This window comes from Hemicordylus capensis, chromosome 4, assembly GCF_027244095.1.
Source record: "Hemicordylus capensis ecotype Gifberg chromosome 4, rHemCap1.1.pri, whole genome shotgun sequence".
Classification (NCBI taxonomy): domain Eukaryota; kingdom Metazoa; phylum Chordata; class Lepidosauria; order Squamata; family Cordylidae; genus Hemicordylus; species Hemicordylus capensis.
Window position 1 is genome coordinate 321,299,719 of NC_069660.1, and position 67,253 is coordinate 321,366,971.

At 59.1% G+C, this 67,253-nt stretch overlaps 3 protein-coding genes across 9 annotated transcripts; 1 reads left to right on the forward strand and 2 right to left on the reverse strand.

Annotated features, from left to right (window-relative positions):
• Positions 1-1,636: 1,636 nt before the first annotated feature.
• Positions 1,637-6,045, reverse strand: EXOSC4 (exosome component 4). The gene is made up of 3 exons (XM_053248128.1): positions 5,738-6,045; positions 5,165-5,371; positions 1,637-2,386 (listed from the first exon to the last, which is right to left on the reverse strand). The coding sequence occupies exons 1-3, from the start codon at positions 5,906-5,908 to the stop codon at positions 2,027-2,029; spliced, it is 738 nt and encodes a 245-aa protein (XP_053104103.1). The 5' UTR covers positions 5,909-6,045; the 3' UTR covers positions 1,637-2,026.
• Positions 6,046-6,593: 548 nt separating this feature from the next.
• Positions 6,594-40,049, forward strand: OPLAH (5-oxoprolinase, ATP-hydrolysing). Of its 3 annotated transcripts, none has more exons than XM_053248125.1 (26): positions 6,594-6,860; positions 8,434-8,625; positions 10,267-10,375; positions 10,551-10,674; positions 12,709-12,904; positions 14,545-14,710; positions 14,859-14,997; positions 15,806-15,873; positions 16,280-16,533; positions 17,105-17,217; positions 19,949-20,119; positions 20,453-20,590; positions 20,700-20,838; positions 24,762-24,874; positions 25,068-25,219; positions 25,329-25,489; positions 26,216-26,317; positions 26,696-26,870; positions 27,091-27,275; positions 35,375-35,521; positions 35,722-35,856; positions 36,155-36,304; positions 37,861-38,018; positions 38,364-38,524; positions 38,996-39,093; positions 39,262-40,049. In XM_053248125.1, the coding sequence occupies exons 1-26, from the start codon at positions 6,678-6,680 to the stop codon at positions 39,418-39,420; spliced, it is 3,888 nt and encodes a 1,295-aa protein (XP_053104100.1). In that variant the 5' UTR covers positions 6,594-6,677; the 3' UTR covers positions 39,421-40,049. The 3 variants fall into 3 exon arrangements, with proteins under 3 accessions (XP_053104100.1, XP_053104101.1, XP_053104102.1); XM_053248126.1 differs by having other exon boundaries at positions 27,094-27,275; XM_053248127.1 differs by lacking the exons at positions 6,594-6,860; positions 8,434-8,625 and adding an exon at positions 9,184-9,471.
• Positions 40,050-40,645: 596 nt separating this feature from the next.
• Positions 40,646-49,017, reverse strand: LOC128352928 (sphingomyelin phosphodiesterase 5-like). Of its 5 annotated transcripts, none has more exons than XM_053313510.1 (9): positions 48,911-49,017; positions 46,642-47,622; positions 45,715-45,787; positions 44,889-45,029; positions 43,954-44,043; positions 43,695-43,758; positions 43,153-43,303; positions 42,535-42,635; positions 40,646-41,250 (listed from the first exon to the last, which is right to left on the reverse strand). In XM_053313510.1, the coding sequence occupies exons 2-9, from the start codon at positions 47,533-47,535 to the stop codon at positions 40,977-40,979; spliced, it is 1,788 nt and encodes a 595-aa protein (XP_053169485.1). In that variant the 5' UTR covers positions 47,536-47,622; positions 48,911-49,017; the 3' UTR covers positions 40,646-40,976. The 5 variants fall into 5 exon arrangements, with proteins under 5 accessions (XP_053169485.1, XP_053169481.1, XP_053169484.1 ...); XM_053313506.1 differs by lacking the exon at positions 48,911-49,017 and adding an exon at positions 48,649-48,810; XM_053313509.1 differs by lacking the exon at positions 48,911-49,017 and adding an exon at positions 48,201-48,341.
• Between the last annotated feature and the right edge of the window lie 18,236 nt (positions 49,018-67,253).

Here is a 67,253-nt window from a genome sequence, read left to right on the forward strand (position 1 = left end):
TTGTTTGTATCAGGGCATCATAATGTGAGCCGTTTTATTTTCAGTCCCCTTCCTAATGATCCCTAGCATGGAATTGGCCTTTTTCACAGCTGCCGCACACTGAGTCGACACTTTCAACGCGACCCCAAGATCTTTAAACCTGCCAACATTGAACTGCATTTGCCATTTTGTTGCCCACTCCCCTAGTTTGGAGAGAGCCTTTTGGAGCTCCTCACAATCTGCTTTGGATTTCACTACCCTGAATAGTTTTAGTGTCATCTGCAAATTTGGTCACCTTGCTGCTTACCCCTCTTTCCCGGTCATTTATGAATAATCTATCATCAGCTACTAGTCGGAGGGCTGTGGGCCACCTCCAGCCTCCAAGGCAGGATGCCTCTGAGTCCCACTTGCAGGGGAGCCACAGCAGGAGGAGGGAGGGAGGGCAGGCCCCTTGCAACTCCTGCCTGTGGCTTCCGACGGCATCTGGTGGGCCACTGTGCGAAAGAGGAGGCTGGACGAGATGGGCCTCCTTGGGGGGCCTGATCCAGCAGCCGGGCTGTTCTTAGGGAACACTGGTAAGGACCTGCTCTCCTCTTTACCAGCTCACTGCTCTCCTCCACATGGTGTCGAACCAGTTTGGATCTTGTCTGGACCAGCTGGGCACCAAACCAGTGCACAAACCTCAGCTCATGCTCATCTCTATTTTTAACCTTCTTAATTACCCAGCATGGAATCTGCCTTTTTTTACAGCTGGAGCACACTGAGTCAACACTTTAGGCATGAAATTGGGTTGTTGTTGCTGTTTTGTCCCAGTATGCATCACTGTACACTTCCCTTATATTGAACCACACTTGCCATTTTGCTGCCCACTGACCCAGTTTGGCGAGACCCTTTTGGAGCTCTTCACAATCAGTTTTGCATTCCACTACCCTAAGGCAGTGCAGAATTCTGTATAACGGACAAACTTCAACAGCCTAAAAAACTCAGCTTGCTCTCTGGTCCTGCTGCAGTACTTATAGCTGTGATGGAGATACACAGGCAACATCTAGCAGAAAAGGTGTGGGTGTATCTGTATTTCTACAAACACACTTTTCAGACATCAGGACTCACGCTTCAGCTCCATGCATATCTGCTTACTGCCCCCTCTCCCAGCCTCTGCAAAATAAGTTATGCAAAGCTAAGCAGGGGTGCAGAAGCTGGCTAACCATGGGGCTTCTTGTGTGCATTTGGACTGATGGCACCAGCGGGGAGCAGGACAGCCCTCAGCAGGCTGGCAACCTAACAGGACCCTTAGTGAAGGCCAAGAGGCTTTTTTGGCCTTCCAAGTCTGGGGAAGCCAACTCCCAACACACCGACTTTTTTTGAAAAAGATTTATTCTTAGACACATTAAAAAGAGAATAAATTCTATAGAGGCAGCCTGGTGCACACACTTCTCCCAGGCAGGGGAAGGGACGGTTCCAGGAAGCAGGATTTCTCCTGATCTCATCCAGGGGGCTGACAGGGATGTGCATGAGCCTGTTCAGCATTCTATTCTTAGAACGCCAAACAGGTTCGAACACAGAGGTGGCTTACACCCCCCCCCTCACACCCTGTGTAGAAATAGTCCCACGGGGGGGGGGGGCTGCGTACCTCCTTGCCGCCCCGTTGTTTCAGTGACTGGAAGTGCTGTGCGCTTGTTGCAGGCGTGCGCACACACGGCACTTCCGGTCACTGAAACGACGGAGCGGCAAGGAGGTGCGCTGCCACCCTGAGGGACTATTTCTACACAGAGTGCCGGAGGAGGAAGCGCGGTGAGGTGGGGGTGTTAAGTGCACCCTTGCCCATCCTTAAAGGCCCCCCTGCCCCACCATCGGCTTGAAGGGAGCCAGTTCTGGGCACATCCCTTCTGGCCGATCCCCCAGAGTACGCCGTGAGTGCCAAGGGCCACGCCTGCTGCTGTGAGGAGGCCGGAGTGTCTCCTCCCACCCAACGAGAGCCAGGAGCTGCTGAAGCGCCCCCGCCAGCTGCCCCCCAGCTGCGTGGGTGGTGGTGGTGGTGTAGAGCGCCTCACTTTCCCAGCAAGACAGTGACCTCCTGCAGATGCTCCCGCACCACCTGGTCAAGCACCACGTAGACATCCTTGCAGGCCTTGCTGGCAGCCTCCATGATGCGCTCCAGGTGGTCCTCGTGCAGCCGGGCGTTCATCTCCAGCAGAGCGATCTGGTCCGACTTGGGCAGCAGCGCCAGGGCCAGCTGGGGGCCGCCAGCCGCCTCCTCGACATAGTTCAGGTCAGCCAGGGGCGTGTCTTCAATGAAGCCAACAGAGCTGGCGCACACGTAGTCCCGCATGGGGATGCCGGCGTCAATGACCGCCAGTGTGGCCGCGTTCACAGAGGCACAATAGTTCCCACCGTCCGCCTGCAGGATCTGGGGGAACACAGACAGCAGCCTCAGAAAGAGCCTCGCCCAAGACAGACCCCCGAGAGCAGACAGCCAGCACTCCAGAGCGATGCTGGACAGCCCAGTCTCCAGAGATCCCCAAATTTCAGCCAGCCAGGCAGTTGTAGGCCTTGGCCACTCCCAGGTGGCCATCAGCATCTCAGAGAGAAGGATTTCTGCACAGAAGCAAGAGGATTCAAGAGATGGGCAGGCAGGCAACCAACCAACCAACCCTACAGGCTTCACATCTGAGCTGAGAGAAGAGCTGGTCTTGTAGCAGCAAGCATGACTTGTCCCCTTAGCTAAGCAGGGTCTGCCCTGGTTGCATATGAATGGGAGAGTTGATGTGTGAGCAGAACTGTAAGAGATTCCCCTCAGCAGGGGATGGAGCCGCTCTGGGAAGAACAGAAGGTTTCAAGTTCCCTCCCTGGCAGCATCTCCCAGAGAGGGCTGAGAGAGGTTCCTGCCTGCAACCTTGGAGAAACCACTGCCAGTCTGTGAAAACGATACTGAGCTAGATAGACCAAGGGTCTGACTCCGTAGAAAGCTGCTTCCTATGCTTCTATCTGGTTTCCAGCTCACCTGGTCCTCAGTTACCTGGTCTCACTCATGAACACCAAAGCTTCTCTTCCTCTATTATTATCCCTCACCTCTCCCGCTGCCAGAGGTGAGGAAGAAAGGCTGGAAAATGAAATACAAATACAGTGAGGGAAATAAGTATTTGATCCCCTGCTGATTTTGTCCGTTTGCCCTCTGACACAGAAATGACCAGGCTATAATTGGAATGGTAGGTTTATTGTAGCTGTGAGAGACAGAACAACAACAAACAAACCCTCAAAAGCCCAGTGCCCAAAAGTCAGCGATGGATTTGCATTGTAGTGAGGGAAATAAGTATTCGATCCCTTCACAAAAGATGTCTTAGTACTTGGTGGCAAAACCCTTGTTGGCAATCACAGAGGTCAGACGTTTCTTGTAGTTGGCCACCAGGTTTGCACACAACCCAGGAGGAATGTTGTCCCACTCCTCTTTGCAGATCCTCTCCAAGTCAGAAAGGTTTCAAGGCTGATGTTTGGCAACCCGAACCTTCAGCTCCCTCCACAGATTTTCTATGGGATTAAGGTCTGGAGACTGCCTGGGCCACTCCAGGACCTTCATGTGCTTCTTCTTGAGCCACTCCTTTGTTGCCTTGGCTGTGTGTTTTGGGTCATTGTCATGCTGGAATACCCATCCACGACCCATTCTCAATGCCCTGGCTGAGGGAAGGAGGTGCTCACCCAAGATCTGACATGGTCCCATCCATTGTCCCTTCGATGCGGTGAAGGTGTCCTGTCCCCTTAGCAGAAAAACACCCCCAAAGCATAATGTGTCCAGCTCCATGTGTGATGGTGGGGATGGTGTTCTTGAGCTCATAGGCAGCATTCCTCCTCCTCCACACACGGCGAGTTGAGTTGATGCCAAAGAGCTCGATTTTGGTCTCATCTGACCACAACACTTTCGCCCAGTTCTCCTCTGGATCATTCAGATGTGCACTGGCAAACTGCAGACGGGCCTGTACATGTGCTGCCTTGAGCACATGTGCTGCCTTGAGCACACCTTGCGGGCACTGCAAGATTTCAGTCCTTCACGGCATAGTGTGTTACCAATTGTTTTCTTGGTGACTATGGTTCCAGCTGCCCTGAGATCATTGACAAGTTCCCCCCGTGTAGTTCTGGGCTGCTTTGTCACCGTTCTGATCATTGCAACTCCACGAGGTGAGATCATGCATGGAGCCCCAGACCGAGGGAGATTGACAATTATTTTGTGTTTCTTCCATTTGCGAGTTATCGTGCCAACTGTAGTCACCTTCTCACCAAGCTGCTTGGCGATAGTCTTGTAGCCCAGTCCAGCCTTGTGCAGGTCTACAACCTTGTCCCTGACATCCTTCGACAGCTCTTTGGTCTTGGGCATGGTGGTGAGTTTGGAAGCTGAGTGATTGCTTGCTTCTATGGACAGGTGTCTTTTATACAGGTACTGTAACAACCTGGGATTAGGAGCACTCCCTTACAGAGGGTGTTCCTCATCTCAGCTCATTACCTGCATATAGTGAAAAGACACCTGGGAGCCTGAAATCTTGCTGGTTGATAGGGGATCGAATACTTATTTCCCTCACTACAATGCAAATCCATTGCTGACTTTTGGGCACTGGGCTTTTGAGGGTTTGTTTGTTGTTATTCTGTCTCTCACAGCTACAATAAACCTACCATTCCAATTATAGCCTGGTCATTTCTGTGTCAGAGGGCAAACGGACAAAATCAGCAGGGGATCAAATACTTATTTCCCTCACTGTAAATAAAGCACCAGCCCATGTACTCCTCTCTGCTGGACTGCTTTGAGCGACCTGCGTTTGCCCAACGGGAGGGAGTCACTCTTAGGGCCGTTTGCAGGAGATGTGTTTGCTCTCCAGCTGATCTTCCTTGCTAGGGGTGGGTGGGCGGGGGGGGCAGGGAACCAGAGCACCAAGACAAAAAAGGTGGGGCAAAGTCGGAAGCAGCTGAAGTCCTGGCTCTTTGGGGAAGCCAGAAATACTGGCGCACCTGGCTCAGCATCCTGGCCCGAGTGTGCCCACCCACCCGCAGGCCAGGGGACTCCATCTTGGCCCCAGCAACTTGGGCGGGCCTGGGAGTGGGGAGCCCCGAGCAGGGTCCCCATCCTGCCCAGCGCTCTTCTGGCCCACCGTGGCCCTGCTCCCTCCTCCTCCTCCCCCTCGGCGGGGGGGGGGTCCCTCACCTGGACGTAGATGTCGATCTGGGAGCGAGGGTAGAGCTGGGTCAGGATGGCGGCCTCGAAGGTCTGCTTCAGGTGGAGGCTCATCTCGCTGGAGGCGCGGTCCCCGTGGGGCCTCCGCTTGCGCTCGCCGGTGCTGAAGGTGGCCATGCTGTACTGGCAGTTCACCGCCGCCTGGTCGTGCAGCGCTTTGCTGCGGGAGCCCCGCATCTATGGGGGGGGGAAGCATGAGTGGGGCTATGGGGGGGAGGCGCGACCCCCACACGCTCCCTCCCCCCACCCCACAGCCCGCCAAGTGGGGCGGGGTGGGGGGCGAGGGAGACCCACGATCCGCCTCGGCTTCCCGGAGCTCCGTGGGCTCCTCTCTCTCTCCCCCGCCCCCCCCCGCGCTGCCTGCCCAGGCTAGCCAGGCGTCAGCTCTACCAGGCGAGTGACCAGCCTGCGCGGGCAGCGCGCAGCTCCGCCCCCGCCCCCGCCCCGCGGCAGGAGAGGGGGCCAGGCAAGACGCCCCCGCCCGCAGCAGGATTGGGGTCCGGGTCCGGATCCCACTCCTCCTACCCGCCCGCGTCCCCTCACCTCGTGGGGCCCGTAGACGACGGCGAGGGCCTTGGTGTTGCCCTGCTCCAGGTAGGCGGAGCCGTCGGCCTGCGCGAAGACCCCCATGCGGGCGCGGACCTGGCGCAGCTCCCCGGCCCGCCGCCCGTCCACGCGGTAGCCCTGCTCCGACAGCAGCTCCAGCCCCGCCATGCCGCCGCCTCCTCCTCGCGGCGGGAGTGGACTACGCTTCCCAGCGTGCCCAGCGGCGCCGTGGAGTCTGGGGCGGGGCCAGGCGGGTAGCTCCGCCCTCCTCGCCTTGCCCAGAGCCGCGACGGGCGAAGCCGGGCTGCTGCTGCCGCCACCGCCCCAAGGAAAGGGGCGCCCCGCCCACTCCGGACCGAGGGGAGGGTCACGCCTGGCGTCGCCCCACCCCTGTGCAGCTTGGGGGACCGCCCCTCCCCTCGAGGTCTCCCGCCCACGCCACGTGCCGTCCAACCCGCGAAGCGGCTGCGCTGTGTCGTCGCCCCCCCCCCCGCCTGCCAGGACCCACGACGGGCTGGACTGGGCGGGGCGTAGGAGGCCGCGCCCCGCCGCTCGAGAGCACTCCGTTGACGACTAGACGACCTCGCGGGCAGCCCCTCGGCTGCTGCTGCCGCCGCCTCCGAAGGAGAGGAGGAGCCTCCCGCGCGAGGGGCGCCCGGTGGTGGAGAGGACGGCAGCGCGCCGCAAGACGCGGCGGGAGCAACAGGTTGGACGGGCCGGCGTCGAGGCTCGCTCTCTCTGCTTCTCTCCACTTGTCTCTGCGGCTGGAGAGAGGATCCCGGCGGTGTCTGGGCTGACTCGCGCCGAGGACCGAGAGAGCAGCTGCCTGCCTGCCTGCCCTGGCCAGCCCCGCTGTCCCCCCTCGCCGCAGCAACAGCAGCCGCCTGCGCCGCGCTTCTCCCCCGCTGAGTGCCCCCCGGCGCCCCCCGCCGCGGCCATGGCCGGCCCAGCAGCCCCCCCCGCGGGCAAGTTCCAGTTCGCCATCGACCGCGGCGGCACCTTCACCGACGTCTTCGCCCGCGGGCCGGGAGGCCAGGTCCGCGTGCTGAAGCTGCTCTCCGACGACCCGGGCAACTACGGCGACGCGCCCACCGAGGGCATCCGCCGCATCCTGGAGCAGGTGAGTGGGCGCCGCCCGCGGGTGCCCTCCCGAGACCCGCCGGGGCGTCCCGAAAGCCCCTCGGGGAAGAGCCCGCTTCTGCTGCGGTGGCCGTTGAGACAGGCGGCGGAGGCTCAGCCCTCCCAGGAAGGAACCCGTCTCTCCAGCGGGCCGGGCAGCCACGAAACTCCGCTGCCGCCGCCCGCCGCAACCCAGAGAGACCGCGACCGATGCTTTCCCAGAAGAGGCCCCCCCCCCCCAGTGGACGCTCCCTGCCTGAGGGCTGCAGGTGGGGCCCCTGGCAGGGAAGGGCCTCCGGGGGGGGAGCCGCTGGGCTGCTGAACTGGTGGGGCTCCTCGTCGTCCTCCTGGTGCCTGCTGGGCTTGGAGCGGAGGATGCCCCCCCCGCCCGCCCGCGGCTCCCGCTCCTGTCTTGACTGGCCCTGCTGGCCCCACCGGCTCTAGTCTGGGCCCTTCCTGGCGGAGCAGAGCCCTGCCCAAGGCGCCCACAGGTAGGTGGGGCGAGACCCCCTAGCCCAGGCGTGGAGGGTGCCAGGCGAGAGGCAGTCGGACCGGTGGAAGAGGGCCCCGTCCTCCTCCAGGTGCGGCATCCCCCCTGGTGCCCAGTGGCTGAGCTGGGGTCAGAGGGGAGCCACAAGGAGCCCCCCCCACCCAGAGGCTGGGGCTCTGGCCGCTTGTTCGCCGCCGCCCCCCCCCCCCGCAGAGGCCTCTGCTCCTGCTCCAGGCTGAGTACAAGGCTTTCTGGGCAGCTCCTGGCCCCGCAGGGCAGGCATTCCTTGGGGGCGCTGAGCCTGCACGGACACTCTCTGCTCCAGGCCCTGCCCCAAGCCCAGCTTGCCAGCCCCTGCTGCGTGGGGCCGGCTCCGGGGGTTCTTGTCTCTTCCGGAGGGGAGGGGGCGGCGGCTGCTGCTGCTGCTGCTGCTGCTGCTGCACTAGCTGAGAAGTGCTGTCTCTGCGCGGTGGCTGTGCAAAGCTGTCCTGCACTCGCAGCTGCTTCTGCTGATCTGGCGGGGGGGGGGGGTTGGCGGGGGGGGGGTTCTGGGTTTCTGCAGCTCCCAACTTGGCTAGACCACCTTTTGGGCAGGAGTGGCTCATCCCAGTGAGCTGGCGGTGGGTGGGCTCTCTGTGTGCTCCCACCCCCGCATCAAGGAGAGCTGTGCTGCCTGCAGGTGGGCCATTTGTCGGAGCTGCCTGGTCAGCCATGCAGCTTCACCTGTGGAATGGCCACTGGCAGGTGAGGAAGGAGCAGAGGCCGCTTGGGAGCTCCGGGGGGCAGAGAGGAGATCTCCCCTTTTCCTCCTCCTCCTGCTCCTCCTTCTCTCCCCTCCCCGCTTGTTAGTCTGAGCTGCTCACGAAAGGGGCAAAACTGATTCTTGCCCTGGCCTGTATTCTGCGTGCCGGGCGAGAGGGCACCCGTTGGCGCAGTCGGGGCTGCTCCGGATCAGAGCCTGTGCAGCTGCTTGTGGCGCTTGCTGCAGGGCTGCCGTCTGGGCAGGGGGCGGGTGCTGTGCCGTGACGGGGGGGCGGGGGCAGAGGGGCACACGGGGCGCCTGACCCCCCTCGGCTTCCCCCAGGAGTGCGGCGTCCCCTTCCCGAAAGAGCAGCCCCTGGACACGTCGCGCATCGAGTGGATCCGCATGGGCACCACGGTGGCCACCAACGCCTTGCTGGAGCGCAAGGGGGAGCGCCTGGCCCTGCTCATCACCAGGGGCTTCCGGGACTTGCTGCACATCGGGACCCAGGCCCGGCCCCACATCTTCGACCTGGTCAGTCAGTGCTGCCGCCTCCGCCTCCTCCGCGGGGGCCTTCAGAGCCAGGGGCAGCCCCAGGGGCGTAGCTGTAATTGAGCGAGAGGGTTCAAAGAGCACAGGCCCCCAGCCCCGGAGGGCCCCCCAGCTCCTGAGGGCCCCCCAGCTCCCTCCCTATTATCTTCATTATCTCCCTCACTCTGGGGGGCCCCCAGAGAGAGGGATGAACAGGGGTCCCCTCTCCCCTCGCTACACCCCTGCGCAGCCCCCACCCCGGAAGGAGGCTCTTGCCTTCTGGTCCCTGCCGGGCGGGGCTGTCTTCTGGGGGAGCCGGGGGGGGGGGCGTCTGCCGGTGGTGCTCTGGGATTGGCTGGCCGGGCGGAGCAGGAGCCTCTTGGCTGGCAGCCGGCTGTGCTCCAGCCGCCTGGAACAAAGGGCCGCCGCCGGGAGAGGCGAGGTGGGGGCCTGGCTGCCCTGCCCCCCCCGGAGGAGAGCGGGCTGCTGTGGCCAAGGAGGTGGTGGCGGCTGAGCGCCTCCCCCCCGCCCCCGCCCGGCTCTCCCTGCTGGGGCCCTGCGTTTCCCGCCGCCTGGATGGTCCTGGAATGCCCCCGCCACGCCCTGCTGCTCCTTGGGTTTGTTCGGCTCCCTCGGAGCCCCGCAGTTGGGAGGAGGGCGGGAGAGCGGAAGGAACCGAGGCCAGACCCCTCGACTCGCACAGGAAGCGGCCGCTTGCTGGACCAGGCCCAGCCGGGCAGCTCCATCGTGTCCCGCAGCCTCCCTCCACCAGCTGCTCCCAGAAGCATACGGAAAGGGGATGAAGGCACCGGTCCTTTGCTGCTACTTGGCGGTAGACTGCCTTTGCAGGTGGAGGCTTCTTTTCCGGGGTAGAGATAAAGAGCCGTTGTGAACTGCTTCTTCCAGGTTTTTGTCGAAGCCTTCTCAGTGCCGTCTCCCTGTACTGGGGATGACCTGCAGGGGGAGCAGCAGCTTGTGGATTGGCTTTTGGCCCCGGCATGCTGGCATCCCATGTGCTGGTTGCTGATGCCCCAAGCCAGGGGGGGGCCCTGGGAGTAGCGGAGGGGTCCCAGCCCTACTAAGGAGCTCTTACGCGGGCTGGCTCTTCTTCTGGTCTGAGAGGAGAGCTGGTCTTGAGGTAGCAAGCATGACTTGTCCCCTTAGCTAAGCAGGGTCTGCCCTGGTTGCATATGAAAGGGAGACTAGAAGTGTGAGCACTGCCAAGAGATTCCCCTCAGCAGGGGATGGAGCCGCTCTGGGAAGAGCATCTAGGCTCCAAGTTCCCTCCCAGGCAGCATCTCCAAGATAGGGCTGAGACTGAGACTCCTGCCTGCAACCTTGGAGAAGCCGCTGCCAGTCTGTGAAGACCATACTGAGATAGATAGACCAAGGGACTGACTCAGTATATGGCAGCTTCCTATGGTCCTGTGTTGGTCTGGCCCTGCTTGGAGTGGGGATGCTAATCCGTGTTGGAGGCCTTGATGACTGAATCGGGAGCTAGTTCCCCGCCCATCCCGAAGAGGCGGGGGGGGGGCCACCAGGTGCCTCTGCCGGGCCTTGGCTGGGGCAGACTCCCTGCAGCCGCCCTCTTCCGCCGAGCTGATGGCTCTTTCCCTGTGAACTCCCCCCCCGCCCCCCTTGCAGGAGGTCTCGGTGCCTGAGATGCTCTACGAGGCGGTGGTGGAGGTGGACGAGCGCCTGGCCCTGCACCGTGAGGGGTGCCGGCTCTTTGGCTCGGTTCAGCCCGTCACAGGTGGGGCTCCAGCCGGGGCAGGGCGGAGGCGGCTGGGTCTGGCCTGGGCAGTGGGAGGAGGGCTGGGCGGGGGGCTGGGGGTCTGCCAGCCGCTGGGGAGAGCCGGTGGGGGTGTGTGTGTGGGGGGGGGCCATCTCCGGCCTGCAGCCCTGTGTGGTTTCCCTCCTTTGTCCAGGCTTGACGGGGGACTCCTTGGTGGAGCAGCGGCCTGTGGACCTGGCTGCCCTGCGGGGGGCGCTGGAGGGGCTCTTGGCACGCGGGATCTGCAGCCTGGCCGTGGTTCTCCTGCACTCCTACCTGTGAGTTCTGCGCCTGCTGGGGGAGGGAGCTGCCCAGGGGCCGCGGAGCCCGTCTGCTTGCGGGGAGGCGTCTGGGGGACTTGCTTGGGCCTTTGGACACCCTGGAGCCCCCCTCGGGGTTTCCTCTCAGCCCCGATGGGCAGCCCCGTTCTGCAGGCACAGGTCTTCCCGAGGGACGGCACTGCAAGCACCAGGAGGACGATGCTCTTCCCTGACTCCGCCGCTTCCGGGGAGGGGCCTCTCCCTGCAGGTGCCGCCGGTTAGGGATGTGCACGAACCGGTTCGAACAGTGGGGGGTGCAGCTTTAAGGGCGGGGGAGGGTGCATTTACCCCTCCCCCCACTCTCCCCCCCCCGGTGCTCCGTTTGTAGTAAGTCCATGGGGCAGCGGCAGCAGCAGCATATCTCCCTGCTGCTCAGTTTGCCCCTAATTTCCTGGATATACCCAGAAGTATCTGGCGTGTAAACGGGGCGGCAGGGAGGAATGCCCCATGGACTTACTACGAACGGAGCACTGTGGGGGAAGGGGAAGAGCAGCGGGAGGGCTAAATGTACCCCCCCCGCCCTTAAAGCTGCCTCCCCTGCCCGGTTCCGTGCACATCCCTACCGAAGGTGTGCGCATCCTCCCTCTTCTATTGCAAACTGCCCCGTGGAGAAACTATATGCTCTCTCAATCGGCCATCCTCCATGGTGGCCCCACCCGGTGCTGGACTCAGAGCTGTCCTTCCCATTCTCTGTGCGCCCGCCCCCACCCTCACCCTCACCCCGGTGTGGGCGCCAATATTATGCTGGGGAATGCTTTGCCCTGTCCTCTCTCCCGCGGGGTTTTAGAGCGCCTTGTTCAGAGAGGATTCTTAACGTGTGTTGTTACAGACCGGTAGGCTTCTAATTTTAATTGGTTGGTTTGAATTGTTCTGCGTTGTGTTTTGTTGTGTTAAATTTTATATATCACTTTCATTGTGTTGCTGTTGTGAGCTGCCCCAAGAAGTATGGCGTTGGAGGGATGGGATAGAAATACCTTCGACAAGAGCAGTGAAGCGAGGGAGCGGGGAGGCGTCCTTGACCCATGCCGGTCAGCAAACCGGATTCTCCAGCCAAGCCGGGCCCCTGAGTTGCCCAGTTCAGCCCCTGGACATCCCGGGCCACACACCAGAAAGTCTGGTAGGGCAACGGGAGAAACTCGCTTTTCTGGGAGCAGGTTTTTCTCTTGGAAAGAGCAAGTTGCAGGAAGAGACCTGGAAAGTGTTGTGAGCGATGCAGGCTGAGAGGCCCCAAGGAAGTTTCTGGTGCTTGAGGTGGAATTCTGTCCCCCCACGGCTCGTCCCCCATCCCCCCACATCTGCTGGCCGTTCCCCCTCAAATCTGTAGAAAAACTACCAGGACTTGTAAATGAGCAGGGCAGAGTGGTTCGCTCCTTGCTGGGGTGTGTAAGGGATGCAGATCCCAGAACGGGGGGCTCTGCTGGGGCCCAGCTCTCGATGCCCCAATAGACCCCCCCATTCAAGTGGCAGGGTAGGTGGCGGGAGGCTTGCCGGGGCTGGCGGGCAGGGGGTGTGGGCTCCCAGGAGGGGGGTGTTGGTGCACGTGACCCTCTCTCAGAACAAATGCCGGCCCTCTTGTCAAGCACGTGGACGTTCTGAGGATGGGGGGGTGGAGATCTCTTCTGGTCTTAGCTCCCGGTCTCCCTGTCCAGTGACCCTTCTAAGGTGTGCATGTGCGTGCATGCGTGTACATGTGCCCACACATCGTTTGATGTCCACTCAGTTCACTTTCGATGCCGCTCAGGTTGAATCAGGAAAGCCCCACTCTGAATGCACATGGTGCGCACGCACTGCCTTGATATTGCCGCCCAGAACAAAACTCATTCCATGCGCACATGGAAAAAAACCTAGAACACCGTCCCTATCCCCAGGCCAGTGTGTCGGAGCCCCCAAACCGGCATCTGCTCCAGGCAGGTTCCTAGGAAGGGGCGTTGCTGTCCGCGATGGCTGCCCCCTGGCACCCACCCCCAGCTGAGCTGCCTCTCTCCCTGGCAGGTGGCCGGAGCACGAGTGGCAGGTGGGGGCGCTGGCCCGGGAGCTGGGCTTCCGCCAGGTGTCGCTCTCCTCGGAGGTGATGCCCATGGTGCGGGCTGTGCCCCGGGGCTTCACGGCTTGTGCGGACGCCTACCTCACCCCCTGCATCCGCCGCTACCTCCACAGTTTCCGGGCCGGCTTTGCTTCCCAGCTCCAGGTGAGAAGTGGGCGGCGTCTTTCTCTCCCCCTCCCCACCCTGCTCTCCTGGTGTCCTCCTCCTCCTGGCACGGCAGCTCTTGTGCTTTCAGGAGGCTCCTTCCTCCTCGCAGGCAAGGGCAGCTGGCCCATTCCATCCCACGGGAGGAGAGCGGGAGGATTTGGGCTTGGGAGACCTGAGTTCGGGTCCCACCGCTCCGGTGCTCTCCTTGTGTGGCTGTAAGCCAAATAAATCCCTGTGAGATGTATTTGTGTGCAAGGCTTTCATCACCCCATGGATATCTTCATGAAACTGAAGTTTGGGAAATTTAGGACCAACAAGACAAAGTACTTTTTCACACAGCACATAATGAATCTATGGAATTGTTTGCCACGGGATGTGGTGATGGCCACCTGCTTGGATGGCTCTAAAATGGCTTGGACAATCATAGAGGACAGGTCCATCAATGGCTACTAGTTGGGCGGCTGTGGGCCAGTCTAGCCTCAGAGGCAGGATGCCTCTCAATCCCAGCAGCAGGGGAGCCACAGCAGCAGGAGGGAGGGCAGGCCCCCACCTCTGGCCTGTGGGCTTCTCAGAGGCATCTGGTGGGCCCCTGTGTGAAACGGGATGCTGGACTAGATGGGCTTCCTTGGGCCTGATCCAGCAGGGCTGTTCTTGTGCCTCTGGGAACCCCACAGGCAAGATGTGGATGACAGCATGCCCCCTCTCCAGCTTTTGCTTGCTTGCAACTGGTATTTGAGTCTCTGAGCCTGTAGGTGATCTAGAGCCATCAAGATTAGTAGCCAGTGATAGACCTGTTCTCCATGAACCTGTCCAAGCCCCTTTTAAAGCCATCCAAGCTGGAGGCCGTCACCACATCCCATGGCAAAGAGTTCCGTAGATTAATTATGCGCTGTGTGAAAAAGTACTTCCTTTTGTCAGTCCTAAATTTCCCAACCTTCAGTTTCATGGGATGACCCCTGGTTTTAGTGTTACGTGTGTGAGAGGGAGAAGAATGTCTCTCTATCCACTTTCTCCACACCATGCATGATTTTATAGATCCCTATCACTTCTCCCCACAGTCGTCTTTTTTGTAAACTAAACCCCCCCCCCCCGGTGTTGGAGCCTGGTCTCCTAAGGAAGGTGCTCCAGGCCCTGATCCTCTTGGCTGCCCTCTTCTGCACCTTCTCCAGTTCCACAGTGTCCTCAAGACCTCTCACATGGCCTTGAGCTGCCCTCTTCCACCCAGTTTTCCATCCCTCTGGTGGCTGCTGCTGGGGTCTCCCACGTAGGTGCAATGTGACTGTGAGCACTTTTGAGGCAGGGGACCGTTTTCTCGTGCATTTTGGTCAAAAGTGGTATACAAAGATTTGTAATAACTACAAGTGGGGGTGCACCCTCCTTTGCCCAAGGTGCTCAGGCCAGGAAATGTGAGTTGACCCAGACCTTATTTTTGCAACCACCCTGCGAAGTGGGTTAGTGTGACTGGGCAGTGAGCTTCCGGCCTGAGCTGCTGGGACCTGAGCCCCGCCCGGCACCCTCTCAGCTGCACCACAAGAGAAGCTGCCCCCAGATGAGGACCGGAGGTGGGGGGACCCTTCTGGCGGTGGGAGCCCCCGTCCATGCTCTCCCGCTGCCCCGGCCGGCTCCTGTCTCCGCAGGGAGTGCCCGTCCTGTTCATGCGCTCGGATGGCGGCCTCACCCCCATGGAGGCCTTCAGTGGATCTCGCGCCATCCTGTCCGGCCCAGCGGGGGGTGTGGTGGGCTACGCAGTCACCACCTACAGCCAGGCAGACGGGCGGCCTGTCATCGGCTTTGACATGGGAGGTCAGTGGTGCTGGTGGCGGAATGAGTGGGGGGGTGTCCCTCCAGTGGGGTGAGGTGGGAGCAGGCTGAAGTCCTGGCAGTGGGGTGCCGTGGCTGGCAGGCTCCCCGCCCCCCCGCTAACCCTTGCCCTCCCCACGGTCTCCTGCAGGCACCTCCACGGACGTCAGCCGCTACGCTGGCGAGTTTGAGCACGTCTTTGAGGCCACGACGGCCGGCATCAGCATCCAGGCCCCCCAGCTCGATATCAACACGGTGGCAGCCGGGGGCGGCTCGCGGCTCTTCTTCAGGTGGGCCTGGGTCCCCCAGAGCTCCCTCCCCCGTGCTGCCTGGCCGGTTCCTGGGTGGGTGGCCCAGCTGCCGCCCCCTCCCTGCCCGGGCCGTTGAAGGCCGGTGGGAGCCCAGCAGGCAGGGCACAATCCGGACCCAGCGGCTAGGCAGTGTGTAAAGGAGAGGCCTTGAGGGGTCTTGTCTCAGCCGAAAAGAAAAGAAAAGAAAAGGCTTTGCATGCATAAGAGCTGCAGTTGGCCAAGGCTGCCTCCAGAGGCCAGCCTTTGCCTTTGCCCTTCTTCCTCTCGGAGGAGGAGGAGGAGGAGGAGTTGCCGCTGCCACCACCCACCCACCCACCCACGGGCGGCACCATCGGGAGGCAAGGGCCGGGTGCTGCCTCTTGCTTCAGAACTCGTTTCCAGACTTATGAGAATGTTATGCCTTGTTCATGCAAATCTAATTGGCTGATTAAACTCCTTCAGTGAGTTAACTTTAAGGCGTCCTTAATTGGGCAGCTGCCGCCTCCACACCCCGTCGTTACCCCAGCTGAGGCTCCCTTTGTGCCTGGCCTCGCGTCCTGCCTGCGGCGGTTCCTTTCTTTTCTATTGATGCATTCGTTGCCTGGAATATTTATCTGCCACCAGAATATATATCACCAGTTATAATGAATCACAAGAAGACAGTAAAAGTAAATAAGCAGGCAAAGCAGTATAAAAGTGAGCTTCCCTCCGCCACCCCATCCTGAATGAGCCACCACCGATCAGCCCCTGCAGTGCATTAACCCCCTCGTGGCCATCTCTCTCTCTCTCTCTCTTCCCCCCTCTGCAGGTCTGGGCTCTTTGTTGTTGGGCCTGAGTCGGCAGGGGCCCACCCTGGCCCTGCTTGCTACCGGAAGGGTGAGGCAGCCACGTCATCGTTGCCATGCAGGGCAAGAGCTTGTGGAAGGGGTGGGCCGGCTGTGGAACCTAGGAACACAGGAAGCTGCCTCCTGCCGAGTCGGACCTTTGGTCCAGCTAGTTCAGGATTGTCTACCCAGACTGGCAGTGGCTTCTCCAGGGTTGCAGGCAGGAGTCTCTCTCAGCCCCACTATCTTGGAGATGCTGCCAGGGAGGGAACTTGGAACCTAGACACTCTTCCCAAAGGGGCTCCATACCCTGAGGGGAGTATCTTCCAGTGCTCACACATGGAGTCTCCCATTCAAATGCAAACCAGGGCAGACCCTGCTTGGCCAAGGGGACAATCCATGCTTGCTGCCAGGAGACCAACTCTCCTCCTCCTCCCCCTCCCCTGCTTGGCTCCTAGGAGGGCCGCTGACAGTGACAGATGCCAACCTGTGCCTGGGCCGCCTTCTGCCCGACTACTTCCCTCGCATCTTTGGGCCAACTGAGGACCTGCCGCTCTCACAGGAAGCCACACTCCTGGCCTTCCAGGAGCTCACTGCAAAGATCAACGCCTTCCTGGGGGCTGGCTCGACCCTCCGCCCAGAGGAGGTAGCCATGGGCTTCATCCAGGTGGCCAATGAAGCCATGTGCAGGCCCATCCGGGCCTTGACGCAGGTACGGTCTTTGTTGCCCCAGGGTGGGGTGGTTCTCTCTGATTTGGGTGCTTCTCTCTGACTTGCCCCAGAACTGCACTGGGGCAGAAATGGCAGCAAGAGGGGGGTGGGGTGGGGGGTGCTGCGGCCTGGTGGCCGATGGCCCTCCCTGGGTGGCCCAAGGTGCGAGAGCCACCCGTTGTCCTTCGAGAAGCTGTTTGCCTTCTCAAAAACTGAAGGCTCAGTGGATATCTTATGGCATTGCTCAATAACGCCAGGAGCGGAAGGCAGGCGGAAGAGTCCGTGTCCTTAATTACCTTTGTCTTAACTGATGTCAGAGGTGGGGGGGGCGGAGAGCAGGAAGGAGCCCTGGGGAGCTGGGAGGGGAGCAGAGCCCGCCTTGCCCTCCACCCCCCAAGCCCTGTTCAGACTCGCTGGGTGGACTCGGCAGCCCCTGTCCTGGGGGGCCAGCGTGGAGGGCCTCTGCCTTCGCCCCGCCTTGGGCGGGCAGGGGGCGCAAGTGGGAGGAGCTGCAGCGGCCGCCTGGGTGTGGCTGCCCGCGGTTTCCCTCCCTCCCTCTGTTGTCTCGGCAGGCCCGGGGCCACGACACGTCGCGCCACGTCCTGGCCTGCTTTGGCGGAGCGGGAGGGCAGCACGCCTGCGCCATTGCCCGGGCCCTGGGCATGCCCAAGGTCTTCGTCCACAAGTACGTGTCCGGGGAGGGGCAGGAGGCCGCCCTGCACCCAAGCCAGGCGTGGGGAGGGGGCTGCAGCGTCTCTCCCGCCGCAGGGCGCAGAGCAGGAGGCCTGCTTCTCCTTGGGGCCTGCGGGAGGCGGGAAGGAAGGGACCCCCGGCCACAGGCCAAGGCTCAGGGCAGCGGCGGCAGGCACAGTGGAACCCTGTGGGGCTGAGCAGGGCAGGGGCCTCTGGGTGGCTTCATGCTGATGGTGGGGAGCCCCCAGCCCCCTTCCCCCAGGGAGGCTGCCCTCCTTGCCCTCCACTCCCTCTGTGTCCGTGGGGCTGAGGGTCCCACATCCTGCGTGTCGTCTCCGCCCCCCACCGGAGGGAACTGGAGCAGAGACCCACTGAGCGGCCTTCTACTGCACCTGACCCCGGGCCCATCCAGTGCAGTCTTGTCTCCAGTGACTGGCAGCAGCTCTTGGAGGTTCCAGGCAGGAGCCTGCCCAGCCCTCCCGGGAGGGTGCTCCCTGCCGGTGAAGAGGGTCTCCTTGAGAGGGGCCTGCCAGTGGCTCGGGGGCCCCCTCCGGCCTAGCCTGCAGGGCCCCATGTGGAGGTTGAGTGGGTGGAAGTGAGTCGCCTGGCTGGCTGGCTGGCTCTTGACGGGATGCCTGCTGCTCGGGCGCAACCCCCAGCTCTGGCCCGGCCTTGGGGGTCCCCGGCTGGCAGCGGCTTGGCCTCCGCAGCTTTGGGCCTGGTGGTGGATCCTGGTGGCTTGTTTTGGGCGGCTGCTGTGGAGTCGGTGGCCTGGAAGGTCCTGTCCTCCTCCTGCTCGTGCTCGAGAGATGACCCAGATCCTGTCAGGTGAGGGCTGGCACGCCACTTGCTCTCCTCTGGGGAGCTGATACTTAGCTGGAAGTAGGCGTGGAGGGCCGCACCCCTGCCTGAGCCCTCGTGACTTGCCAGGTTGCTTGCGAATTCCCTGGAGTTCCTTGGGGCACGGAGGAAGCAGCAGGCACCTGGCCAGGGCCCCTCCGCTCCTCCTCCTCCTGTCTGGAGCGCTTCCCCTCTGGAAGTGGCACAGAGCTGGGGGGGGGCAACGCCACCCTCCCGCTCCCAAACTTGCCTGGCAGACTCTGAGCAAGGACTTGCGGCTTCCTCCTGCCTGCCTGCCTCTGGGCACCACCTTTCCCTTCCCAACTAAGAAGAGCTCTGTGTAGTCATGCCAACTGCAAACTGAGGGGCCTTTTAGGGTGGGGGACAGCAGTTCTGTGAAACTAAGCGCATGGCGTGGAGCACACGAATCGGGAGAGAATGTTTCCTTCCTCTCTGAAGACCAAAACCAGCCTGGCGGGAGAGTTTGGACAGACGGTGGGGGGAAGGAAATCCCCCACTGCGGGGAGTGGATCTGTGCAGTTGCGGCAAGAAGTGGGGGCGATGGACCCACAGACTTCAGTGGCGATAAAGAGGCTCTCCCTCTGGGGTCCCCAGATGGTGTTAGACTGCAATTCCCAGCATGCCCTACCACAGTGGCCAAAGACCTTTGTGGCCAAGGGTGATGGGAGTTGTAGTCCCAACACCACCGGGGATCCGAGGTTTGGGTCAGATACGAGGAGGAGAAGTGGGACCGTATCGGTGGGGGGGGGGGGCTGTGGAACGTCAGGAGGGCATCGGGGGGCGGGGTGCTGTGCGTTGAGGAAGGGCTCTTGCCTTCCTGCCCTGCCGGTGGGAGGGTGGAGAGGCTTCTGGTTACCTGCTGTGGGAAATGGGATGCTGGACTCGGGGGCCCACGGTTGCCATGGGCCATGGGTTCAGCTCCCCAGAGCCAGCATCTCACTTGCTGGCCCTTTGGGGGGGTACCTGAGCCCCCGGCCTCTCCTTGGAGATCTTCTACAGCAGGGAAACGACTCCCCTGCTCCTTGCTGTCTGTGAGGTTGGGGGGCAGCCCTGGGGAAGCGACAGGGCCCGTTGGGTTTAGGCTCCCTCGTGCCCTTGAAAACCTCTCAAGGAAAGGGCAGAGCTGGGACCGGGGAGCTGCAGTTTTGACACGTTGCCCGCCTCCCCGCGTGCAGAATGGTGATTGAAAAGCTGGTGGAATTGACTGTCCGAAATCCTCTCTGGCATCCCTCGCTCGCTCGCTCGCTCATCTTTCAAATAAACTGCATTTCAAATGCACACAAAAGTGTGGTCTTCTTTGTTCTCTGCAGGGATGTTGTGAGTCGGGGGTTTTGCTCCCGCATGAGCACAGCCTAAGCTGCCAGGGCGATGTCCTGAATTGCTCCAGGTGGAGTTGTGTGGGCGGGGGGGAGCTCCCCTTAGCCAGTGTCTGTGCAGTGGAAAGCCAGCTTTGGAAGCCCAACCCCACAGAAAGGACTTGGCACCTCTCCGCGTGCAGTCAAAGGCTGCCTTGTGCGCCCCAAGAATCCTCTCTCTCACACACACACCCCTCACTCCTGGCTGATGCCCTCGCTGAGTGGCTGGGCCTCCTGCGGTCCCCTTCCCTTTGAGGTGGCGTGTGGGGCAGAGCCCAGGCCAGGCCCTTGGCATTCCTCTTGACCAACGCTTCCTCCCTGACAGAGGGCGTCTCTGTCAGCCGCCCCCCCCCCAACCCAGGGCCTTCCTCTCAGTGGGGATGTCCAGGGAGGGGGACGGATGGGCTGTGTGTTTGGTGCCTCACAGGGAGGAGGGGGCCCCGGAGGGGATGGCTGGGGCGAGGGTCTTGCAGGCCGGGCCGCCGCTCACCCCCCCTCTCTTGGCAGGCACAGCGGGGTCCTGTCGGCCTACGGGCTGGCGCTGGCAGACGTGGTGCACGAGGCCCAGGAGCCCTGCTCCCTGACCTACGGGCCGGAGGCCTTTGCCCAGCTGGACCAGCGCCTGGCCGCCCTGGAGCAGGAGTGCGTGCGGGCTCTGGAGGCCCAGGGCTTCGCCAGGTGCGTCACGACAGCCCAGCTGCTGCTGCTGCTGCTGCGGGGTCCGGCCCAGGCCGCCTGTTTCCCACAGTGGCCCACAGATGCCCCTGGGAAGCAGCCCCCAGGCAAGAGCTGAGGGCTTCCCAGGTAGCGCCAGGCTGGTGGCTGGGGTGGCAGGCAAGGCGCAGCGGAAATGGGGGCGAGGGGGGGGCAGACGAAGGCTAGGCAAGACCCCCCGGACCACCGCCGCCTGCGGGTGCCTGCCTCAGAGCAGCTTTCCTGCCAGGGTCCTGGATGGGCGGGCACAAAGCCCCACTTGGCAGCTCCCCTCGCTCTGCTCTCCCCCCCCCCCAGATCCCAGATCGGCACGGAGCCCTTCCTGCACCTGCGCTACGAGCGGACCGACTGCGCCTTGATGTGCTCCGCCAGGGGCTACCCAGCCACCCCGGACTCCTGCTGCCGGGGCGACTTTGGCGCTGCCTTTGCTGCCAGGTGAGTGAGCCCCTCGCCTGCCTGGCACTGTGAGGGGCTGGGCTGGGCTGCCCTCTTGCCCTGCTGCCACTCCCCACCCCCGACCCCTGGGTGCTTTTGCCCACAACAGGTACCTGCAGGAGTTCGGATTCACCATCCCCAGCCGGACCATCTTGGTGGACGACGTGAGAGTGAGAGGCACGGCCAGTTTGGGGCTGGGCCAGGAAGAGCCGGCCGCGGCCAGCAGCGGACCCCCTCGCCTGGAGACGGTGAGGACCCCTCCCCCCACTCGAAAGTCTGCTCCAGAGTACGGCGGGGGGGGGGCTCCCCTCCCCTCCCCTCCCCATCACAGGAGGTGCTCTGGTGGCTTTATTCCTTACCCACTTCTCGTCAAGTTAGGGTGTACGGAACAAATGTAGCTCTAGAGAAAGCCAGACTGTTTTTTTAAGCTTCAGACATAACTGCACGCACTATTATCTGGATCCTGGAAGCATGCAGTTCATCACAAATGAGCGTAAATTGGTTGTTGATGGATTCGTGAGCCAGGCCTTTTCCGTTTCCACCGCCTTCGACTTTCATTCTGGGAAATGACAGTCCTTGGAGTGGGGGGTGGGGCGGCTCCAGAGAGGGGGGGCAGCTCCAAAGCAGGGCCCCCTCCCGAGATTCCTCCAGATACTTGCATACTGCTGTTCAGCCAAAGTGCTCCAAGGGAGATAAAATAGGGAGATGGCCTGGCTCCGTGTCCCAAAAGAGCTCGTGATCTGAAAGGAAAGGAAAGGAAGACGCCAGAGGGGGGCTGTGCTGGGGGGGGGCCCTCTGCCAGCCCAGGCTTCCCCTGTCCCAGTTCTCCCTCCGACCCAAGCCCGCTTCGGACATGATGTACATGATTCTGCCCTCGCGAGCAGCGTCCAAAGCGGGGCTGGCAGGTCCTCTCTTGGCCGCAGCGCACCGCTCAGGGTTGCAGCGGTGTTGGTCTGAAGAGGCCAACACCGCATCCGGGAGGGAGAGCCTGGGGTGTCTTCTGAATCGCACCTGAAGGGGGCTGAAGTGAAGCTTTCGCTTCCATGATTCGAGGAGCATTTGGGGACTGCAGTTGCTTGACAGGATCTGAGGAGGCCTAATTGCCCGCCAGCGCGTGCTGCAAGAAAGCCGGGTTTAGAGCCTCTTCGTTGGTTGTGGTTACAGAGTGGATGATCCTGTCAGAGCAGTTCCTGGGGCGGTGAGATAATTGCAGCAAGCCAGTTGGTGTCCTCTGCTGGTGCTTGTCTGCCGTTCCAGAGCCTGTCCTTGGTGGTGGGGAGGAGGAGGAGGAGGAGGAGGAGGGAGAGCCGCTCTTGCTGGCCCTGGGGAGGCTTTTGCCACATTTTCTGCTGCCTTGAAATGGTTGCAACTTGCAAACGGAGTGGGTTGCGTCTGGGGAGATGCTGCTGCTCTCTTATCTTCCCTGGGCTGCTTGGAAGGGGGGTTGTTACCATATTTTGAGACTTGGTTTGGGCTTAAAGTTGGGGAAAGTGGGTGCAAACCTGTAAACAGCCAGCTTTTTCTTTTTCTTTTAAAGGTAGCCAGGAAAGTTGGCCGTGGGCAGGAACAAATGATAATAGGATAGCCAGAAAAGAGCAATGGAGTCGAGACAGGCTCTTTGAAAACAAAGACTAAGTTGATCGGGGAGCAGACATTTAGAAGACAAAGCATGCCCAGACAGGACATGCCTTCTCTCCTGCTGTTGCTCCCCTGCAACTGGTATTTGGAGGCAGCCTTTAGCCACCAAACTAGTAGCCATTGATAGACCTGTCCTCCATGAAATTGTCCAAGCCCCTTTTAAAGCCATCCAGGCTGGTGGCTGTCACCACATCTTGTGGTAGAGAATTCCATAGGTTGGCTTGTTTGTTAGCTTGTTGCATTTCTATTCCACCTGATATAGAAATCTCCAAGCAGTGTACAAGTTGAAACATAATATAAAAGCAATATAAAACAGTTAAAATTCATAAAAAGTACTTCCTTTTGTTGGTCCTAAATTTCTTGGCAATCAGTTTCATGGGATGACTCCTGGATCTCATGTTATGCGAGAGGAAGAAAAATTCCCCCTTTCCACACCATGCATAATTGTATAGACCTCTATCATGTTGCCCCTCAGTCGTTTTGCCTCGTAAGATATGACCAGAACTGTACACAGTACTCTAAATGTGGCCGCACCATAGATTTGTATAAGTTCATTATAATGTTAGCCGTTTTATTTTCAATCCCCTTCCTAATGATCCCTAGCATGGAATTGGCCTTTTTCACAGCTGCCGCACACTGAGTCGACACTTTCAACGAACTGTCCACCACAACCTCAAGATCTTTCTTTAGGTCAGTCACTGACAGCTCAGATCCCATCAGCGTATACTTGAAGCTGGAGTTTTTCGTCCCAGTGTGCATCACTTTACACTTGCCAACATAAGCTAACCGACCTGTAATTTCCTACATCCCCTCCGGATTCCTTTTTGAAAATGGGTGTTGGGTTTTTTGAAAATGGATTGTCTTTTTTCCGTTCCTCTGGTACAGAGCCTGATTGTAGAGATAAGTTACATATTTTTGCAAGGAGTCTGGCAGTTTCACATTTGAGTCCTTTAAGGAGACGGGTGGATGCTATCTGGCCCTGGCAATTTGCTTGTTTTTAAGTTTTCCAGACAGTTCAGAACGTCACCTCCTGTCACCTCTATTTGGCTCAGTTCTTTAGCCTTTGTCCCCGAGAAGATCGGATCAGGCACAGGTGCACGCTCAGTATCCGCCGTGAAGACATATGCAAAGAATTTGTTCAGCTACTCTGCAATCTCCATATCCTCAATCATCCCTTTCACACGCTCATCATCTAATGGTCCAACCACCTCCCCTGATATGTTTTCTGCTTCTGATATATTTGAAAAAGTTTTTCTTCTTTCCCTGGACCCTTCTAGCTCTCTGCTCCTCAGACTCTCTTTTTGCCTCCCTTAGTGTCTCCTTGCATTTCTTCTGCCTGAGTTTGTGTTCCTTTGGGCAGGCCTTCCAATTTCTGAAAGAGTTCAGTGTTGAGGGAGAGGGGATAAAAGTTAGGGGAGGGATAGAGACACAGTCGTATGCTTATTCTGTGTCTGCAAGTGTCCTAAAGATGCTGGCTTCTTGCTTATGGAAGGTGGTGGGTGCCTTCGGTTGTGGGGTGGGAACCAAATCAGTGAGGCCTTTGGCTTTGGCGGAAAGCCGCATGCCCACTGATGGCCAGAGTCTAGTGCTCCGGGTATGCCTGAGGTATCTCCCAGGGAAGGGGGGAGTAAGCATATCTGCGCCTGTAGGAGAGAACCGTGTCTGTGCTGCACGTGCATGAGGAGGGCTGCAGCAAACCCGGGGGAACAAGCACCCAGAAATAACGCTGTATGTACCCTGCGGGCAGGGAGCGAGGGGGCCTTCTTGCTCCAAAGTGATGATCAAGGTGTGCCCATCCTGGCCTTGCTTCTTGAGGGTCCTAAACACCACGGAGGGAAAAGCAGCTGGCTCTGTTCAGGGGCTTTCTCCGTGTTTTCTAAGGGCAAAGGGGAGGCTTTGCTGCAGGAGGTGTTTTGTGCTCTGGGGAGAGCATGACTCTTCGTGACCGCTGTTGGGAGCTCCTGTCCGTAGAGGCAAGGCGGCCCTGCATATTTTGGGCATTCCATTGCTCTTGCTCTTGCTCGCTTAGGAGTTACACTTCAATCCTGGGGTGGGTTTGGGTGGAAACAGGCCTGTCCTGGCCAGGTTTTGTTTGTGCCTGAAGGAGCTGAGCCTGCAAAATGGGGAAAGACCCCCCAAGGGGTGTGTGGATCCTTGAAGCCGCTTCAGTCCGCCAGATGCAAACAGGAGACCCTGGGGAAGGGGGGAGCTTCTGCCTGCTGCCCCCCCAAGCCAGGAGCACTGCGGGGGCTCCTTGTGTGGGCTGGCTTCTCACGGCCGGATGTCAAGCAGGGGGCAGGCCGCTGCCATTGACTGCAGTGTGGGGTTCTGCTGGGGTTGCCGTCCTCACCGTGGGTGAGGGTGGTGGAATAGACGTTGAAATGAAGGTTTGCTCTACAGGAACATGGATTTCGGAATCCTGGGATCAAGGGTTCAGGAGGCCTGGCAGCTGGGGCCGCTCCTGCCTAGGAGCAGGAGGTCCTGGAACAAAACACCCCCTCCTCTTTTCTTGCCCCCCCCTCCCACCTCCCAGGTGTGTCGCTGTTACTTTGAGGGTGGCTACCTGGAGACCAGCGTCTACCTGCTGGAGGACCTCTCTGCAGGCCACGCCATCCCTGGTCCCAGCATCATCCTGGATAAGAACAGGTGTGTGTGTGTGTGTGTGTGTGGTGTTGTCCATGCCCCCCACCCCGTCCCTCCAGCTGGGAGTGGGGCTTGCTAAGCAGGATGCAGATGGGGAGGGGCTGCTTCCAAGGAGCGTGCCGAGGGTGGGGGAGGGATGAGCCTGGAGGAAGGGCCTGAAAGGCTGCTTGTCTGCCCCCCTCCCCCCCACTCCCAGCACCATCCTCGTGGAGCCAGGCTGCACAGCGTCTGTGACCCATTTGGGCAACATCTGCATTGCGGTGGGGTCTGAGGCGGAGCGTCCGGTTGGGCCCCAGATTGACCCGATCCAGCTCTCCATCTTCTCCCACCGCTTCATGAGTATTGCAGGTGAGCTTGCGGGGGGAGTGTGCAGAGCGCGAGGGGGGGGTGCCTGTGCCAGGGGAGGGTGTCCCGGGAGGCTGACAGAGTGGCCTCGCCTTCCTTTCCCCCCCCACAGAGCAGATGGGTCGCGTCCTGCAGCGCACGGCCATCTCCACCAACATTAAAGAGAGGCTGGACTTCTCCTGCGCACTCTTTGGGCCTGACGGGGGGCTGGTGTCCAACGCCCCCCACATCCCTGTCCACCTGGGGGCCATGCAAGAGACGGTTCAGTTTCAGGTAGGGGGCTGCCGCCTCCCCGCTCACATCTTCTCCTGCCACCGGCCTCTGCGAAGCCCCTCTGGCCTCCTTTGCTTCTGGGCCTGCCCTGCGGCTGGACTCTCGGGGTTCTGGCTCTGGCCTCTTGGAGTCTCTTATTGGCCTGCCCCTGCCCCCCCCGGTCAGATTAGCGGGTGGGGTGGGGTGGCAGGTTGGTCGGTATTATCCACAGCATAGAGCTTGGCTCACTGATCTGAGGACTCTGGAGGAAGCAGCCCCCCCGCACGCACACACAGAGTGTCGCTGCTTCTAGGAAGCGGCCTTCTGCTGGGTCCGGCCATTGGTCATCCTCACACAGCACGGTCTGCACTGACTGGCAGCAGCGCTCCAAGGCTTCAGGCAGGGTCTCTCCCAGCCCTGTCTGGAGATGCTGCCAGGGAGGGGGGCCTGGGGCCCTCTTCCCCTGAGCTCTGGCCCCGTCCCTGAAAGAGGGGGATCTCTGGCAGCAGCCAAGGGGGCCGTTCCTGCTGACGGCCACAAGGCCAGTGCTCCTCCCCAAGGGGCTCGGGGGTCTGGGCTGTGGGGCTTGGTCCAGCCGTGTCAAACAGGGGAGCTGGGCCGAGGGGGGGGGGGGCTGCTTGGGTGGGTGTGGCTGACCACCCCCCTGCTGCCGCCGCTGCCACAGCTTGCTTGCTACCCCCTGGTGCCTCTCCTCCTCCTCCTCCTCTGCTGCCCTCCAATCTGCAGATCCTGAACTTGGGCTCGGACCTCCGTGAGGGTGACGTGATCCTGAGCAACCACCCGTGTGCAGGCGGCAGCCACCTGCCTGACCTGACCGTCATCACTCCGGTGAGTTGGGGGGCAGAAGGGAGAGGGAGAGCCGGTTGGGGCTGCCGGGGCTCTGACTCCAGGATGGAGCGAGCGTGGCCCGGGGTTGGCCTCTGCGCTCAAGAGCCGGCTTCCCGACCTCGGGTCCCTGGATCTTCTTGGATGCCATGTGGCTGGGCATGGTGGGAGCTGCACTCCCGCCTCACAGCCGGGTTCCCCTTCCCGAGGCTGCCAAGGAGAACCCTCAGCTGGGTCTCCCAGTCCCTGGGCAGTGCTGGAGGGGACTCGGCCAGGTGGTTCTGCCTCGCTGCTCTGCCCCTCCTTTCTGGCCCTGCCCTCCCTGGAGGGGGGGGGGTGCCAAGGGGAGGGCCTTTGCTCACCTGTGCTGCTCCCTTGCAGGTGTTCTGGCCAGGGGAGCCTCGGCCTGTTTTCTTTGTGGCCAGCAGGGGGCACCATGCAGACATCGGGGGCATCACCCCTGGCTCCATGCCCCCGCACTCCCACTGCCTCCAGGAGGAGGGGGCTGTCTTCATCTCTTTCAAACTGGTGAAGGATGGAGTCTTCCAAGAGGAGGGTAAGTTGTCCCTGATTAGTTTGGGTGGTCGGAGGGAGGGAAGGAGGCTGGGGGTCTTCCACACACTGTGGGCGGTGAGTCTATCTTATCCTGCAGGGATTCAAGCCCACCTGGGGCCTTGGGTCTCCTCTGTGGCAGATGCCTGGATGATGCTGGAGCAGCAGTGCCTTCTGGGGTCTCCGGTGCCTCTGACCCCTCCCCTCCCCTCCCTGCTTTCCAGCAGTCACGGAGGCCCTTCTGGCCCCGGGGCGCATTCCGGGCAGCAGCGGCACACGCAATCTCCCGGACAATCTCTCTGACCTGCGTGCTCAGGTGGCAGCCAATCAGAAGGGGATCCACTTGGTGAATGAACTGATTGGCCAGTACGGGTTGGAAGTGGTGCAGGCTTACATGGCCCACATCCAGGTGAGGAGGAGGCGGGGCTTGGAATCGGTGCTCAGAAATAAGAGGTCCATGCAAAGGATCAAAGGATCTCCTCCTGTAAAGAGCTGCTTTGATGTCGTGCCAGCCCACAGTGGCAAAGGGGCGTCGCAGGTTCCATAGTTGGCTTCCATCCTAGTCTTCCGTGCAGGCACATGATGGGGAGCGGAACCTGTGCAGCTCCACCGTCGCCCTCCCGTCTCCATTGCAACGGTTAGGAGAGATCCTGGGTTCCTTTCTGACCACTGCACAAGCAGCAAGGAGAACTTGTGCCTCCGCAGAGCTTCTTTTGGAGTTGCATTTTGCTAGAGTATTTTTGCTTATAGCTCTTATTTTACAAAACCTGGCTCTGTGTGTTGTGCTACAGAAGTCCTATGGACTCGGAATCCACTTCTAAGAGGTGCTGCCTTTGTTAGGCTAAATTACCTTCGACAGACAGGCACGGCAGCTATCTGCTATGCCCAGGCGAGGATCACAAGGTGAATGTCTGTAAAACTGAGGGACATAGGAAGCTGCCATATACTGAGTCAGACCCTTGGTCCATCTAGCTCAGCATTGTCTACCCAGACTGGCAGCGGCTTCTCCCAGGTTGCAGGCAGGAGTCTCTCCCAGCCCTCTCTGGAAATGCTGCCAGGGAGCCTTCAGCATGTCAGCAGGCAGGGGCTCTTCCACTGAGCCATGGCCCCATCCCCTATGGCGAGGCAGCCAGAGGCTCACACATGCATTCTCCCATTCGTATGCAAACCAGGGCTGTCCTTGCTTAGCAAAAACAATAATTTATGCTTGCTGCCACAAGACCAGCTCTCCTTCTCCTCCTCCTTGGATTCTTCTTGGAGAGTGAGAGAGAGAGTGAGTAGGGAATTCCGTTTATGAGCTGCACTTTGTCTGTGCTCAGCTTTCATATAGATGTCGACACCGGCTTGGCTCCCACCTTGAAATGAATGTCTAAGGCTGGCTCCCGGATAGAGAGATGCGTTTTCTTGGGGGAATTCTGCATGCAAATTTCCCCTTCATTTGCATGAAACATTTTTTCTCAAAAAAAAAATTACTATGCAAATTTCCCTGATGTCTTAAATTGATTGATTTGGCTTGGCATGTTGTTTGACCAGTTTATATTGCTTTAAAAACCCCACACCCACCATATTATACACCTTCTCTCAGACTTCCTAGGTGTGATCACCTGAAAAACATTAATTACAACTTTGAACTTGCTGGCCTTGCCTAAGATTGCACTGGCATCCATTTGTTGTTGCTGGATTTTATGAAACAAGGCAGAACAATCCAGACTGGCATTGTGCCCGTGGGTTGTGGGACCTTCAGGGACATATTCTGGTGACACAGAGTGGGGTTCGAGGGAAGGGAAGACTGGCGAAAGCAGCAGCTCAAGGGGCAGCGCAGCGGGAGTCTGGAACCCGCATTGCTGCATGTGCCCAGCACTAGTCTGGATGTCTGCCACAGCCACTTTAGAAATGGAAAAATCTCTAGCCCACATCTTCGCTCGCAGAAGAAGATACAGAAGAAGCATACAAGGGGACCCCATGCTTCCACTGCAAGAACTGTCCCAGCACTCACTCTGGCTTCAGCCTTGATGGCTTTGCTTCCGCCCATAGTTTCTCCTCCTCCTTCTATAACTGAGGCAGCCGCCTTGGCCTTGGCAGTGACTATGACTTCAGCATCGACTTCCACTGTACATCCCATGTCGATGCTGACCTCCGCCTCAATACCAGTCTGTATGGTGGGCTCTGGCACCTGCAGTTGAGACACCAAATGAAATAAATATCAGGAAGAATCCAGCGACTCTTAGGGTTGTGTTCAAGACTCATCTGTAATCCACGTGAGTTGTATGCAGATAGTGCTGTTTGTTCCCAAAGGTCTTCCTCTCCTTCAGAAGAGATTAAAAACCAACCTCCATGTCCTTGAGTTGGCTGAAGCATTAGCCCTGCAAGTTAGTTCTCCAGTGGAGGATCCAACCTTTCATTTTGTTCTTGCATCCCCCACAGCAAGGTCAGCAGCTTTGCTGGTGCTTCGTGTGTAATACTGGCTTCTAAACACTGTCTTTGAAAAAGGCATCATGCACCAGTGGGAAGTTTCTAGATCACAAAATCTGCAGACCTGACAAGGCAACAAATTGCCTACTAATCACCTAGTAGATTGCAAATCAAAGAAACCAGCTGGTGTGGTTGCTCCAAGATGCCACCCTTGGCTTAGCTCATCCCCACAGGTTCAAGATAGCAGAGAGATAAGAGACAATCTAATGAGGGTGGCCTCTTCAACTCTCGAACTGATGAAACTGGAAAGGTTAATGTCACAGTATACAGCCAAGATGTTTGGTGCAATATTGCAACAACACTCCTCCACTCCTTCTCGCTACCACTCATTGTACTGGAGCAGGCAGGAATCAAGAAATAGTCCTGAAAGATGTGATATGGGAAAGAGTATGAACCAACAGAAGTGGCTATACATGCCAATAAACACCCGACAACAGCAAGCTGCACAGTTGACTGTGTGACGGTTGCATCTCCTTCAAATCAAAAAGTGGTCACAACCACTCTTCTTCCATGTCCAATAGAGTTTTGGGTTCCTCCACCTTTGATGGGGATAAAGTCTACGAATACTACTCTTATTGAGGAACTTAACACTTTAGTAGAAGACGATGCAATAGAGCCTGTTCCAAAATCCCTTCAACATCTGCAGTTTTACTCCAAGTTCTTCCAGATCCCCACGAGGGATGGAAGTGTTGGATTAATCCTATATTTCATCTGAGGTTCAACAAATGTGTTCAGACAAGGATATTCAGGATCATTTGAATCCAGGGGGTGCTTCTCCTCTTCTAAGTAGGAGAAGCACCCCCTAGATTCAAATGATCCTGAATATCCTTGTCTGAACACATTTGTTGAACCTCAGATGAAATATAGGATTAATCTGACCACTCTTCTCTTCTAAGAGTTGTTTGTGGCCATAGATTGAAGGATGCGTATTTCCATACCAGCCAAGCACAGAAAATACCTTCTGTTTGTGGTAGGAGATGGAGACCAACCTGGTTGCCGCATTCTGTACCAACTGCGGTTTCTGGACTACATATAACGGCAGCCCCACATGGAGCACATTGTAGTAGTCAAGCCCGGAGGTTACCATCATATGTACTGCTGTTCTGAGGTTGTTTATATCAAGAAATGGATGCAGCTGGCATATCGGCTGAAGCTGATAGAAAGCACCTCTGGCCACCATCTCAGTCTAGGACACCAGGAAGAGGTTTGGATCCAGAAGCACTCGCGGACTGCGTGCCAGTTCCTTCTGGGGAAGTGTGACTATAGCGGATTACAGCTTTTGTCTCAGAGCAAGCTCACATCAGGGAAGGAAATGCTGACTCATCCCTGCAGAGCTTTCTGGCAAAGGCTACTCCTAAAACATTCCTGTAATCTTGGTAGGTTCTAAAGTCTGCCGCCACTACCTGCTTACCGACAGAGCTTGACCCAATTGGGCTTGGGTGGAAATCCCAAATAAAACTCTTTATTTTGCTATTGGGAAAGTATAAAAACCTACATGCAAGCCTGCACGTGGTGAGAAAATTAATAGCTGCTGAGCTCTGAGGCGTGTTTGCATCAGAGAGAAAAAAACCCCTTTTCAGTCCCACTTTCCGGAGTTAATCCCCTCAGAGAGACTTGTAAATGAGAAAAGAACAAAAAAAAAACAAAACAAGTTTATTCAAATACTACTGACTGTTTCCACCTGTGGCTTTCTCAGCTTTTAGTTACAGGTAAAAATACTCAGTAAGTTACAGGAATACTCCCAAGAACACCCTAGATGAAGTTGGGGTGGCTACGCTTTAAAAATCATGGTTACCCAGTTGCAAGGAACAGGTATGTAGGGAAATACAAAAGCACAGTTAAAACTTAGAGTTTTTTACAGTGCCCTGGCTGGATGGGCAAAGCCTAGTGTTTCTTAGTTTAGTTACGTTGCAAATAATAATAAACCAGTATCAGGGATATGCAAAACACACAAAAGAAACCAAAAGTCTAATGCCAAGTCTGACTAAACAAACATTTCCCCAGACTAACCTCCTGAAGCCAAAGCCCTGGCTTCCTTGCCTTGAAATCACCCAAACTGTGGAAGAGAATTCAAGTTTCCTGCCCTCCTGTCTTTCAAAGAGCTGCAGGGATCATTCCATGAGAGAAATCTCCAGGCTAGCCTTTTACCATGACAGAGCAAAACTCCATTGCTCCTCACCAAGTCTTTCCGCCCATGCTTCTCTCACTTCCAGCCTAGCTTCTTCTTACAAAGAACTCTTATCTTCCTCTCAACGGCTCTCTAGGTTCCACCTACCTGGTGTGCTGATTGGCTGAGCCCTGGAGTTCACCAGCCTACCAGTCAGGACAGGGTTCACTTCCAGTTAGGGGAGGGCTGGCTTGGTCACTACAGTGACCCCATCCACAACTGGCAGATCAAATCCATCTCCTGAGTTCCAACTCCACACAGTAAGTAGCTCCGAATTATCAGGATTCAGTCTGGTTATCCCTCATCCAGCCCATCACTGCCTCCAGACAGGCTTTTAGGGAGGTATGCTTTTCTGCTTTTAGGGAGGTATGACTTTAACATGGAGAAATAGATTTGGGCATAGTCAGCATACTGATAACACCCTGTATCAATTCTCCTGATCTCTCCTAGCAGTTTCATGTAGATGTTAAAGAGCACGGGAGACCGTAGAAGGCTTTTCTTTTACAGGATCGTGGGGTGTCGGCAACTCTGGGAAGTGGCTTCTTCCTCTTTGACCAACTCCTGCTGGTCAGCAAAGGCTGTTCAGTGCCTCCTCACTCTAATGGCTTCATGCACTGCAGAAGTGCCCTTTGCAGGGCTGAGAAGGAGCCCTCTCTGGTTAGGGTTTCTCTCAGTGTTCCATCCGTACAAAGATTCTCAAAATCTCTCCTCTGCTAACTTGGGAAAGAGGCACCTTTTAAATGTGGTGATTCTCTTTATTTAGCAGGGGGAGGGTAACTGGCCCTATCCACCTCCAGGACAGGACCTCCAGTGACTGGTGCTGGTGTCTGTCTTATGCTTCTTTTTAGATTGTGAGCCCTTTGCGGACAGGGAGGGAGCCATCTTATTTATTTATTATTTCTCTGTGTAAACCTCCCTGAGCCATATCTATCTATCTATCTATCTATCTATCTATCTATCTATCTATCTGCTTCATTGGTGGCTACTTCCTTGCCGCTTATCCTTGGGAGTTCCTTTCCATCTTCCTTGGCCAGCAGTACTGATGCCTCACTCCTGGGTTTGAGATGCTCCTTTCAGGGGTTACAGTGTCAGTGCTCTGTGTTCCCCTTCAGAATGCAATTGCCGCATACATGATTTGGAATTACTAGCCACTTACAGAGCAATGGGGTCTTTCCTTCCAGTTCTAAAAGGGGGGATAGTGCAGATCTTGACAGACACCGCCACAGCAATGGTATCAAAAAGAGTGAGACGATGTCCAGGTCCCTGAGCAAACCAGTCATTCTTCTGTGGAACGGGGGTATTCACAGTGGGATTATTCTGACAGCAATTCACATCCAGGGCATGGAAACCATCCAAGCAGCTTTCTGAGCAGGAATTCAACTGTTACTCAAACTTGCCAATGGATTGTGTCTTGGATTGTGTCCTTTGTCCCGTTTTCAAAAAGTGGGACTCACCAACTCACTAATAGAACTGTTCAGCTCATAGAGAGCAGCAAGAAGCCCGTTGCATCTTCTGGAAGGGCAGGAAGAAGTTGGAGGTCTGGGGGGGGGGGATACTTCCCTATTTTGGCAATGTACCCAATGGCAGATTCTACTCCAGTGTTTACTTATCTTTCTGCAAAAAAAGCCTTTGAAAGGATTGAAAACAATGCCCTTCCAATTATTCACTATCCAGCTTATCAGTGGTGTTGTCCAAGCTTACAGCTAAAACCTCTTGAGCTTTTGTCAAAACCACCTTTGAAGTCCTTGTAATGGAAAACTTGTCTTAGTGGCAATAACATCAGCCAGGAGGAGAAGCTAATTAACAACTCTGTGAACAGAACCACCACTTCTACATTCCACAGAGATAAAATGGTTTAAAGACCAGATACCTCTTTCAGTCCACAGATTGCATCAGCTTTCCGTAGGCATGGTGTTACCAACCCTTTCCCTGCTCTGGAGCGTGAGCTAAAGAAGCGTCTTCCTTTGCTGAATGCAAGATCTCTCTCATGTTACTTGGATTTGTGTCTTACTCTGAAAAGAATGAAGGCGAGAGAGTGTTGTGCATGTCTCCCTGGATTGTCTCAGTGAGATTGTCTCACACAGCTCACCGTGCTGCAAAGCTGCCTGTTCCATGAGAGATCAAAGGCCATCTTCTCCAAGGGTTTCAGCAGCCAGTCTGGACATTTATCCTGCAGCAACTTACTGCAGGGTCTCCATTCATTACCCTTCATTCCAAAGAGGTGCTTCCTTCAGCAGAGGGGTGTTAAAGCAAGGACTACCAGAATCTGATGCGCCCCCCCCCCCAGACTCGCCATTAGTGTGAGTGCTCAGAGGACCACAACAAAGAGAAGCCGGTTGCTTAGCTGTAACTGATGGCTTTTGAGTGATCCTCCCTCCTGCATTCACATGACTCACCCACCAACCCCACGGCAAGTGATGCTGATTTTTACTCGCACTCACCTTTACAGGTCCCAGTACTGGATGATTGGATGAGGGCCCTGGTCATCCAGGACCTGAGAGCTATCACTCCAGCAGTCCTTCCCTCACAGTGGCAAAACCCAGCTCCCGTTAGTGTGGGTGCATGAGGACCACTGGAAGATCAGGATTTGTCAGCTAACCTCAGGGGTTCTCGCCTTGGCTCCCAGGTGTTGATGGCTACAACTCCCCTCATTCCTGCCACAATGGCCTTTGGCTAGGAGTCAGTCTAACAGCAGCTGGAGAACCCATGGGTGCTCCAGGCCCCTGATCATCTGGGTTGCCTTCCTTTGCACCTTCTCTGGCTCTACAGTGTTTCTTCCAGTCCTGGAGAAATTAAATCACCCCCAGATATTGAAACAGGCATGTGCTACACACACACACACACACACACACACACACACACACACACACTTACACACTTAAATCCCCCTCCCAAATATTGAAGCAGGCTTTATTGGGGGGTGAGCAACAATGTAATTCAAAGGGAAGGGGAAGGGGATTGCCGTGGCCGCTCCTAAATCACCCCTCCTGGCCTACAGCCCCACCTAGTACCTAACCCCTTCCCCAAACTCGGCCCTATTTAAAGAACCTGGCCAAGGGTGGGTGGATCCCTGCTGGAGTCTGGCCAACTGTTCTCTCAGAGGCACTCCGGCTGAGCAGACACTGGGACTCAACCGCTGGGGGTAGGGCCAGTGGGTGCCAGGCGGGCGCCCACCCACCTACAAGCTCAAAAAAGAAAAAGCAGAAGGCGGGGGGAAGCACCAGGGAACAGAGAGAGAGCCTGGTAGGCTGGGCGCAAGACAGAAGTCAGAGAACATATCCGGCTACAAAACACACAATAAAAATAATGTCCAGGCACACAGCAGCAGCCAAGGTGCAGCTTGGGGCTGCGAAATTAAAAGAAAAAGGTCAGCACAGCACCCCAGTCTCGCTGCAGGAAGAAGAAGGAATCCACAGCAGCACCCACTTAAAGCCACTGGGGGGGCTGCTGGTACAATTAAAAAAAAGAGGGGGGAAAGCAGCTGGCACTGCAGAGAGAGAGAGAAGCCAGCAGGCATTTCCGCAACCCACCCTCTGGGCGGGGCAGGCGGGGGGCCACTAGCCCAGCTCTGCTCTGCTCTGCTCTCTGCAGTCTCTTTGACCTTCTCTTGGCTGTATCTCCTCTTCACTCAAGGGCCCTCTCGGCCTGCCAGTCCCTTTAAATACATGTTGAAGCTTCCTCCACCCCCAGCCGGGGGGGGGGCGGCCCAGTTCCCTGCCTGGTCCTCCTTGCCTTGCTGCTGCTGCTGCTGCCTCCCAGGCAGGGAGCTCCCCCCCCCTCCGCCCCCCGCCCGGCTGGCCTGGCTGCCCCCCCTCCGCCCCCCGCCCGGCTGGCCTGGCTGCCCCCTTTTCTCTCTCCCGTCCCCCCAGGCCAATGCGGAGGTGGCGGTCCGAGAGATGATGAGGGACTTTGCCACGCGGCAGGGAGAGCCAGGGCGCCCCCTGCAGGTGGAGGCAGAGGACTTCATGGACGATGGCTCCCCTATCCGCCTGAAGGTGATCGTTGACCCCCAAGAGGTGAGCGCCAGGGACTGGGGGGCTCTGGCCGTGGGGTGCGTGAGAATGTGAAGAGCAGAAAGGAGGAGCTCCGTGAGGGTCCCTTGGCTCCAAATGGGGGGGTGCTGCTTTGCTTGTGGTGGGGGGGGGGGGTAGGCAGGCAGGCAGTGGGAGGGGAGACGTCTGGGCCTCTTGCCCCTAACCACCCCTCTCCCCTGCAGGGCAGCGCTGTGTTTGATTTCACGGGATCCGGCCACGAGGTGTATGGGAACTGCAACGCCCCCCGGGCCATCACCCTCTCGGCCCTGATCTACTGCCTGCGCAGCATGGTGGGCCGCGACATCCCCCTCAACCAGGTGGGGAGCTGGAGGCAGCAGGCGCGCTCGTGGCACGAGTGCTGCGGGCGGGCGGGTGGGCCCCCAGTGGGGAGGTCTCTGCCCCCTCTGCTGCCCGGCGGGGCAAGGGCTGCTCGGGCAAGTGCCTTTCGCAGTCCCTTGGAAGATTGCTGGCAGGGAGGCATCTCTGGGGCAGGAGGGCCGAGCCCTGCTGGCCGCCACCTCCAGTGGCTGAGGAGGAGGAGGAGGAGGCGGCGGCAGCAGTTGGGGTTGCCCCCTGCAAATGCCGGCTGGGGTTGCTCTTTCTCTGCCCTTGCAGGGCTGCCTGGCCCCTGTGCAGGTGCTCATCCCCAAGGGCTCCATTCTGGCCCCCTCCCTGGATGCAGCCGTGGTGGGGGGCAACGTGCTGACCTCACAGAGGGTGGTCGACGTCATCTTCCGGGCATTTGAGGCCTGTGCAGCATCTCAGGTGAGGAGGGGGCCGGGTGGGTGATGCTTTGAGCTGAAGGGGAATGCTGAGGAAGCCTGGGGCGGGCCTTGGCTGGGGGAGCCCTTGGGGTCCTGGTTGGCAGCATCTATCCTTCTGGCGTCAGCACAGCTCTTGGATGCTTGTCCGATTGTGGTGGAAAGAAGGCCTTTCTCTACGAAGGCGGCTGGGAAGACGTGGCAGGACTCTCCTTTTCTTAAATAAAGCAGGCTTCAAAAGAGAGCTTGCGAGACATCCAGCTTTCTGTCTGTCTGTCCCTTGATCCACTTTGTAATGCCTGGACCGATTTGAGCCAGATCTGGTACGGTTGTAGCGAGTGTCCTACAGGGACAGCTCAACAGCTTAGTTGGTGACCGTGTCATCCGCCCCGGTTCAGGACAGCAGGCGTGTAAATGAGGAGCAAGTGGAATCGATTTGAACTCAATTTGGCCCAGTTGTAGGGACACCTCAGTGGCATCTTTGGTGATGGCGTCATCCACCCCAGTTCAAGATGGTGGATGCACAAACATTTAAGGCTCACGTGGGAACCAGTTTGGACCAAAATTAGTACAGCTGTAGGGACACCTCAGTGGGGCAGTTGTTGATGGTGTCATCCACCCTGATTCAAGATGTTGAACGCATGAATGTTTGAGGCGGAAGCTGGCAATTATCAATTCATATTATGGTGGGGGGAAAGTAGGGAGATGAGTTCTTCCCAGAACCACTTGTTTCCTCCTGTGCAGCTTGGCTCTCTTTGAGCAAGCGCTCTCCCCTGAGACCCAGGAGGTGGGGCTGGCCTTTCTCTAAGGCAGGAAGGGCTTGATGCAGACAGGCCAGCCTGGGGGCTCTGGTGGGAAGAGACTCCTCCTAGGGGGAGTCAGCTGTGGGCCGGCATGTGGGCCTCCTTCCTTTCCCCGTGGCGTGCTGCTCGGCTGGCTGGCTGGCTGAAGACACAAGACGCCATGGGCTCCGAGGGCCTCCTCCTGCAGCAGCCCTGCTCATGGCACCCCGTGGCCTGCTGTGTCCTGGTGGCAGAGCGCCTGCTTTGCGTGCAGCAGGCCCCAGGATCCGCCCCTGGCCTTCCCAGGGAGCAGCAGGGCTGGGAGAGCTCTTGGAGCACCAGCCAAAGGAGACCCGAGGGGGCTGGCTGGACTTAGAGGCAGCTTCTGGTGTTCCTCGCGGTGGGGGTCCCGCCTTGCAGCAGGGCTCTGCCCTTGAGGTTGTGTTGGCCAAACTCCAGTGTCGAATTTGTGCTTGCTTGGACGGTAAACCTCACACCTTAAGCAGGCTAAACTCTTTGGGTTTTGAAAGTGGATTTCCATGTTGGCTGTACAAGGGCGCTCTGCTCTTACTCTCCAGTGTTTGCAAGATAATGCAACGATCTCGGTTTCTTTTTGCACTTGTGGTGTTGAGTGTGGAGCCGGGGTCCCATGATCTTTTGGGAAGGGGCGTGAAATACCCTACAGGTCAGGCTGGAGGTGGTGGGTGCAAGGAGGTGGTTTGGCCTTTGGCGGGGGGTGGGTGGGTTTGCCTTCCTGACCTCCGCTGCCTCCTGCCAGGGCTGCATGAACAACGTCACCTTTGGGAACGAGCGTGTCGGCTATTATGAGACAGTGGCAGGCGGTTCTGGGGCCGGGCCCCACTGGCATGGGCGCAGCGGGGTGCACAGCCACATGACCAACACCCGCATCACTGACCCCGAGATCCTGGAGAAACGGTGGGTGCTGCCAGGAGTGGCGGGTGGGGGGGAAGCGCTCTGTTGGTGAGTCTGGACCTGGCCTCTGGCAGGGAGGAATAACTGGGCATTTCAGTCAGTGTTTTGGGGGCGGAGGGGAGGGGTTAGGATGGGAGGATGGGTGCTTGGGCTTGCGTGGGGGTGGAAGGGTCCATGCCTCATGCCGTGGGGGTGCTCCTCCCTTGAGGGTGGGCTGCTAGCGGGCATTCCTGCCTCCCAGCAGGGTGGGAGGGCAGGGCAGGGCAGCCCTTGGGCAGCAGCGCCAGGTGCTCCCTGTAAGGACAGGGTTGTCCCCCTCCCCCCTTCTCTCTCCCTCCCTCCTGCCAGGTACCCGGTGATCCTGAGATGTTTTGAGCTGGCCCCAGGCACGGGGGGTGCTGGGCGCTTCCAGGGGGGGGATGGGGTGCGGCGGGAGCTGCAGTTCCGGGAGGAGATGGTGCTGTCGGTGCTGAGTGAGCGGCGGGCTTTCCGGCCCTACGGGCTGCAAGGTGAGGAGGGGCCGGCCGGCCTTCTGGCCTCGCCGTGGGGGCTGCAGTCTCATCTGGCACAGCCCGCTTGGGGCTTGGGGCTCATTTGGCCTATCCAGGCTCCGCAGGCTGTGCGGTGGCTTGCGGGTCCCCACACATGTCAGCTTGGTGGAGCTGCCGTTTGGGGTGCAGGGCCCACGCCGGAAAAGGCCCCGCAGGACCCTGTCTGGGCCCAGCGATGGCCCTTCCTTTCCCCCACATTTCCAGAGGCATATTAAAGGGAAAGCATAAGGCTGGGGGTGGGTGGGGTCGCAGCCAGACAATGGGGGGCTCGGGATGGTCAGGAAGCCCCTTCAGGACCCTGAGGAGGGGTGGGGGCTGATGTGATTTGAGGGGGCCCCCCCTCGGTTTCTTTTCTCTGGTACGTCCTCCCCTCCCACTGCCCCGTCAACACTTGATTATCGTCTTGCATCCCCCCCCCGCCCCGCACAGGTGGTGAGCCCGGCTCCCCCGGCCTGAACCTCCTGATCCGCCAGGACGGTCGGATCATCAACCTGGGAGGCAAGACATCTGTGAAAGTGGCGCCCGGGGTAAGGTTCCAGCAGCCCACCCTCCCCGCCCGCCTGCCTGCCTGGGGCCCCCAGGACTCCTTGGCAGCCTTTTGCCACGGGGGGGGCTTCTCCCACCCTACCCCACCGGCCTCAGCCAGGCACTGAGAGGCAGCCCCCGTCCCATCGCTCTCCTCTCCTTGCTTCCAGGACATCTTCCGCTTGCAGACCCCAGGCGGAGGCGGCTTCGGACTCTCCTCTGGGCCCGCCCAGCCCCTGAGAGGACAGGGGCCCCCACCCCCCGGGGACCGGCCCTTCGTGGAGCGAGGAAGCGTCCATGACTACCGCCTGTCTCAGGAAGCGGCCTGAGGGGCCCCCAAGCCCCCCCCTCTGCTGCCACCCTGGGCCACGGGAAGGCTGGGACGGCAGGGGCTAGGGCTGTGACGCTGAGCCCATGCCCTGGGAAGGGGAGGCGGCAAGATTTCTTCAGCCCCTTGGCCTAGATCCAGCGCCTTCCCGTGAGCGGAGCGAGGAGGGGCAGTTGCACGGATTGTCCAGTGGGCAGCAGATACAGCCGGTGGGAATGCTGGGGGGGGTTGACGGGGGGGGGACAGAGCATGCAACGCCTGCCTTGAGCCAGCAGAGGCAGGTGATGGGGGGGGCGTGCTGTGCCTGCAGGGGTGTCAGGCATCCCTTGACCCACTTCTTGGCAAGGCAAATGCAGTAGAAGAGAGTCAAGGGAGCCCGGTCAGAGGGGCCGAGGGGGGGGGCAGCGGCTCCTGCTGCCCCTGGCCCAGCCCGGCTGCCCCTGTCACCACCCCACACCCCACCCGCCCTCCACTCCAGCTTGGCCTCTTCCAGGGCAAAGTAGTCCTCAGCAGCCACTCCCGAAGGCACTCCCTGCAGGAAGACGCTCCCTTGGCTGGCGGGGCCCCGCGTGGCTCCGCTTCCACGTTCTGGGGGGGTGAATAAAGCTTGAACCTGCTGTTCAGAATGTGCCTGGGCTTGGCCGACGCGCTTTCTTTGGGGCAGGGGGGTGGTGGGGCGGAGGGGGGGGCGGGAGCCTGGCCGCCTCTCACCTGCGGCAGGGAAGGAGCAGGGGGCCCCCAGACAACTTGCTCTATGATAGTTATGCCCCCCCTTGGACCTCCAGACCCCCCACCTCTGCTGAGCAGCAGCTCAAGCCCCCAGGGACGCCGGCCACCCTGGCACAAAATCTTTCATGGGCAAACTCCTCCTGACCTTGCCCCACACGAGGCAAGAGCCCTCCCCTGCAGGCTCATTTTTAGGTAAATGGTGACCGATTTGCTTCCGGGACCAATTCAAAGTTCTCACCTTTAAAACCCCTCAGGGCTTAGTGCCTGCTTGCCTTCAGGACCGCCTCTCCCGGCCAGTCCTGTCTCGCCCTGTGAGATCTTCTCAGGTTGCCCCTCTTTCGGTCCCTGGTCTCAGAGAGGTCCATAGTGCTGGGGCCCATGGAAGGGCTTCCTCTGTGGCTGCCCCTTCACTCTGGAATTCTCTCCCCCACCCCGGATTCAGCCTGCCTCCTCCCTTTCAGCCTTCAAAACCTCATTGAAGACATTTCCTCCAGGTGTTTGTCCTTCAATATTTTTATTTATTTCTCTCTCCCCACCCACTCACATCTCAGATGTTGTTCACCACCCTAAGTCTGTGGATTGGGTGGTATATTAAATCTACAAACAAACAAACTTGCCACCATGCCACAGAAGAAAAACACATGGTGCTTGGAGACACAGGGGAAAATCGGAGCAAGCTGGGTTCTAGTCACTTCTCTTTCAGATGGTTTACAGACAGTCAAACCTTGCCGACTGAAAACGGGCTGGGAACTGGATTTCATACATGTGGAAGTAGAGACAACAGGCAGAGTCTGACTGGAAGCGGAGCTCTTTGCGGCCCCACCGATTTCAGCGGCATGGCTTGTAGCAGGCGCGGGACTCCCCCACTAAAGCCCGCTGGGGCTGGCTGAGCAGGATTGTGCCCAATGGCAGCCCCTTGTTTTGGACGCCTCTTCTGAAAGGCTGCTGGAAAGCAGAAGCCTTTGCTGACCTGGAGGCACAGCAGAGCTCCTGAACGGCGGCCAGTGGCACTGCAGGGGTTCCAGCTGGGTGCAAAGCCATTGTGGGCCCTTTTGGGGCTTGGAGAGCTGGTCGTGTTTGGATAATCGTTACAAAATCGATCCTGCACATGGTGAGAAATATTGATGGGGGGTGGGGAGGAGGAGACTTCCCTCTTCCACAACTGGCATGTTGAAGGGCCCCCTACCCCCCCCCCCGGTGAGCCTGCCTGCTGGCACTCTGCCCCACCCGCCTCGCAAACATACAGTTTGGGGCAAGGCTTTTTGGGTGGTCGCCCCATGCCTGGGGAAGGTCAGCCCAGGGGCCTCCACCAAAGGCCGTCTTTGCCTCTGAATACCAGCTGCGGGGGAGCAACAGCGGGAGAGAGGGCCGGCCCTTGCCTGCGGGCTTCCCAGCGGCGTCTGGCGGGCCAGTGAGTGGAACAGGATGCTGGACTAGATGGGCCTCCCTGGGCCTGATCCAGCGGGGCTCCTCTTATGGCAATATTCAAAAGGGCCCCCCAAACCCATCTTTCCCAGAGAGCTCTGAGTTGATCCTCTTTTGATCCACATATCTTGTTTTTGAGCAAACGGGTTTTTCTCTTGTTTTTATTATTTCTGATTTTCTAAATGGCCAGCTTTGGTTCTAAACTGTGTTTCGTATGGGTGTTTAGGAAAGCCGCGCTGTGACACCTGGGGCCTGAAAGGCGGGGGGAGGCATTCATGTCATGGGGACAGCAGCTGCTGCCGCTCCCCCCAAGTCCGAGGAGGGCTGCTGGGGCCGTGCGGCTTGCAAGGCCAGCGGCGGAGTCTCAGGCTCTCACGGCTCCCTGGCCTCGTCCTCCTTGTCGTGCGGAATCGGGCTGGGCGACCTCGTGCTGGCGGCGGAGCTGGCCCAGGGCACGCGTGGCGGAAGAGCAGCAGGACGGGATGCTTCCTGAGTGCCACCACGTTCCACACCCGGTTGGCTTCACCCGGGCAACACCCCCCCCGGTTCAGGTGTGGTGGGGCTGTGAGGGTGGGGGTGGGCCGGGCAACCCCTCCCGCTGCTCAGCAACTCATTTTCCTGAAGGCCCCTCAGAAGGGAGCGAGCGGCCAGGGCCTCGACCCCGGCCCCCAACGTGACCCATCTGCAAGTCTGCTTGCCCATCAGCCCCGCCTGGCAACCTCTTTCATCTCCGGGCTGGCAGCCCCCCTTCCTCTCCTCCTCATCCGCTGCACTCAAACAGACAGAGAGAGAGCCCGCCATGAGTCTCACGGTGCAGGCCCTGCAGCTGTGGGGTGGGGGGCACGGCCCCCCTGCACTGGGGCTGGTGCCAGGTCCTCCCACTGTGGTGCGATGAGGAGGGGGAGCTCAGGCCCTCCCTGCCCACCGACTCCCTGCACCCGGCTGGCTTGGCCGTGCTCACTCTTCTGGCTTGGCCACCGAAGTCACCAACAGTCGCAGCCCCATGGGCAAGTGGTCGGAGCAGGTGGCCAGCTGGGTGATGAAGGAGACCTTTTCCACAGTCTGCAAGTGAAGGGGGCAGAGGGGGGGGGGGATGAGGGGCGGACAGGCAGGCGGGACCTGCAGCTGCCCACCCACACTGGGAGTGCCGACTGGGCCCAAACTGCACACTGGGCCCTGCTGGTTCCCCGGCCCAGACCTCTTGCCCTTCACAAGGCTCAGGCTCCACCTTCCCCCCTGGCCGTGCCGGGAGGCCCCCGTCTCTCCAAGGCCCAGCAGCAGCAGCAGAAACCTCTCCCCCACCACCTGCGTGGAGCTCCTCCCCCTTTCTTTCCCTTTCCCAGCATGCCAAGGAAAGGCTGAGCACACAGCAGAGCTTACCCAGCGCCCCCCCCGCCCCCCGGGTGGCACCTCCCTCACTTGGTGGGATGCAGCTCTTCAGAGATCTCCTCTGCCCAAGGAAGTGGGGAGCTCCCCAGGAAAGGGCCAGAGAGAGGAAGGTCCCTGGGACTCTGTGGCCCCCACCCTAACCTTGCCCCCAGAGGGTGGGCACGCACAGCCCCTGACTGCCCCCACTCACCGTTGTCAGCTCTGCCGGGCCAGGGTGCTCCCTGTAGAGGATGTAGTCAATGCGGCGCCCTTCGCCCCGGGGTCCGGAGAGGTCAGGGGCCCCATTGGCCAGGATGGGGCCCGCCAGGTACTTTCTCCGCCCCTCGGCCTGCTCCAGAGCCCTGGCAGCAAATGACACTGAGCAGAAGGCAGGAAGGGGCTGCTGGCAATCGCCCCCACCCCCAGATACCCTCCTCTGCGGTCCTGCAGGGGGGAGCCACGACAGCCCCCCTCTGGCAACATTTCCACAAAGGCCCTTCTCCTTGCAGCATCTTTCCTGGAGAACTCCAAAAGTGGAAACTCCTCCCGCCCCATGAGGCATGTTGAGGGAGGGGGCTCAGATCCATGTGGCAGAACCCAAGCCCCACATTAACCCCCCCCCCAACACACACAGCCCTCCATTGGCTAGGTTGTGCCCTCTCCCCCTCCACAGCCCAAGAAGAAAGAGATGCTGAGCCACGTGGGGATGGAGGGTCTCCCCATGCTTTCAGCCCAGCCGTTCTGCCCCCTCACCTCTTCATCTTCTCCGGAGTCGACACGGCTTCACTGTAGATCTCCAGGTAGTTCATCAGGGTGCCTGTGGGGTCAGGACAGCCTTGGTAGCCCCTGGCTGAAAGCGAGGGAAGAGAGCCAAGCCCCGGGGAGCCACTGCTGGCCACTCCCCCCCCGTGGGAACACTGCTGGGTCCCACCCCACACTGCAGTGTGCAGGGAGTTCTAGCCCCAGGGAGCCCAGCTGGGAAATACCTTGAGGCAGGGGGCTCAGGACTCACCAATGGCCCAAGGCTTGTCCTTCCGAGGGCCAAGGCGGCACGGATCCGTGTACAGGGTGAAGATCTCGTGGTTCTGCTCCATCGCGTCGTCTGGGAGAAACGAGACCAGCGAGCAAAAAGGACAAGTGAGGGGTCAGCCTCAGGCCCCCCCAGGCGCACCCCCCCCCAACTTGGGGTTGTCTTTTAAGGAAAGGCGGTATATACCGTATTTTTCGGACCATGAGACACACTTTCCCCCCCAAAAAGTGTGTGGGGGGAATGAGGGTGCGTCTTATGGTCCAGATTAGGTGCTGAATCGGCCCAAACTCCTGCGGCTGCGGCCGCCGACCACCCACCCACCCGCCCGGATTGGGGCTGAATCGGCCCAAGCTACCTTACTGCTGCTGCCGCCGCCGCCGCTGACCGCCCTCCCAGCTGCCCAAGTCCTCAACATCATGGCGGGCCGATCAGGGAACAGCAATAGGAGAAGGAGAGAGGAGCTGGCAAACAGAGCTCCTCTCTCTGCAAAGCCTCGGCCCGAACTGGTGCTTTGGGCGCAAAGGACGCCTCCCAGATAGCTTGGGCCGATTCGGCCCCAATCCGGGTGGGTGGGTGGTTGGCGGCGGCGGCGGCAGGAGCTTGGGCCGATTCGGCCCTAATCCGGGCGGGCGGTCGGCAGCGGCAGTAAGGTAGCTTGGGCCGATTCGGCCCCAATCCAGGCGGGCGGGTGGTCGGCGGTGGCGGCAGGAGCTTGGGCCGATTCGGCCCCAATCCGGGCGGGCGGGCGGTCAGCGGCCGTGGCGGAAGGAGCTTGGGCCGATTCGGCCCCTAATCTGGGCGGGCGGGCGAAACTGGGTGCGTCTTATGGTCAGGTGCGACTTATGGTCCAAAAAATACGGTAAATGCAAAAATAAAATAAATACATAAATAAATGAACTTCCCTGCCCCACACCCACCAGGAGAGCAGGTGTCAAAGTTGAGGTCCCCACAGTAGACGTCGAAGGCAACGATGTCCCCGGGCTGCTGGTTGGCGTCTTGGAACAGCTGGGCCCAGTGCAGACCCAGAGTCAGCTGGTCTGATCGGATCTGCGCGTCTGCTGTGGGGTGGAGTGGGGTGGAAATGGGGCTGTCAGCTGCCAGGCAAACCAGCGCACCCGGAAACACTGGGGTGGGGGTTCCCCGTTCTCTCCTGCGAGACCCAAGACACCCTCCCCTGCCCTCTCTCCTCCCTGGCACGTGGGGAGAGCCCACCACTCCTGCAGTGCAGGCCCGAGTCCTTCCGGGGCAGGGAGGAACAAGCATGTGCCCCTCCCCCAGCAGGCCAGGGGCCAGCTCCACTCCATGGGGAGGGCTGGTGCCGCTTGCCACGGCCCAGGACGCCCCGCATGGCGAATCCCCGGGGCTCCCCTGGAGACAGGCTCCTCAAGCCTGTTCCTGGGTGAGAGCTGCCACAGAAGGCCCCAGGTTCGAGTCTTGACACCCCCCACTGACAGGCAGCAGGGCTGGGTGCGCTCTCTCCACCTGAAGACTCGGGAGATACACACAGTTCCCAACGGTAAGAGCTAGAAGTGTGTATCCTGCAGTGGGGGGGCACACCTGTGGCCATGAGGTGGGGGAGACTAGCCACGGGGGGCTGGCCGGGGGCTGCCACTCCCTTGCCCTGGGCGGGCATCTGGCTTGGACCCAGCAGAGTTGTTCTTACTGAGCAGGTCCGGAGAAGAGTCCAGGCGCCTCCTGGCCCCCAAGCCAGCCTCCTTCCCTCCCTCCCTGCCCCATACTCACCTTCTGGGGCATGCAGGTGGGTGCAGTTTAGGTATCCCACAATCCTTTGCCCTTGGGAAGCTCCCAGCTGGACCTGAGCAGGGAACAAGGGCAGGGTGAGCCTGGCCGGCCGGCCAGCCTGGGGCTCAAGTGCGGCAGAGAGAGAGAGAGGCTCAGCCCGAGGACCCACAAGCGCCCTGGGCAGCCCTGGCCTTGCCTCTGTGAGGAGCCCCAAGAGACGAGCCGCCCTCTCTAGTAGCAGCCGCCAGGCCCCCTGGGATGCTAGGGAGGGGATCCCCTCAGCAGGCTCAACCGGGGAGGGGTGCTCCCTGGGGCAGGGCAGGGCAGGGGCTTGCCTTCTGCTGCTGCTGCTGGGTCTCTGCCTGTCCTCCCCCTTCGGGCCAAGAGGGCCACCAGCAGCACCCCACTTCCCACCACCCTTGGCCCTTCCAGGGGCCGGAGGAAGTGCCCGGGCTCCATCGCGCTGGGCATGTGGAGGCACGGCCCATGGGAAGAGGGCGGGAGCTGGAAGGGTTCCCGATTTTGAGCTGGAGAAGGGGAACGGGTGGGGTGCCCCACAGGGAGGGAGCCTCTGCCAACCGGAGAAGGCACTGCTGCTCCCCTCCCCCGGCTCTGGGCCTGGCTTCCCCACAGGGGGGCTGGGCTGCAGCGGAGTGGGAGAGCCCCGCTTGGCCTTGGCCTGCAGAAGGCCCCCGGTCCAAGCCCTGGCGGCATCTCCAAGTAGGGTTGGGAGAGACCCTCGGGCCGGAAACCCTGGAGAAGCTGCTGCCGGTCAGTGCAGACAAAGCTCAGCAGGACAGACACGGGCCTGACTTGGTCTAAGGCGGCTTCCTGTGTTCTCCAGGCAGCGCCCCCCCGCCCCGCTGGACTTCCAGGAAGGAGGCAGCGGGCCCTCTTCCCTGGGGCAGGGGGCTGCCCCCCACTCACCTGCACGCAGAGCAGCCCTTTGGCGCAGAAGGCGTCCTCCCCAGAGCCGTTGGGGTAGCAGTGGTAGTGCACGGCCAGCAGCGGGTAGCGGCTGGCCAGGAAGAGGCCGCTGTTCAGGAGCTTGAGGGCCGAGCAGCCCAGCAGCCCCGTCAGCCCCACGTCGTAGAGGATGTGGGCGTAGTGGGGGCTGAGGAGCCGGCGCAGGCGGGCCGAGGCCTGCGAGTCAAACACCTCCTGCAGGCACAAGAAATCGGCGTGTGGGGGGAAGACGGCGGTGATCTCCCCCCCTCCGTCGAGGGCCATCTGCACAGCCACGTGGCGGTGGTCGCCTGGAGGGGGGCTCCGGCAGGCCCCCAGGGGGCTGGAGTCCGTGGCCCCGTACTTCTGCTTGCTGGGGGCGCCTCGGGCGTGGGGCTCCTGCAGCGGGGCAGGGCGCTGGGCCGCCCTCGCCAGGCGTTGGGCGATGTGCTGGGCCCGCTGCTGGGTCTGCGCCAGGTTGCTGAACTTGGCCAGGCCGTCAGGCAGGAGGCAGACGTTGGCGCTGACAAAGGCGAAGGCCTTGCCCTGGCCAGGGAGCAGGCAGGGCTGTGGCGGGCACGGGCTGGGCGTGTGCTGGTAGGCGAAAGGGCGGCGGGCGGCCTGGAGGGGCAGCCACACCAGGAAGGCCAGCAGCGAGCAGGGGGCCAAGAGCAGCAGTGGCAGCAGCAGCAGGGGCCCCGCCAGCAGGACCCACAGGGCGTGCAGCGGGCAGGGCTGGCGCTGCTTCTCCGCCGTCGTCTGCTGCAGGGCCAGCAGCTGGCTCACCAGCCAGTAGCTGGGGAACAGGAAGCTCGAGACCACAGCATCCAGCCCCCCCAGGAAGCGGCTGGCGTAGGGCGACTCTCGCAACCCCATGCCGGGGGGGAGGGGGCTGCCCTGGGCAGCAGGAGGATCCTAAGGGCCAGGCGTCACTGTCGCTGCACTTCGCCCTGGGTGCGGATTCTGAAAAAGAGGAGGGGGAGGGGGAGAGTGAGGGGGGTGCTCAGTGGTCATGCCCCCCTCAGTTCTGGGGGCATCACAACCGTTTCAGGGTCCCTCCACCAGCACTGGATCAGAGCCAGGCCTGCGGGGAGGAGAGGGAATGACCCGGAGCTCCCTTTCGGGAGGAGTTGCCGGGGACTTGTACAGCTGGGCAGTCTTCACTTCAGGTGGAATAAATCGGGCGTCATATTATTATTATTATTACATTTATATCCCGCTTTTCCTCCAAGAAGCCCAGAGCGGTGTACTACAGACTTGAGTTTCTCTTTCACAACAACCCTGTGAAGTAGGCTAGGCTGAGAGAGAAGTGACCGGCCCAGAGTCACCCAGCAAGTCTCATGGCTGAAGGGGGATTTGAACTCGGGTCTCCCGGTCCTAGTCCAGCACTCTAACCACTACACCACGCTGGCTCTTTCCGACCACAAAAAAAGTGGTTAATGATGCAGGAGATCAAAAGAGATAAATTCTAAGGGGGGGCGGTGAGATCCCCCCCCCACCCGCGGACTGCCTCCGATTAGCAATAAAGGGCTCATACACACACACAGCCGCGCACTCCCGCGGCGCGGGTTGGGACGGGGCCAGTGGAAGGCGGGCCAGCCCGCCCGCCCATGGTGGTGGCCAAGCGTCCCCCCCAAAGATGCGCAGCCACTGGCGGGCGGGGCCGCGGTCGTCCTGTTGGGGCAGCAGCAGCAGCAGCAGCAACGTGGCGGCGCGGAGTGTGTGTGGAGCAGCCCCGGGGGCCAGTCGACGGGGGCAGTCCAGGGGCCGGGGCGGGGGGCCGCCTGGCTGGCCACCTCGGGCTCCGCCGCGGCCACCCCGCCCGAACGCCGCCACCGCCCTCAGCGATCCCCCCCCGCCCCGCCTTCCCGTCCCACAAGCAACGGCCGCACGGGGGGTGGGGGAGGGAGGCGCGCCTCGCGGGGGCCGCAGCTGCGTCTCTCCCCGCCAGGAGGGAGCCCCCCGTGCGCGCCGCCGCCGCCGCCTTACCTGCGCGCCTGGCTTCCGCAGCGCCTGCCTGCCTGCCTGCCCTGCGTCCAGGAAGACCAAGGCGGAGGCGGGCGGGCGGCACGTCCCACCTGCTGCCCTCGGAGGAGGGACCCGCCCGCCTCCCTGCCCGCCCAGCTGGCTGGCAGGCAGGCGCTCGGTCCACTCCACCCCACCCCACCGCCCCGCGCGGACTCGGCCGAATCCCGGCAGGGAGGGAGCGCGCACAGCGCAGCCCGCGGCGAAGCTGCAGCCGAGGCAGGACCTGCTCCGCGCCCTCCGTCGCCGGCGGCCCCTCGGAGCCCTTCCCGCTGCCTGCTCTGCCTTCCCGGGACAAAAGCTCGCAGCAGCGCCCGCGCTCAGCCCGAAGGCTGGCTGGCCGCTCCTCCTTTTGGAGCCCCTCGTGAAATTGCACCGCGGCCGTGTCGACGTCGGGACGCCAAGGCGTGGTGGGAGCAAGGGTGGGGGCGCTTGCTAGGGGCCGCCCTGGGCAGACCTGAGGGCCTGTCTGCTGGGCCTCCCGCTAAGAAAGCTTTGCATATGCTCAGAGGCTCTCTCAGTCACCCGTGAGGTTTGTTCCTGCTTTCCCTCTTACTGTGTGTCCAAGCAAGGTGGAGAAAACTTAGCTTGGCCTGATTAACCCGCCCCCCCCCCCCGCCCCCCAGCAGTAATGCACAAGACTTCACAGCAGAGGCTCTCTGACCCCCTGGACGTCGCCGGAGCCCAGGGCCTCCACACCCCCTGGGGCCCCCCAAGTCCTCTTTCGTCTGTCCTGGCTGATGCGGTTTGTAAGAACCCCTACAGGTTAAGAAATGATGCTTCACTTGCAGGATGGGGGGGACGGGGGGGGGCTCCAAAGGCCTTGAGGTCTAGGCAGGCTCCAAAATGACCTAGGTGCACTTTTGCTTGAAAGCTCCCTTGAGATATATGGCTGTCGAGAGGAAAAAGGGCTGTTCTTACAAGAAACTGGCGCTGCATGCGTTCGTCCCCTCCCCTTCACCATAGCAAGTGCTGCCTCATTCATGGCTCCTCCAGGCTCTTGTTGGGTTCAGGGGGTGCTTCAGCTCTGGACAAAGAAAACAGCGGGCACTCCGAAGATGCCCCAAGGAGCTCCAATGGCTCCTTGTGGTTTCAGAGGCTTGTTTCATTCCCATTCATCGAGGACCTGGATTTTAAAGACCCGGCTTCTGGCTCCTAAGAACGTCACTCCTTGGCCAGCCTGGCCACCACTAGGGCAGCAAGGCAGGGAGGGCCAGGATGGGGGCCGGCCAGTGCTGGCGCCCAGCTGCTGGCCCTGGGGTCACCTAAGGGAAGAAGGCTCCCCCACCCCCCACTGCCTGGGGGCCAAAGCGAGGGGCCGAGGAAGGTGGCAGCATTATTATTGGGGGATGGGTTGGGGGGGGCAGGAGCAACGGACTGCCCCTCCCCTGCTCCCTGCAAGGGGCTTCAGCTGTGGAATGTTTTTCCCTTGTCAAGCAGACATGATCCCCCCTGCCCCCCTCCATGAGGAAGGGGATGGCAGGGGGTCCCCAGCGGCAGGCAGGAAGGCGGACCAAGCCCTGGGAGCAGCAGCTGCCTCTGCCTGCTCAAGCAATGGGTCCCCCCCCTCCGGCCTGCAGAGAGTGTGCTCTGCCTGCCACAGCCCTGCTGGACCCCCCCCCCAGCCTCAGCCTCCCCTCCTCAGGGCCTCCGGCCAGAGCAGATCCCTCCCTGGGACTGAGAGCGCCGACCCACACTGGGCAAGGCAGAGCCACACAACCCCACTGCAGATCTCTCATGGGGCGAGGGGGAGGGTGGGGATGGGGGGGGAGCTGGGTCTATGAAAAGAGAGCCCTGTGGCTGAGCCATGAACAGGCCCACCACATCCTTCCTGCGGGGTTGGCAGGCGAGCGCACAGAGAGCACTCTTCCGGGTGGGGGTGGGGGGTGGGCAGGAGGACCTGCTGCCCTCCACACTCCAGCATGGGGCTCTGAGAGAGGCAGGCCTGTGTATAACAAGGGCTGAACCCATCCGTGGGTTTTGGCACAGTCCAGTGGCAGGGAGTTCTCCTGCACAAGCCCCACTGAGACGGGTGGGAGATGCACAAAGGCCCAGCCCACCCGATTCTGCTCCCTTGCTCAGGAGACACCCCAAAGCAACGCCAGAGGCACCAGCTGCCCAGGCCAGCAATGGAGAAACCAGCCCTCTTTGGGTGGGGAGGGGGCCCAGAGTGCTGAGATGAGCCGGGAAGCCCCCCTGGGTCCAGAAACCCCAGCCAGACAGGCATGATGGAGGAGGAGGAGGAGGAGGACTCTTCAGAGATGGAGAAGAAATGTGCAAGCCTTTCTTAATCTGGAGCCACAGACGAGGAGAACTGCTGGGGAGGGGAGGGGGTGGTATAGAATACTGTAGTAGGGGGAAGGCCCTGTGGGGCTCACCCCCAAGGAAGCTCCATGATCCCACAGAAGCTGGCCACGTACTGTAGTTGGTCTTTTCTTGAGCTGAGTGAGAGTGGCGAGACCTCCAGATTATATTCCAAGTTGACACAGATACTGCCCTATCACACCCCCCCTCCTCTTCTGCCCATGTGCAACCCAAGAAGGGAAGCAGCCCTGGTTAGCCACCAGAAGGGAAGCCGCCAGCCACCCATCCAGCTGCAATGCTCCCGGCATGGCTCCTGCTCCTTCCACCTGTCCACCTAGCCAGCCCTCGTTTCCTCTGCCCTCTTCTGCCCCTTGAAGGCCGCCTGTCTCCCTCCTTTGCCACCTCGACCCACCCTTGGAGATCCGCTCCTGCCTGGGCGAACATCCCTTGGGAGTCTGCTCTGTCCCTCTGTCCTTTCACCTCTCGATTACGGCTGGGAGCTCCCCTGCCCCACATCGCCACATAGGAACATAGGAAGCTGCCATCTACTGAGTCAGACCACAGGTCCGTCTAGCTCAGTATTGTCTTCACAGACTGGCAGTGACTTTTCCAAGGTTGCAGGCAGGAGCCTCTCTCAGCCCTCTCTTGGAGATGCTGCCAGGGAAGAGGGAACTTGGAGCCTAGGTGCTCTCCCCAGAGCGGCTCCATCCCCTGAGGGGGAATATGTTACAGTTCTGCTCACACTTCAAGTCACCCTTTCATATGCAACCAGGAGGGACCCTGCTTAGCTTAAGGGGACAAGTCATGCTTGCTACCACAAGACCAGCTCTCTTCATAATGATGCCTGCCCCTAGCCATCAGCTGAGACCTTCACCCTGGCCTAAAAGAGAGGCATGAGGAGGGGGGGGGTCCAGGACCCCTTCTGAAGGGCCCCAAGAGATCTTAGCACCTGAAAAGCCAAGCCCACCCCCCTCCCCGGTGGCTAAGCTGGCAAAAGACAAGGCTGGAATAAGCAGAGAGCTGGCAGGACGCCAGCTGCCCAAGGGAGGCAGTCACTGGCTCTCCTGGCTCATTGGGAAGGTGGGAAGCCCCCCCCCCCCGCATGGCTAGGGCACTCTCCAGAAGAGAGACTGGCCAGCAGGGGCTTAGCAGGAGGGCCACAGCTCATGAGGTGAGTGCCAGGTGGGGAGGGGGCGGGTCAGGGGCTCCCAGGACACACCCCGTCGGGCATCCGCCTCCACCTCTGCTGGGGAGCCCTGAGCAGCCTGCCACCCTGCTGGGAAGGAAGCCGGTCCCAAGAAGGGAGAGCCGGGGCTGACCGGCCACCCTGTGAGCAGAAGGGCCACCTCTTGTGCCTGGGAGCAAGCCAGGGGTTGGCTGAGAGCAGGCGCTCTGGGGAGTCCCGTGGAGGACCCCGTCTGAGCCTCCAGCAGGCGCCGAGAGGCTCTTGCCGTCCTCTCCGTCCTGGGCCCAGCTGTGCTGCAAGTGGGACGGGACACAGAGCAGCCCCCTTCCCCACCGGGGCCCTCCATGTCCTGCCCTCCCCCTCCCCCTCCAAACACTCACCTCTGCCCCAGGGGCTCGTAGGGGGTGGGTGGGCCTCTCCGAAGTAGTCCAGAGGCAAGAGGCCGGCTGCTTGTTGGCTTCCTGGTCTGGCCGAGATGCTCCCGGGGAGATCTGTGCCGCCGGGACTTCCAAGGAGAGGGCGGCCCTGGGCAGAGAGCTGGCCGGGAGAGAGAGCTGGGCTCCAGCCGGTTTGCTCTAAATAATGGGGCTGTGAGTCATTCTGCTGCTCCAGCGGGATCCACCTGCTCTGCTGGGAAGCTCCGGAGAGGCATTCCTGAGGCTGCTGCCAGCAGGTGCACTGGCCCAGCTGGCTCCCCAGGTGCCCTCTGACCTGGCGGCTGACTCACCGGCCTGGCTCGCAGGCTTCCTGCCTCTTTCTGCATGGCTTGATGAGCCACTCACTTCCCTGTCGCCCTGGATGCCAGCAGCCGGGCCAGAGTCTCATTGGGATCCTGCACCACCAGCTGGAACAGAGCGGCAGGCAGGCAGGCAGGCAGCGGGAAGAACTTGATCGCGGTGTGGGCGGCGGGGGGAGGGGAGGAAGAGATTGCGATCTTGAGAGAGAGCGAGAGAGAGCCAGCCAGCCAGCCTCTTCTTCAGGAGATGCAGGCAGCCTCCTCCACTCTGGGCCTTGCAAGACAAATGTGCCCCAGCCGAGAACAACTGGGAGGAAGGACATGATCCGTGGCATCACCTCGTGGACTCGGAACAGAAGCCAGTCCACTTCATGCAGCATATTTGCATCAGAGCAGCAGAAGCCCCAGCAGAGTCGATTTCTTAGGGGTGTCCTCCCCATGGAAGGGTCTCCCACGTTGGGTACCTGCCGCACCACTTCTGGTTCACACTCTTGCGTTAGCCACCGTGGGTGTGAGGCCAGCCCCTTCCCCGCCTGTGCCAACATCAGAAGTCCCCCCTTGGCCTCAGAGGGGCTCAGCCCCACTGCCTGCGCCAAAGCCCTCCTGGTGGGGGAGGCCATGCCTGCTTGCAAGCTGCCTGCAGCCTAGTCTGCCGGGAGCCTTGGCTGGTCCCTGCCCCTGCCTGGCCTTGCTGCTGTGTCGGCCCCAGACCGTGGGAGCCCCTCTGCAGGGTCTGTGCTCGCCCCCCTTAGCCGCCTGGAGGTTTGCCGCACACACTCCCTTGCAGCACAGGCCCCGTGCGTTTGCACAGCCCCCATTCACTGTGCAGGAGAATTTCCCGGCGCCAAGCACAAGGTTAGCAACAAAAACGATCAGGCCCCCGGCAGGCAGAAAGGGGGAGGTTAGAGAATGCAGGGCCAGCTGTCTTGGCTGGCCGGCCCGCTTTGGACACCTTTTGGGGGCGTCTCTGCTGGGGGGAGCATCTGGTTGCTGGCAGTAAGTGATGTGGTAGAGGAAGAAATCCGAGAAGTCCCACATACAGATGCAAATGAAGGGACAGAAGTCCCACGGTGCTGTCAAGAGGTTTCTTGGAGCCCACTGCGTGTCGACCGAAGCCTTTTTCAGGGGCAAAAATATTGGCCAATGTCATCCTCTTACAAAAACACTTCTTCAAAAACAGGTCACAGTATCTTAGAGTAGCCAAAACTAATGAAGCACATTGGCTGATATTTGCGGACAGGAAGGTTTGCCCCTAAAGGTAACTTCGGCTGACACGTGTTGGGCTGAAATAAACCTGTTTACAGCACCGTGGGATAGGGATGTGCGGTTCGGTCCGGATCCGGACCGGTTCGTCCCGAACCAGTCCGGATCCGGCGGTTCAATCCCGGACCGAATCGGGCCCTTCTGGGACCGAGCCGGACCGAATCCGAGCCGGTTCGGTACCGAACCGGCTCGGGTTTCCCGAACCGGTCCGGGAGTGCAATTGAGTCTCTGGAGTGTCTCTTTAAAGTTTCAAGTGTGTCCTCCATTTTGTGTCTCCTTCCCGAAACTTTTGCTCCTCCTTGCATCCATTTTGTGATGCTATTTCCAGGCATTGTATTGGCTGCGCTATTGATCCTTGATTGGCCAGAATGAGTCCTTTGGTCTGGTAGGCTGCTTGGCTGTTGCACTGTTGAGAGCTGGCACCCTGTTGGCCGTGGGGGGAGTGCAAAGGTGGGGGCTCCCAAAGGAGGGAATTTCAAACCTATATAAACCCAAGCCTCTTCTCTGGAAACTTCTCTTGGCTTCTCTTGTGGGATCATCTCTGAGACCTTGCTTGCTCTTTTGCTGCTGGTGTCTGCTGTGAGTCCCTGACTGTGTGTCACATTAGTGTGTGTCTGTCTCTCTGCTCTCTCTGTGTGTTGTTGTGTGCCACCTTGTCCATCTGCCCTCTGTCTGTCTCTGTCCAAACCTCTTTAATACTTTCCCCTCAACTTTTTCCAACTTTCCCTGTTGTGTTTTCTGTTCTCTTCACCCTTTCTCTCTCAACCCTTCTCCCAAAGTTTTGGCTTGCCCTCCTCCCCCCCCCACGCCCCCCCATCTTCTGCATTGCTTTCCTGTTTTTGTGCCTTGCCTGACTTTTGTTCCACTTTTTGAGTTTCATTCAATTATTGCTTCTGTGTAAATTTATATATTTGCTGATTTTGGTTTTTAATTAATAACTTCTGCTATTGTTATTGCTGGCTGCCTGTCTGAGTTGTGTTCCTGAGGATTTAGTTTATATTATTGCTGCAATTGGATTCCTTGTGTTCTGATTTTGATTGTTAATTTGTTCCCCTTTGGCCCTGCTCCTAGCTTCCCCCCTCCCTCCCTCCCTCCCTCCCTCCCTCCCTCCCTCCCTCCCACCCAGATAAGATTGTTTCCCTCCTGTGCTGCTGCCTGTTGAGTCTTGCATTCTTTGGATTTCTTTGTGGAATTAGGTTCTGGTTTTGGTTTTGCTCCCTGTGTGTGTCCCACCCACTCCCCCAGTCCCTCCCCCTGGTAGTTGTTACCCCCCCCCCCCGCCCTGAGACTTTCTGGCTGCCCTTTGGTTTCCTTTTTTTTTACTTTGTGTATAGATTCTTTTGATTCAAATTTGATTGTTCCCCTGTGTGGCCCTCTGCTCCCAGCTTCCCCCTCCCTCCCCTCCAGAAACCCACTCCCCCACTGCCACCTCCTCCTCCTCCACTCCTGCCCTGCCTGCCCCCTCCCACCCAGACTGAGTGTTGTTCCCCATCCTCCCTGGTGCTGCTGCTGCCTGTTGAGTCCTGTCTTAGTTACTTTGGTTTTTTGTGTGAAATCAATTAGCTTCTTTTGGTTCTGGTTTTGCTGTGTGTGTGTGTGTGTCCCATTCTTCCCTGCTGGTTGTTGTTGGTTCCTCCCCCCCCCCAGACTTTCTGCCCATTGGTCCCAGGTTTGTTTGTTTTTTGGACTTTTTTTCATATTGTTTGGTTTGCTTTGATTGATTCATTGATTGTTCCCCTCTCTGTGTGGCCCTCTGCTCTGCTCCCAGCTTCCCCCCTCCCTCCCCTCCAGAAACCCACTCCCCCACTGCCACCTCCTCCTCCTCCACTCCTGCCCTGCCTGCCCCCTCCCACCCAGATTCATCCCCCTTTACGCATACTAATCCCCCCAAAACACACCCTGCCCTCTGGTCTCTCCCCCTCTTGCCCCCCAACTCCCTGCTACATACCCCAGACCCCCTGAAACACACTCCACCTCCCAAACACCCTCTGGTCTCTCCCCCTCTTGCCCCCCTGACTCCCCGCTACATACCCCAGACCCCATGAAACACACTCCACCTCCCAAACACCCTCTGGTCTCTCCCCCTCTTGCCCCCCTAACTCCCTGCTACATACCCCAGACCCCCTGAAACACACTCCACCTCCCAAACACCCTCTGGTCTCCCCCCCTCTTTCCCCCCTGACTCCCCGCTACATACCCCAGACCCCCTGAAACACACTCCATCTCCCAAACACCCTCTGGTCTTTCCCCTCTTGCCCCCCTGACTCCCCGCTACATACCCCAGACCCCCTGAAACACACTCCACCTCCCAAACACCCTCCGTTGGTCTCTCCCCCTCTTTCCCCCCTGACTCACCACTACATACCCCAGACCCCCTGAAACACACTCCACCTCCCAAACACCCTCTGTTGGTCTCTCCCCCTCTTGCCCCCCTGACTCCCCGCTACATACCCCAGACCCCCTGAAACACACTCCACCTCCCAAACACCCTCTGTTGGTCTCTCCCCCTCTTTCCCCCCTGACTCCCCGCTACATACACCAGACCCCCTGAAACACACTCCACCTCCCAAACACCCTCTGTTGGTCTCTCCCCCTCTTTCCCCCCTGACTCCCCGCTACATACCCCAGCCCAGACCCCCTGAAACACACTCCACCTCCCAAACACCCTCTGTTGGTCTCTCCCCCTCTTGGGACCGTCACTGCTGCTGCTGCTGTCCTCCTCCCACACCCGAATCCCCCTCCCTGCTGCTACATTACAGCTCCTCCTCTCTTCTTCCTCTCTCTCTCTCTTTCTCTCTCCTCATCCCTTCACTTCTTCTTCCTCCCACAGCTGCAGCCACACAGTATCCTACCTCCGACCTCACCTGGAGGTCCCCGCCATCGGTTATTTTTCTTTTGAAAGTTGTTTTATTTCATTTGTCTCTGCTTGGGGGTGAGTTGAGCAACAACACATAAATAGTGTTGTCTCCTCACTTCTGCCCCTCCATTGTTGAACTACCCCGGTTGCCTGTGCCTCGTGCGGCCGCCCTGTTGTGTCCCAGCCCAGGGGGTTGGCTGGCGGCGGCGCATCCGTGACCAGCAGTGGGCGGCAGGAGAAGGACCGGAAGAAGAGGGGTTAGTGCGTGTGCAATTGTGCACCTTTTGTTGCCCCCTTTCTCTCCCTAGCTGGCGGTTTTAAATAGGGACACCCCTATCTTGAAATGTATTTGGGTGTGGGGAGGAGGGAGAGGAGATGTACCGTTGCAACTTGTGTCTTCATGCCCAATAAAGAAATTGCTGCTGTGTGTTGCGTTGCATTGCATGCGTCTTGCAGGTGGTTTTTGAACAGGTGCCTTCTTCCAGAGTGTTTCCTTGCCTCTGGGGCAGTCTGAGTGGGGTCAGGGGATCGGATGCTGCCACTACATGCTGGGCCAATGCCACGCCAGGGTGTTTCCTTGCCTCTGGGGCAGTCTGAGTGGGGTCAGGGGATCGGATGCTGCCACTACATGCTGGGCCAATGCCACGCCAGAGTGCTTCCTTGCCTCTGGGGCAGTCTGAGTGGGGTCCTGGGTTCTGATGCTGCCACTACATGCTGGGCCCATGCCATGCCAGAGTGCTTCCTTGCCTCTGGGGCAGTCTGAGTGGGGTCCTGGGCTCTGATGCTGCCACTACATGCTGGGCCAATACACACATATGATGATGATCATGATGTTCAATCCATGAGGCTGCCATCAAGTGTTTGCTGCTGCTTGCTTGCCATGGCATTGGGCGGGAAGAGTCAAAGACTGGGTGGGTTCAACCTCTGTGTAGGTGTGACTGGGTTCTGGTTTTGGTTGTGTGCAATTTAGAGTCACTAAATAGGCTGCATTGAGTTTGATGCTCCCCCCACAGGAGCATTACTTGAGAACCACCCCCCAGAACCCACACTTTGTGTTCCAGTTCACTAAATAAGGGTTTCCTCCTTTGATCTGCAGGTTCCCAAGCATTGACTGCATCCCTCCCCCACCCCCGGTAGGTGCTGTGCCCTCCCCCCATCCACTCCCCCCCCACAAAAAAGTTAAAAACTTGCCACCCACACCACAACTACTCCACCCAACTGCCCGTGCCACCCTCCCACACCAGGGGTCCACCCTTTAACCCCCTATTTTTTTAAAAAACCCTCCCAGACCCATCTCCCCAATTGGCTTGGTGGTTGACTCCCAAATTCTAAAAGGACACCCTCCCCCTCACTTCGATTGGCTTTCCCCCCCCCCCATATCAAAAAGTCTTCCTTTCCCCCCAGTTGGCTTCCTTTTTTGAAAACAAACTTCCCCCCCGCCGTCTCCAAATCAGCTGCCTTTTTTTTTGGCCCCTAAGCCCCTCCAAATTATTTTTTTGACCCTGTCTGGCCTTCCTCCTAAAGTCTCCCTCCTTCTGACCTAGCAGCATGTCTGAGCGCCGTGTGGCGGGCAGGGCTCGCTCAAGGCTGGCAGGCAGAGGTGGGAGAGGCCAGGTGCGGGGTGCGCCTGCGGCACGGGGAGGGAGAGGACACGGGGAGCCTGAGGACACCCCAGTTCTCCCCATTGGAGAATTCTTTGCTCCGGCCCCATCTTTGGTGCGCAGGATTCAGTTCCCCACGCCTGCTGCCGCCAATCGCGGCAGAGGCAGAGGCACAGTTAGGGCTGTGGTGGGTCCCTCCTCGCCGGCGGCACCAGGTGCTGCTGAGGTACCGCCAGTTGTTGAGGTGGAGGAGACTGTGGAGTTGGAAGAGCAGGTAGAGGGCGGTGAGGACCGTGTGGCTGGCAGCGATGCAGCCAGGTTCTCCCTCCCTCTGGGGCCCCTTCCCCCTATCCTTTCGCCGCTCAGTGGGGCCCCCCCTCGTGAAGCCCGACACTCTGGTGGGGAGCGGTCTGGCGAGGTGGTGGAGGAGAGGCCTGCCTCTCCGATGCCAGTTGAGCCGGGCCCTTCCTCCGCTGTGGAGGGCGGAAGGGGCGGGTTGGGTGGCAGCAGTGGGCAGGCAGCGGCGGCCCCCCCCCCCCAGGACTGCAGCCACCCTGCGAGAAACAGCCTAGGACGGCGCCCAGGGCGCAGGAGGCCAAGGGCAGTGGTGCATGGGTGCATTTTGAGGTCCCTCAAGATGCCCCATTCCACGCCCGCTGTGTCCACTGCAGGATGCTTGTCAGCCGTGGAAGGGACCCTGCGCACCTGGGTACGACGCCTATGTGGAGACACCTAGAGCGTCACCACCCAGGTCTCAGGGGACAGGCTGGCAGCACTAGTGCGCCTTGTGCATCTGCCACTAGGGCGGGCAGCGGCAGTGTGCCAGCCAGCAGGCAGGCTACACTGCCCGTCCAGCGGTGGACGTAGTCCTCGGGCAGCCAGCGTATTGTTCGCGTGGACCATCATCACCTCACCCGCCTCATAGGGGAGATGATTTCCACCGATGACCAGCCGTTTCAGGTGGTCGAGAACAACGGCTTCCGCCGTATTCTCCAATACCTGGCTCCCGAATACGTCATCCCCTCAAGGACGACGTTCAGCCGGAACGTGGTCCCCTCCCTGTACCACCAGTGCAGGGAGCTCGTGTCGGCCGAGCTGCGTGCAGCTCCGGCCGGGACAAGCGTGCATTTCACGACTGACCTCTGGACCAGTGTCAGTGGGATGCACGCTTCTTTCCTGGCCCTCACTGCCCACTGGTGGGGACCGGAGAGTGAGGGGACCTCCGCGGGCGATGCTTCTGGGTCCGGCGCGGCTCCCGCTGCACTACGGCACAGGTGGGCCGTCCTGCACGTGGAGACGATGGACACGAGGCACACCGCGGAGGAGGTGGCGGCCGTACTCGACCGCCAGATAGAGGAGTGGATTGGCGGGTGTCCACACCTCTCCCGCGGCTTCATTGTCACCGACAATGGAGCCAACGTTACCGCCGCTGTCGAGACAGTCATGGACTGTGTGAACATACGGTGTATGGCACACACGCTCCATCTGACCGTCAGGGACGCCCTTCGCCTTAAGGAGCTGAAGGCGTCCCAGGAGAAGGGGGCCCGCCCCATCCCAGCTGCTGTTGCTGCCACGGCCACGCTTGTGGATAAGTCTCGCAAGCTGGCCGCCCACTTCCACCGCAGCGAGAAGTCCAGGAGACTGCTTCGCCAGAAGCAGGATGACCTTGGCCTTCCTCGCCATCTCATCCCTACGGATGTGGAGACGCAGTGGAACTCCACCTTCCTCCTGTTCCAGCGCCTGTTGGAGCAGGAGAGAGCCCTTGTCGCCCTGGCGAGGGACGAGTCCTTGGATGTCTGCGACTTCTCGAACGCAGAGTGGAAGCAGATGTCCGAGGCGGTGTCGGCACTCAAGCCCTTCCAGCTTGCCACGAAGGGCTTGTGTGGCGACACCACTCCCTTGAGCCAGGAGCTGCCCACAGCTGTTGGTCTCGAGAAGCTGATGGGTGGACTCCATATCTCTCTGACCACGCCAGAGGGTTGTGCTCTGGCTGGGAGGCTGAGGTCTGGGGTTGACAAGCGGCTCGTTGATGTGCTGGGAGACAGGGAGGAGTATGTCCTCGCTTGTCTCTGTCACCCAGCCCTCAAGGGCAATGCCGTGAGTGCCGACGAATTGCCCAGGTGGAAGGGCATCCTGGTTGAGAAGGTTAGGGAGGAGGAGGCCGCTAGGGCCCGCAGAGACCAGGGTGTTGGTAGTGGTGCAGGGGCAGCCCTCGCGGCCCAACCCGCACCCAGCAGCAGCATGGGCGGCCAGCCGGCGTCAGCTTCCCCTTCCCCTCCCTCTTCCCAGTCCAGCAGCGCGGCATCCCAGGCGGCGCCATCGCAGCAGCCACTTGCTACCGACTCGAGATCCGCCCAGTGGTTTCAGCGGTTCTGCTATGGCGCCATGCCTGGTATGCGGGAGGCTCGACCTGCCAGGCCCCCCTCCAGTGCTGAGCAATGCGTTGCGCAGTACTTGGAGGAGCCTGTGGAGGGAGACGGCATGGACTGCGCACAGTTCTGGGCGAGCCGCCGCCAAGTCTGGCCGGACCTGGTGGTGGTGGCTGTGCGCCTCCTCTCCTGCCCCCCAACCAGTGTCCAGAGCGAGCGGGTGTTTTAACGTGCCGGGGACGTGGTGACACCCTCTCGCTCCCGCTTGGACCCTGGTCTGGTGGAGCAGCTGGTCTTCCTTAAGGTGAACCTCCCCCTGTTGGGCTACCCCAAGCTGGAGTTTGAGCCGGGCGAGTGATTACCGTGGGTTGCCCCATGGTTGGTCACCTGCCTGGCTCGACCTCTGTGCTTATCCCTACCCTCCCCCCTTCCACCTCTAGCTGAGCTGACGTGACAGATGCTGAGCCGTGCCAGCCAGTCGCAGCGTGTAGTGTGCCCACACAGAGATGCAGTTGTAGTAGTAGTTGTAGTGCTGCGACTGGCCAGATGTTTACAATGCCCACGCCCACCTAAAAAGAAACCCAATGCTGACCAGCACAGGCCCTTTATCTATCCACCTGTCATCATTTGGGGACCTGGCGTGGGCACGGCACACCCCCCCAAAGTAGCACAGCCCACAGAGTACTAGACTTAGCGGCAGCGGCGGGTATACGTTCTAAAATGCAGTGTAGATATGTAAATACTGTATGTAAATAAACATGTAAATAAATTTTTCTTTTAAAAACCCATGTTAAAATCAAGCCTCAAAATTATGCAAAAAAAAGAAAAAAAGGTGACAAAGGGAGAACAAAATGATGAATGCCAAATGAATTGATTTTATTGAAAATGTTGCCAGAAATCATGTGTGGGGGGCTTGGTTTACATGGAGAAAATGATTGGATGATTTTTTCTAATGAAACGAATGAATTATTATCATCTTATGTTCATCTTGATTGTGGTCACTGTTGATGTTGGCTGATGGCAAAAAACCCAAAACCATCAGAATAGCAATGAACAGGCTGCCAACACAACATATTGATTGATAACTGTGCGGGGGGGGGGAATTGGGTCTGTGTGTGTGTGTGTGGTGCAGGCTCAGTCTGTCTCTTCCTGTTGTGTGTCTGTCTGTCTGTGTGAATGGATGCCTAGCACTGTCTCTGTGTGTGGATGCTTCCTGTGTGTGGTGTGGTGTGTGTCTGTCTACATGTTTTTCCCTCCTCCCTCCAACTCCCTCCCCCCCATGCCTCCCTCCATCCCTCCCCTCTCATCCTCCCCCCCTTCCTCTTCACCACCTTCCATCCTCCCTCCCTTCCAGCCCACCACCGCCTCACCTGCCCCCAACCCCGGTCTGGCAGATGATGAGAGTCTGGTCTCTCCCACCGAAGCACACACGTGAGCACGTGTGTGCACAAATATGTGGCTGAGCAACTCTGAGCCGGACCCTCCCCCCCTTCAATCCCCTCTACATCCCTCTCCCCCTCCCCTTTCCTCCCCCCTGCCTCCCTGCCTGCCTCCCTCCCTCCCCCCTCCTAGCTAGCAGCGCACACATACACAGTACACACACACAAAACACCTGTGGTGGCAAACACCACCAGCACACATGCACTCACACTGGTGCCACCACCTGCCTTGGGCCTCTCTGTGTCCTTGAGCAAATATGTGGTGGTGGACCAGAGAAGCATTTCTTTCCAGCAAGGCAAAAGGCATGCACTCACTGCACACACACACACACACGAAGAAGAGGTGAAAAGACGAGAAGAGGCAACTTCTAGAACCAGCAGCAGCAGGTGAGTGTTGTGTAATTGTGTTGCTTCCCAAGGCCACTGCCACTGCCCATGCTCAATGCTCAGTCTGCTGAAACTAAAGAACTAGCCACAATCATCCTTCCTCACACGCAGCGCAGCGCAGCTCAGCTCAGCTCAGCTGCACAGCACACTGACTAACTAGACACTATAGCTGGTGGTAGAAAAAACAGAAGTCTAGATTCTAGAAGATGTCCTGGTGGATTTTAAACTTTCAAATCTGTGCTAGGATTGCCTCGCCGCCTCCTCCTCCTCCTGCTGCCTGTAATTGTGCCCTCTCCCCTTGCAGTTGCGCCGTCGTGATGGGTTGGTGATGTGCGTGCGCCGTCTACTTAGCTCTCTCCTCCTCATGTTTGCTGGGCTTGCCAGGCACTGGCTGGCAGCAGCTGTTGGCTGTGTGCTAGTCTCAGGCTGTGGCGCGCGTGACTGGACTGGGAATGTGATTGTAGCGGAAACACTGGTTGTGGTGGTAGCAGTAGTAGCTGTTGCTGTTGCTGGGCTGGTGGCTGCTGGCCTGTGCTGACTCTGCGCACTTGGTCTGGTCTGGTAATTTGGATGCAGATGTAGGGTGTGTGTGCATCATCCATGGGGAGCATCAGAGCAGAGCAGAGCAGGTTGGCTGGCTTCTGTCTGTCGGGCCTAGTCAGTGGCAGGCACTGAGTGAGGCGGTGGTTTCTTTGGGCATCACATCACCCATCATGCAGAGTGGCAGGTCTGCTGCTCTGCTGCTCCGCCTCCTGCTTCTTCTCTGTGTGTGCTGCTCTTGTGCTTAGTGTGCTGTTCCACTGCTGCTGCTGCTGTGCTGGCAGGCAGCACAGCAGTGGCCTTTTTGTTAGATCAGAGAGTGGGTGTTGTCTCTCTGAGTGTCCTCCTCTTACTTGCTTGGATAGGAGTGGTGGTAGTAGGTAGGCATTAAGATGGACTGACTAGGTGTTATGTGTTAGGGCGCCCAGAGAGAGGCGCCAAAAAGATGGGGTGGCAATTGTTGGGTTGCTCCTAGTATTATTGGTGAATTTTTGAAGAAAATTTTTTTTTCATTGGCTAGAATGGGGGTTTGGGGCTGCCCCAGACCCACCTCTGTGGGGTGGCAGCACCGCCAAAGTGGGTCCAGGGCCATGGCAAAAATGCCCTCAGTCCCTCCCAGCAATCCCCGTTGAGATAGGAGTGATGGTTCTGTTGTTTTTCTGAGGTGTTCTGAGTGAGTGTGGATTCTGTGATAGCAAATGAGAGTGGATTCATGGTGTCTCATTGGAAATCTCGTTAGCTATCATAGAATCTACACTCAGAACACCTCAGAAAAACAACAGAACCATCACTCCTATCTCAACGGGGATTGCTGGGAGGGACTGAGGGCATTTTTGCCATGGCCCCGGACCCACTTTGGGGGTGCTGCCACCCCACAGAGGTGGGTCTGGGGCAGCTCCAAACCCCCATTCTAGCCAATGGAAAAAAACTTTTCTTCAAAAATTCACCAATAATACTAGGAGCCACCAATTGCCTTGGGATTTTTGGGGTGGAGGACACCCATGGGTGGCTACCACCCACCCCAGCTTTTTTGCTCCTAAGGGCTCCACATTGTGAGTTATGGGCAAAAATTAATTTTTAAAAAAAATTGTAAAAAATCAGAGGAAGGTCCAATCGACTTGAAATTTGGGTGGCAGGTAGAACACAATGTCCCCTTCAAAACCAGACACTTTTTGTGATCCGAACCAGTTTGGTTCAGATCCGAACCGGTTCGGAACCGAACCGGACCGGGGGTGGTCCGGCAAAACCAAAACCGAACCACCCCGGTCCGGTCCGGACCCGGTTCGGACCCGAACCGAACCAGGAGAACCAGTTTTATGCACATCCCTACCGTGGGACTTTTGTCTCTTCATTTGCATCAGTGAGTGATGTGGAACAGCCAGTCCCTTAGAGCTGGCAGGCCTGGCCACTGAGTACATCAGGCAGATGTTCAGCGTGTAATGTGCTGAGAAGATGGCAATCCACCCGCCACACATGGCAACCTCACTGGTGCTGAAGAAACCTCCTGGATTTGCTGCCTGCTGGTGAGATTCTCAGGCGCCTGGCAGGCCACCGAGATGGGGGGGGGGGGCTGAGTGCAGTGTGGTGGTCACAAACTCCGCCAGCTTGGCACCTTTGGGGCCGGTTAGAGTTAGAGAGGAGGAGGAGGAGGAGGAGGAGGAGGAGGAGGAGGCGGAGCCCTTCCTTCTATTCTAAAGGTACGGAAGCAGCTGGACAAGTGTTGTTTTGCTGCTGAAGCACCATCTTGCAATCCCCACCTAGGAACATGGGAAGCTCCTTCTACCGAGTCAGACCCTTGGTCCATCTAGCTCAGTATTGTCTATCCAGACCGGCAGTGGCTTCTCTTCAGTGGCTGGAGGCAGGAGTCTCTCCTAGCTCTGTCTTGGAGATGCTGTCCCAAGTTCTTTGGCTTCCCTGTTCCCAAAGGGCTCACAAGCTAAGAAAGAAAGACACCAGCAACAGCCACTGGAGGGATGCTCTGCTGGGGATGGATAGGGCCAGTTGCTCTCCCCCTGCTCAGTAAAGAGAGCCACCAATGTAAAAAGGGGCCTCTTTGCTTAGTTGGCAGGGTGGACCAACGGAGTGAAGAAGGAGGTGGTAAAGTCCCTGCTGAGATGGCATAGTGGGTTGTACCATGTCTGGTGTCGGCATGCAGAAGGTAGGGGTGTACACGGAACTGGCTGGTCTGGTCCAGTTCGAGTCTGAAATGGACCTGGACCAGACCGGGCCAGTTCGGTCCAGCACCCCCTCGAAACCCGCCTGGTCTGATCCGGGAGGGGGGAGTTTTGCAAAAAAAAAATATATATATATTTAAAAAATTTAAATTACACTTGCCCCCTCTAGGGGAGTTGTTCAAGGTGGCAGAGTGTGTGTGTCTGTGGAGGGCCCCCCTCCCCTCCCCTGACCCATTTTTCGGCCGCTTGGTCATTTTGGAGGCCCGTTGCGCAGATTTGGCAGCCTCCAAAATGGCCACTGTGCGGAGCGGAAAAGGCCGACGAGTGGTCAGAGAGCAGCCGAATGGACGAATGACGGCATAAGGGAGGCCGGCAGGGGAGAGGAACCTCCGCAGACCCCATGCTGCCTCGTTGTTCAATTCCCCCGGAGGGGGTAAGTGAATTAATTAAAAAACCCAAACAAACCGCGAACCCCCAGAGGGGTTTGGTCTGAGGTTAGATCGAACAGGGGGTGGTTCAGTTTGATACCGAATGGTCGAACCGAACCAGTTTGGCATTGAACACATTCGCACATCCCTAGTAGGAGGTTCCGAGTCCCTCCTTGGCAGCCTCTCCAAGATAGAGCTGAGAGAAACTCCTGCTTGCAACCTTGGAGAAGCCGCTGCCAGTCTGTGTAGACAATACTGAGCTAGATGGACCAAGGGTCTGACTCGGTAGATGGCAGCTTCCTATGTTCCTAAAAACAACTCTTGCAAAGGAGCAGAAATCCAGAGCAGTACTATTGCTTGTTTCTTGAGGAGATGGATTAAATGGATCTTAGCTTTGTGGGATCTGGCTAGGGTTGCCATATTCTGGCTCTCCAAATCCAGGCACCCTAATTTGCATATTATGTAAATTGGCTCTCTCCTGCTGTGACTCCCCTGCAACTCAGAGGCATCCTGCCTTTGAGGCTGGAGGTGGCCCACAACCCTCCGACTAGTAGCCGTTGATAGACCTCTCCTCCATGAAGTTGTCCAAATCCCTCTTCAAGCCATCCAGGTTGTTGGCTGTCACCACATCTTGTGGCAGAGAATTCCACAAGTGGATTATGCATCGTGTGAAAAAGTACTTCCGTTTGCTGGTCCTAGATTTCCCGGCAATCAATTTCATGGGATGACCCCTGGTTCTAGTGTTATGGGAGAGGGAGAAGAATTTCTCTCTCTCCAATTTATCCACACCATGCATGATTTTATAGACCTCCATCATGTCTCCCCGCAGTCATCTTTTTTCTAAACTAAAAAGCCCCAGGTGTTGTAGCCTTGTAGTCTCTTCCTGAAGCTTGCTCAGTCCTTTGCTCCAGCCATGTCACTGAGTTCCACAGGCTACTCAGGAATCAGCCCCTCAGCCATGTCTGCATCCAGGTAGGCAGGGAGGGACTTGGCATGTTCCACTCAAGGGACGGGAGGGACACTCCTGGGACTGCCCTTCTGCTGGAACACGTCCAACTAGTGAAGTTCCAGGTTGCAGATGGCCAACAGCTACGGGCAAGATGCGTGAGAATTAGAAGAGATTTGTCACTGACTGCAGGGTTATGCTGAAATCAAAGGGATTGTCAGACTGTAATAATAAATTTCCTTTTCACAAACCACAGAAATTTGATGGCCTGCTGGACTGGTAATATCAAAGGAAAAGAGTTAAGGCGAGCTCATTTTACATACATTGTCCATCTATCTA

Bases quoted from the DNA above. Each gene is read 5' to 3' on its own strand.
- EXOSC4 (XM_053248128.1), bottom strand. From the start codon at position 5,908: ATGGCGGGGCTGGAGCTGCTGTCGGAGCAGGGCTACCGCGTGGACGGG. The intron at 5,372-5,737 runs GTGAGGGGACGC...CCCCCCCCATAG, and splicing joins TCGTCTACGGGCCCCACGAG to ATGCGGGGCTCCCGCAGCAA. The intron at 2,387-5,164 runs GTGAGGGACCCC...GTGTTCCCCCAG, and splicing joins AGATCGACATCTACGTCCAG to ATCCTGCAGGCGGACGGTGG.
- OPLAH (XM_053248125.1), top strand. From the start codon at position 6,678: ATGGCCGGCCCAGCAGCCCCCCCCGCGGGCAAGTTCCAGTTCGCCATC. The intron at 14,711-14,858 runs GTCAGTGGTGCT...GGTCTCCTGCAG, and splicing joins CATCGGCTTTGACATGGGAG to GCACCTCCACGGACGTCAGC. The intron at 39,094-39,261 runs GTAAGGTTCCAG...CCTTGCTTCCAG, and splicing joins CTGTGAAAGTGGCGCCCGGG to GACATCTTCCGCTTGCAGAC.
- LOC128352928 (XM_053313510.1), bottom strand. From the start codon at position 47,535: ATGGGGTTGCGAGAGTCGCCCTACGCCAGCCGCTTCCTGGGGGGGCTG. The intron at 43,759-43,953 runs GTGAGTCCTGAG...CTGACCCCACAG, and splicing joins GGACAAGCCTTGGGCCATTG to GCACCCTGATGAACTACCTG. The intron at 43,304-43,694 runs GTGAGGGGGCAG...ATTTGCTGCCAG, and splicing joins ACTCCGGAGAAGATGAAGAG to GGCTCTGGAGCAGGCCGAGG.